At 34.7% G+C, this 72,089-nt stretch overlaps 2 protein-coding genes across 5 annotated transcripts; one reads left to right on the forward strand and one right to left on the reverse strand.

Annotated features, from left to right (window-relative positions):
- The first annotated feature begins 25,308 nt into the window (after positions 1-25,308).
- On the forward strand, positions 25,309-48,858 carry LOC110668450 (ENHANCER OF AG-4 protein 2). 4 transcript variants are annotated; one of them, XM_058145754.1, is made up of 15 exons: positions 25,310-25,805; positions 26,581-26,657; positions 27,450-29,564; positions 29,667-30,183; positions 32,064-32,172; positions 32,311-32,423; positions 32,514-32,701; positions 34,143-34,812; positions 34,918-35,413; positions 36,518-36,604; positions 36,716-36,809; positions 37,336-37,541; positions 45,980-46,085; positions 47,926-48,117; positions 48,223-48,858. In XM_058145754.1, the coding sequence occupies exons 1-11, from the start codon at positions 25,695-25,697 to the stop codon at positions 36,784-36,786; spliced, it is 4,554 nt and encodes a 1,517-aa protein (XP_058001737.1). In that variant the 5' UTR covers positions 25,310-25,694; the 3' UTR covers positions 36,787-36,809; positions 37,336-37,541; positions 45,980-46,085; positions 47,926-48,117; positions 48,223-48,858. The 4 variants fall into 4 exon arrangements, with proteins under 4 accessions (XP_058001743.1, XP_058001737.1, XP_058001732.1 ...); XM_058145760.1 differs by having other exon boundaries at positions 25,309-25,805; positions 37,393-37,541; positions 47,926-48,858; XM_058145749.1 differs by having other exon boundaries at positions 47,926-48,858.
- On the reverse strand, positions 47,551-51,303 carry LOC110668451 (flocculation protein FLO11). The gene is made up of 3 exons (XM_021829675.2): positions 50,852-51,303; positions 49,426-49,556; positions 47,551-48,614 (listed from the first exon to the last, which is right to left on the reverse strand). Exons 1-3 carry the CDS (start codon positions 51,164-51,166, stop codon positions 47,894-47,896), a joined length of 1,167 nt encoding a protein of 388 aa, XP_021685367.2. The 5' UTR covers positions 51,167-51,303; the 3' UTR covers positions 47,551-47,893.
- Between the last annotated feature and the right edge of the window lie 20,786 nt (positions 51,304-72,089).

The raw sequence follows: 72,089 nt of genomic DNA on the forward strand, positions 1-72,089 counted from the left end.
GTCAACAAAAATGTTGACTTTTGGATCGAAAATATGTACATTGACTTTGGCACTCCCAACATACCACATTTGGTGTTTAAAACTTGTTGGCATTAAGTGTTAATACCATTTCAATGTGTAAACCAACACAAGCAGAATTTTCAGTTTTGGTGAGTCAACTTCACTATTCCATTGGACACTGTTACTGTGGGAATTTGAAGAAATGTAAAACATGAAAGTTGTTCTTTATTTTGTCTAGTTGAATTTCCTTTTTTGAATCACTCCATTTGGAGTTTTGTAGCTCCAGATATGGTCCAAAAACCACAGCTGGCCGGATTCTCATTCTGCAGAAAATACCATATCTACAGTAATAGGAACAGTAACTTCCACTGCCATTTGGGTTAGGTTCTGGCCATAATTTGGGGTAGGTTCCTTCATGAAAGTTGTTTGTCTATGTCTTAACTTATTGCTGTAAATATTTCAGGTCAATTGACCATATCTACAGTGAGTTATGGCCAAATGAACAGTTACTGTTCATTTGGTCAATTCTGCAGAACCAGTTGCAGGGTATCCGGATTGGGGCCAAGTTTTGGTCCTCTTGCTTTGGTCTTTTGGGCATGGTTTCTTCAGCAAAAATGTGCCATTATAAGCCTAGTTTCATATCCAATTGGCCAAACACCAATTGGACTAACACAGCCCAAGTTATGGCAGTGTAAGTGGACTGAAATTTTAGTCCCTATACTGCTGTCCTAGGGCAGCCTGCAACCTCACTTTGGAATCCCATTCTTCAGTCCATTTGTTGGTCAAATTACCTAAAATGGTCACTAATTGACCATTAAAATGCTCTCTAATAATTTTCTAAACCAAGTTTACATTTTGCTCACAAAACCCTAATTCAAATCCATGTTTTTATACAATATGTCTTAGTTAGCTTTTTAATCATTGTTCTTGTATTTATAAACTTCCAACATAACTCTAATTCACTTCAAGCTCATAAAAACACTCCCTCCTATTCCATAGCTAGGGCAGCCGAAATTCACAAGCTCAAACACATAGGTTTATGTTCATTTAAATCACAATTCTCACTAAGTTTCAAGTCCCAAACCATGAAAATAAAGAATTTAATGGATATAGGTGCACTAACCTCAAGTGGCAGAATTTTTCCAAGCCCCAAACTTCAATTTCCTTCCTCTTTTTGGCTGCCAAGAGCTTGTTTAAGGTGTGGGGTAAAGTTTTAATGAAGAGGGGTTAGGGAAATATGGTGGAAATGATGGAGATCTAAAGCTTGAAAAAGCTTGAATGGAGGTGGCTATGGAGGTGAGTTTCGGCTGGTCTTTTGGGGAGGGTGGCTGCTGCAATTTCTTTCTTATTTTGGTCTTCTTTTATGTCTTTTAATAGTTTAGTCAAATGGTAGATTAATTGTGATTGGTCATAGTTTATAAATGACATCATCAAGATGTCATAAATGAGCTTTTCTTGATTTTTCTTTTCTTTTCATCACTACTCAATTTCAATTTAATTTCTAGTAATATTTCTTCATATTTTATGTCACATTAATTATTTACTTAACTGGACAAGTCGGCCAAAAATCACCTCTGAAGGCGAAATGACCAAAATGCCCTCCGTTTGGCTTAACGGGTCAAAATTGTCTGTACCGATTGAAAAATTTTTCTAGGTATTTTCTTGGCATTCTAATGCCATAGGAACGTCAATAACCCTTCTCTGGAGTCCCAAAAATTATTTTATAATTTTTCCCCCAGGTCTAGGGCTCCTCGTTGCGAGAACCGCAACTTCCCTCCGGTTACCCATTACTTGGGCACCGGCTCGTTTTACTTGGTTGTATTTTATTTCTAAAATTTTTACTAAATTTTTCTTATTAATTTTTGAGTTAATTATGGTTCCTGACTTTAGTTTAAATATTTTTCCGGACGTTCTAGCTGTCCGGACCGACACCGGTCACCGGAACAGTAGAATGTACGGAGTTGGTACAGGGAGGGTGTTACACCATGCTTCCACTCCTACATGTGTATCTTAAGCTATGGCCATTTTGCCAAAACTAATCAAATGACCAATTTCCAGTTTGTAGGGTATTTTAAAATAGGGCAGATTCTGGACTCATTTTATCAAGCCATTTTGAATAGGTTGCAGTTATAATTTGACTTCATGTTCTTCATATGAATTGTTTCCCTGTATCTCAAGGTTTTCAAGAATCACTTAATTTGGGGTTTTTTAGAGTGAGTTATGGTTAAATGATCAACCCTGGTTCACAGATGCAGTATCCTGTAAATTCTAGGTTTCCAGGTTTTCACCTCAATTTTGCACTTAATATTTTAATACTCTACACCCAGAATTTGGATGGGGTCCCTAAAACAAAGTTGTAGGCCTATATCTTAGGTATCCAGAGCATTTTAAATAACCTCAATTGGATTTATACAATGGACATATGCCCTATTTACTATAAGGGGGTCACAGGGCAATTTGTTGAAATCACAGGAAATTCCAGTTTTAGCAATATAGAATTTCTCTAGGAATTTGACCAATTTACACTAAGAACTGGATAGTTTGTTCTGCATGAAAGTTATTCTTTTATGTCTCAGCTTTATAACAAAATAAAAATCACCTCATTTGGAGTTTTCTAGTGTAATTTATACTCATTTTAGTGTATAATGTTCATTTCGTCATTTTCTAGGATTCCAGATTTCCATTTTCGGATTCAACTTAGAATTCAAGTGACTTCCAGTCAATTTCAGGTCAAGTGGTCTTCACGAAAAATTTATTACATTGTCTTATCTTTCATTTGGCTTTGATTTTAGATCAATTGGAGTTGTCTAGCTCAAGTTATGAGCATTTGAACTCACTAGACTCAGGCTATCCAAGAGCAGTCTGAATCCACCACTCCATATTCACTTAATTATTTTGGCATTTCATCAATATTTCACAATAATTGCACACCAAATGGTCTTAATTTAGGCATAAACACATCAAATAGGGTATAAGAATTGAAAACCCTAATTTCAAGAAAGCCAAATTTCAAATTACTATAACTTAGAAATTCAATAAAAATCATAGCACTAACCTTAATCACAAGTTTCAATAAACTCCCAATCAACTTTCAAACCAACCAAAACTTGGTCTTCCAACTTGAATTCACCTTGGCCGAAATCCCTACCACAATTTCACCCATGATTCAAATCAATTTCATGGAAGTTTCCACATCTAGACTTGAATATCATCAATTCCATAAACAAATAAGCTTAGAACTTAGCTTACCTCAAGTAGATAGAATTTCACTTCACCAAATCCTCCAAATTCCTTGAGTTTCTTATGAGCTTTCTTCAAATCAAGCCTCAATTTAGTGTTTTCTTTTGATTTCCTAAAGAAATTATAGAAGAAATTAGGGTTTCAAAGCTTGGTGATGAGCAACAATGGGGGAAGACAAGAAAGAAAATGAGAGAGAGAAAAGGCTCATGGCGGACGGCACCTTTGGAAGAAATAAGCTGATCTTTTTTTTTATAGATATTTATGATTTTTTATTGGATAATGGCAATTTTGTAATTAAGGGGGAATGGCAAAATTGTAATTTAGTTGAAATCTCAAATCATTCAATTTGACTTTTTGGTTAATTATGTTTACTTTACTAATCTTGATTAATTTAGTTAATCTAACCTCATGATCTTAATTTATCTCACTTTTGGTCAATTTTAAACTCTTAAATTTGATTGACCAAATTTTTCTCTTACCGGGCTTCTGTTCGTCTTTCCCATAATATCCGATAAGTTCTTTTCTTCCTTTTTCACCTTAGCTTTTAATCTGCTTATTTGTACTTATTTCTTTTCATTTTCTTGACTTATTAATTCATAATAATATCTCCATTAAGTCTTAAATAAAAGTCACATGGGGTTCCATATGAATTTGGAGTAGCTACTGAACTTACAGTCACTTCCCGGTGAGGTTACTCATCGTCAGGAACTTGTGCTTATTTAACCAATTTGTACTCCACTTCTTTTATTCTTCTTCAACCTTACTTGATCTTTATTTAATTAAATTATGACTCCTCACTCTAATTTGAGTGTGGTTCCAAATATTCTAGCTGTCCAAACAGACTTTAGTCATCGGAACAGTAGAATGTACGAAACTACCTAAAGTGATGATGTTACAATTCTTCTCTTTTAAAAGAAATTTCGTCCTCAAAATTTACCTAATTTAAATAACTGAGGATGTTGTTGCCTTATAATTTCTTCGCTTTTCCTCATCGCTTCCTCTGCTTTGTGGTTTCTCCATAGTACTTTCACCAATGAAATTTTTTTGTCCTTTGGCTCTTTGATTTCTCATAATAGGATCTTTACTGATTCCTCCTCATACATCAAATTAGGTTGTACATTAATAGTCTCTGCTGATAATATATGTGAGGGATCTAATCTGTATCTCCTTAACATCGAAACATGAAATACACTATGAATTTTGTTTAGCTCTGGTGGTAAGGCTAGCCTATAGGCTACTGGACTCACATGTCCAATGATTTTATATAGCTCAATAAATCTAAGGCTTAACTTACCATTCTTCCCAAATCTAAGCATCTTCTTCCACATAAAGCCTTATATAGTGATACCTTTATGCTTATTTGGTAACTATTGCTATATGCAAATTCCATCAATGGGAAGTATCTATCTTAACTCCCTCCAAAATCTATGATACAACTTCTAAACATATCCTTAAGTACCTAAATCATTTTTTCTGACTGACCATCCATTTGAGGGTGAAAAGTAGTACTGAAATATAATTAAGTGCCCAAAGCTTCCTTAAAAATACTTTTTTAAATTTCCTCATTATTAAGTACACATAGTCTTCCTTTATAATGCAATTAACTGTGTCTCACATTCATTTTCCTTCCCCTCTTTGATTCAGCTCATAATTGTCATTATCTTCTCATCTAACTTCTACCCTTCTTGCACCCTCTATAGAAGATTGGGCTTTGCTTGCAATTTAGCTATAATAGCTCCATCTTGTACTAAAGACAAGCGAGCATTTAATGATCTTCAAACTGCTATGGACTTTCTGCCCAGAGCATCTACTTTTATATTTATCTTTTCGGGGTGGTAATCAATGATATAGTCATAATCCTTCAGAAATTCTATCCATCTCCTCTGTTTTAGATTAAGCTCCTTCTGAGTTGGTAAGTACTTAAGACTCTTATGATCTCTGTATATATGACACTTCTCACTATACAAATAATGCCTCCATATTTTTAATGTAACACAATAACTGCTAATTCTAAATCATGTGTGGGATAGTTCTTCTCATATGGCTTAAGTTGCCCAGAAACATAAGCAACTACTTTCCTTTCTTGCATTAATACACATCCTAACCAGTTTTAAGAGGCATCATTATAGATCACAAAGTCTCTTCCTGACAATGGTTGCATAAGAATAGGTGCCTCTATAAGTATTGCTTCCAACTTCTCAAAGTTGACTTGACATTTATCATTCCATTCAACTTAACATTCTTATGCAACAATTTAGTCAAGGGAGATGTTATAATGGAAAACCCTTTTACAAATCTCCTGTAATAACCAGCCAACCCCAAGAAACTTCTAATTTTTGTCACATTCTTAGGTGGCTTCCATTCCACTGTAGCTTCTATCTTCTTGGGATCCACTCTAATCCCATCAACAGATACTACATGTCCAAGGAAAGAAATCTCATTTAACCAAAATTCACACTTAGACAACTTAGCATACAACTTCTTCTCTCTCAAAGTCTGCAATACAATCCTCAAATGCCCCTCATGCTCATTTCAATTAGAATACATCAGTATATCATCAATGAAAACCACTACAAACATATCCAAATAAGGATGAAAGATACGGTTCATAAGGTTTATGAATGCTGTTAGTGCATTTGTCAACCCGAATGTCATCACCAGAAACTCATAATGTCTATACCGGTTTCTAAAAGTAGTCTTAGGCACATCTGCCTCCTTTACCCTTAGCTGATGATACCCCGATCTGAGATCAATTTTAGAGAAAATACCTGCTCCCTTCAACTGATCAAACAGATCATCTATTCTGGGCAAAGGATACTTATTCTTCACTATCACTTTATTCAATTGCTGGTAGTCTATATACAATCTCAGTGTTGTTAGTAGTATGCCCTAGAGCATATCATTTAGTATGTATCTTGTACATATTTTTATTAATAAAAGGCATTTCCACTTTTCCGTTTACATAATATATTTATGTGTAATAGAAAAGGTCTATTGATATTTTGTTAGGGTTGAGTTTCCTCCCTCTCTGGCTTGCCAGTTGAGGTAGAGTTCGGATGAGTACTCATATATACTAGCTAGTCTTTGGTGCCTCCCTTTAGCTTCGGTTATTAGGGAGAGTTTGCTTTGCTATGTCATAGTGTACAACACGGCATCTATTGAAAATTTTGTGTCATGGGTCTAACTATGTGAATTATTGGCAATACCCTTAGACTGTGATTATTTGATAAATATTTTATCAATGATTGTAACTTATTATGATGATTTCATGGAAATAGGATGATTTAAATAAAATATAATTAAAACAAATGATTTGTTTTAATTGATAAATATTGGATTATCTTTGTGATTTGATATGTTTTGATAAATTATGCTTTACATTGAATTTTAAATTATTAGTTGTGCACCACTGAGTTCACCACTCAGCGATAGCTTTGTATGGTGTCGTAGGTGAAAGAAATGATAGAGCAGCTGAGTGAGATTACTTGAAGTTGTGACTTGAAGTTGTGTCGGGATTATCTTCGGGTATATCATAGGTATACCCTTGTACATTAGATTTTGATGTAATCAAGTAGCTATTTATATGTAATTACATTCGAGCAGTTGTACAAAAAAAAAAATTGTAATAAAATTTTGGGATTGCAATTATTGTATAATTAACTTGAGATTTTATTTACATGTAAATTTTTGTAATATTAATTTTGTTACTTCAAAGAATGCAAATATTTAAATTTCTTTTTGAATCCTGTAAATGATGAATTATTTTCCTAAGATGAAATTTGTTGAGAATGGAATGAGATGATTTGAGTTGATTTAGTTCCGATTAGGTATGATATATTTTTATAAATTATTTTTTAACATTTTTGAAGAACTATTTTTATATAATTTTAGCCGTAACCACGTGGATTTTCCATAAAATTCTAAAAATGCCTAATTATTTCTCAATAAGTTTTATGACATATACTTAAATTGAAAACACTTCAATTAAATTTTTATCACCATGCTAAATTTAAAAATGAATTGTTTTGTCAAAATCTCTTATAGTATATCTAATAGATTATTAGTAGGCAAAGTTTTGTAATTTATTAAGTATACTATGGGATCATATTATGTCTTACGGAGGGGTAAAGTGTGATAAAGTAGAATTTCACTTTACCAAATCCTCCAACTTTCTTGAGTTTCTTGTGAGCTTTCTTCAAATCAAGCCTCAATTAGTGTTTTCTTTTAATTTCCTAAAGAAATTATGGAAGAAATTAGGGTTTCAAAGCTTGGTGGTGCGTAACAATGGTGAAAGTGAGAAAGAAAATGAGAGAGAGAAAAGGCTCATGGTGGATGTGTAACACCCCTATACTAAGCAGTTTATCCATTCTACTGTTTCGGTAACTAGTGTTTGCCCGGACAGTTAAAATGTCTAGACTATATTGGTAACACCTAGAAAAGCCATAAATAAAAATTAATAGAAATTAAATGAAGGTGAAATGGAAATAAAGAAAACAAAGCATAATGGGTGTCACAGCGATGGGTGACCGTATCGAGAAGTGACTGTAATCTCAGTTGCTACCCAAATTTCGTATGGGACACTGTGACAACCCAAGCCTAGAGATAATTGCGAAGTTAATGAAAATGTAAAAACCATAGAAAAGAATTGAGAACAAGTTCAAATAATTAGATTAGGGTTCAGGAAGCAATCTAGCATTATTGGTAAAACGGATCAGATCGGTAAGAGACAATTTGGTCTATTCACCCTTAGAGGTGACCCTTGGCCTAAATATCCAATAAAATATAAGAAATTAATAGTTTGAAAAGTAGATTAAAAGAGGAGAGGTGTATGAAGGGAAAAGGAAAGGAAATAAAAAAAATGAATTGAATTATGACATCATCATGGTGATGTAAGCATGACATCATAAATATTTTAATTTAATTAAAATAATTGGGATAAGTAGAAATAAGAGTAAATGGAAATTAAAAAGAAAATAAAAAGTCTTCTTCCACCACCTTCATTGCCGCCCACCTCTCTCCCTTCCTCTCACTCTCACTTCCACCATTAAAACTCATTTTGAGCTTGAATAACCATCAAATTAGGCCATAAATTTCCTAGTCCCCTTAATTAAAACTTGGTTTTGAGTCTTGAAAAGAAGATTGAGAGCAAGAAGAGTGGAAAATATTGAAGAAATTAAAAAGATTGAAAAGGTTTACATAGGTAAGTTAACTCTCTCCACTTGATTAAGTATCCATGCATGACACTAGATTGAAATTGATAAACTTATGTAAAGAAATATTAAAAAAAAAAAAATCATGCATGTATGGAATCCCATGAATTTGGCTAACCTAGGAAGAAGTTGGCTTTGATGAAATTTTATGGAATTAAATGTGTATGTGAACTCAATTAAGTAGATAGATGTGATTTGCACACTTAAAATTCATGAATTGTGATAATTAGAGAATTAGGGTTCTTAATGAATTAGGGTTTTAGTAGCATTTAGGGATTGTTGAGAATTAGTGACCAATTGGTATTATTAATGCTTAAATTGGTCAATTGGGGTATGTATAAGTGCAATTGAATGCATGGAATTGAAATGGGAATGAGTGTGGTGTTGTTGCATTCTGGACAGATTGACCCCTATCCACTTAGGCAGCCATACGTTAAATTTTGTTGCTCCAATTAGTGTAAAGCCAATTGGAGATGAAAATTAAGACCCAAGTAACAATTTTCATGTAGAAACCTTGCCCTAAAACCGACCACAAGTTAGTGTAATATTTGGTTAAATCTGGATTTGGTACCCTGTTATTGGGCAAAACTGACCATATGAACAGTATATGTTCAAATAGTCATAACTTTGTGTAGAAAGGTCCAAATGACCTTACTTTTGAACCATTGGAAAGTTAGGACATAGTACAACAACTTTCATGAAGAACACTATCTCAAATTCTGACCATAAACAAATCAAATTGCCAACCAAAGTTGGGTCACCAAATCTGCTAGAACCTAAAATTGCCCAAAATTCTGGAATTGACCAATCCGGCCAGTTATGGTTAAATGGCCATAACTTAAGCTAAAAAACTCCAAATGGAGTCATTCAAAAAGCGAATTAAACTAGACACATTAAAGAACAACTTTGATGAAGGAAAGTTGGCCAAATTTCCACTGTAGAAGGTCCAATGGAATAGTAGAGCTAAGTGACCCAAAACTAAAATTTTGGAATTTCACTTAGGGAGTTTGGAATTTCAATTGGCAATCAATGCCAACACAATTGTAGCCCAAAATGTGGTATGTGGGTGCAATTAAAATTACAATACCTATTAAGTATGAAAAAGTCAATATTTTACCCAATTTGTTAAATTAATAGTAACCTCCATAACTAAGAATATAAAGAGCTCTACTTATAAGACCTAATAATTCACTTCAAAATGTAAATTGCAATTATGATTGCATCAAATTATGTAGACATTTAAGGTTAATATACATTGCATTTTGTTAGCATTTAGTATCATTTTATGTTTATTTTTAAATATTTTCATTATTATTTTAGAAAACACGTTAATCCATCTCAATTCATTGATTTTTATATTTTATCAGGTGTTTTTATGTGATTCTAGAATCAAGGACGAGTTTGGAAGAGATTTGGAGGTCAAAACATGAAGAATACAGTGCCAAAAACATTACACTAGTCGTGTAACCCACCCCGTGTAACTTCCTGGACCCCGTATAACTCTCTGGACTGAAGAAAACGTGAAAAATGAAGTGGCAGAAATTTACACGAGGCGTGTGTTACTACACAGCCCATGTAAAGTCCCCTGACAGCAATTCTGATGCGACTTTTTTTCGCTCCAACTCAACTCGGATGGACTTCCAATTCTTCTAGGACTCTGAAATTAGGGTTTTTATACCAGATATAATAGAACAAGTCAGGAATTGAGGGAAGGGAGAGAATTTACATCCAAAGAGGAAAATTAACATTCAAGAGGCGATTTACATTCAAGGAGGCACATCAACCTCAAGGGAGGCAAGGGAAAAACAAGATCTGTAAGATTGCTAAAAGGGATTTTCAGCTGAAGTTCCAAAAGTCCAAGGCTGCAACTCTCCTTCTGGAGTCTTTCACTCTATTTTCTTCTCATGTCTTCTCTTTATCTTTTTATAAACTTGATTGTAAAACTCACTATGAGTAGGTTCTTTATTCTAGGGTTAGGGTGTAGCACTCAATTTCATTATGGATCTGATTTTATTTTATTTAATACATTGGGTATTTTATTCTTTGATTCAATCTCTTGTAATCTTAATGCATGCTATGTGTTGGTACCCACTTAGTATTGATTACAGATATTAATTGAATGACTGAAAGGTGAAGATTAATATTAGAAAATCGATATTTTGAACCTAGGAAATCTGACCTAGAGATAGGCTGATAACCTTTGTGGAGTTCCAAAATTAATCAAAGATCTTAATGGGTTTTAATTAATTTAATCACCACGAAAATAGGATTTAGGTTAATTAAAATACACCTTGAGTGCCTTGAGAGAGGACTTAAGATAACTTAGGATTAATTTCCATCAAAGTAATAATCTCCCAATTATTGAATGAATTAGATTGATTCTATAATTGATTGAAGTGTGAACCCCTAGCTCTAGAATGTTCACATCCATTGGTATTTTACCTTAGTTAATTATTTAGATTTTATTTCTTTTAATTTAGATATAATTATTAATTCTCTACAATTTGATCGTCTAGATAATTAAAACCACTGTAGTTTGGTACTCAACACGGTCCTCATGAGAATGATACTCTACTCATCACTTTATTACTTGTTAGCGATCTGTGCACTTGCGGTGGTTGCAAAACCGGCAAACAAATTACTAGAATTATGATTAGACATAATTTGGATAAATATTGAAACACCTTAATTTTGTGTTTCAGTGGAGAAAAGGCCTTCCGAGAAAGGGACTTGACGGGAGTGAAGTAAGGAAAAGCTCATATACGAGATTTGTGCACAATAATTTTTCACTTCTTATTTATTACTGGAAAATTCACTTGAATACGTTGTGGAAACAATTTGTGCTTATTAATGCTTGAAAAATATTGTTACCTATTTTCTAAATGGAAATTTGAAATAAAAGTTTATTAGTGATTTGTATGAAATGTTTAAACACTATGATTTTGAATTTAGTTTTGGCTTCACACTTAGCATGGCAATATCACTATATTCCTCCTCCATTTATGGGGTTGAGATAGACTATGTTCCTCCCTCTCTGGCTTGCCAGTTTGAGGTTGAGATTGGATGAGTACTCATACAGCTAACTAGCCACCTCCCTCATTGATTTCGATTAGTGGGGTTGAGATTGCTTTGTCGTGGTATATAACACGGGATTGATTGAAAATTTTGTGTCATGACCTAAGTTGTGTATTAATTGGCTCACTATGATTTATAAATTATTTTGATAAAATAGTATTATAAAAGTTGGTATCAATTTCATAAAATGTGATTGTGAAAGGATTTAAAAATGCGTTTATTGATGTATGCTCTTTATGTTCAGCTATTTTAAAATTTTATTGTGCACTACTGAGTGTTTGCTCAGCGATAGCTTTTTATTGCTGTCGTAGATAGAGGAAAGGACAAAGCAGCAGAGTGAGCTGCTACAGTGATAGGAGAGCATCGTTTGAGGATTTTTATACGAGTATATTAGTTATACCCTTATCATTTGATGTGATGTAAATATTTTTATTCATATATATCTTTTGTACTAGTTGAACAGTTGTACAGTATAATTTATAACGATATTATTTTTGTTATCTTTTCTGTAAAATTAAGACTTTTGTGTTTATATTGGATACATTAAATAAAATTGATGTTTATTTTAAATTTTGTTGAATTGAAAATTGATGGATATTGAAAATGTATTGAGATTGTTTTGAATTGGGGAGTATTGAAGTTGAGATTGAAAAATTAGTATTCAAAGTGCTTTCTTTTCAGGTTTTGAAGAACTGTTTCTCAAAATACAGCGGATACTCTATCGAAATTTTTATAAAATTTGCAAAAAATCAAATTTACCAAAATATTTACTTATGACATAAACTCCAACTAAAAGCTTTTTAATAATATTTTAACATCACTTTTCACTTTAAAATGAATTGAATTTGTTTAAAATCCCTTGTAGTGTATTTAATGAGTTATTGATGGGCGAAGTTCGGTAATTCATTAGGTATACTATGGGATCATATTGTGCCTTACGAAGGGGTAAGGTGTGACAGGACGGCACCTTTGGAAGAAATAAGCTTATCTATTTTTATATATAGATATTTATGATTATTTATTGGATAATGGCAATTTCGTAATTAAGGAGAAATGGCAAAATTGTAATTTAGTTGAAATTTCAAATCATTTAATTTGACTTTTTGGTTAATTATGTTTGCTTTTACTAATCTTGATTAATTTAGTTAATCTAATCTCATGATCTTAATTTATCTCACTTTTAGTCAATTTTAAACTCTTAAATTTGATTGACCAAAATTTTCTCTTACCGGACTTCTGTCCGTCTTTTTCATAATACCCAAAAAGTCCTTATCTTCCTTTTCCACTTTAGCTTATAATCTGCTTATTTGTGCTTATTTTTTTTCATTTTCTTGACTTATTAATTCATAATAATATCTCCATTAAGTCTTAAATAAAAGTCTCACAAGATTCTACCTGAATTTGGAGTAGCAACTAAACTTACAGTCACTTCCCGATGAGGTCACTCATTGTTGGGAACTTGTGCTCATTTAACCAATTTATACTCCACTTCTTTTACTCTTCTTTAACCTTATTTGATCTTTATTTAATTAAATTATAACTCCTCACTCTAATTTGAGTGTGTTTCTAAACATTCTAGCCATCCGAACAGACTTTAGTCGCCGGAACAATATAATGTATGAAACTACCTAAAGTGAGGATGTTATAGGATATGTTAAAAGGACAAGCTTTGTTGAACAAAACAAGGCTTAGTTGGACAAAATAAGGCTTAGTTGATTGGCAAGTCCAAAACATAAAAAGTTTCAAATCTCATAGTTGTTATGTGTCATAGCAAATGTATAACATTAGCTACATTTAGAATTGTATCACAACTTGGGTCTGATGAAATAAGGTGTGTTGAAATAATAATCAATTTACATATTTAAAAATGATTAATTTATTCAATGTAGTCTTTTTTTTTAGTAAGTTTCAATTAATTTTAGCAATAAAGAAATTGCTACATCAATTTCTATAAAAATAATTTAATTGCAACTTAAATACAATTGCTTTACAATTGGCAATTAATAATTTATTTTTCAATTAAAAATTCTAGGGCCGATTTTTCATGTCCTTAGCCAAGGCGGGAGAGTGCCCTAATAGCGCATGAAATTGGCGAGTGATGAAATTATAGCAACTCACAAAATCACCCTACTCAATTGTCAATACATAAGGGTGGTTTAGCGATTTAAACTACCGCAAAAAATGATGGGAGAGTGCCTCAATCATTTTAAATTTGGTGAGTAAGGATAGAATAAAGGCACTTAAGACCACTGCTATAAACCACCTTAATCTACCTTGGAAGTTTGAAAAACTGCCCCAATGTTGTAAAGACTGTAACACCCCCTTACCTGATCTATTGTATAGTCGAGTAAGGAATACCACATTTTGTGCCGGAGCACCTTCTTAACTTATTCCATTCATTTTCCACTTTAAGTTCACATTTATTTAAATCAGATTATTTTTAAGCGGAGAAACTGCCAGAGTTTCTCCTATTTTTTTGATATTTAACCTGTTAAAATATTCACATGTTAAAAATTCAACATAACATTTTCTATAATTTCAATTCATAATCTCTTATTCATCCATATCCATTTTCATCACAATCCATATCATTAAACATTCATTTAATTCATTTACAAAAATACATATTTATTTACAACTCAAAATTTAATTTACAACTATGTATGTAATTACAAGTACATAATCATGCATGTGAGGGCCCTTGCATTATACCAAAATAATGAGTGGAGGTGACAATGACTCTACTACAGATTAGTCCCCAACAATCCTTGTCCAATCTTTACTGGGCTTTATCGTCTGGACCTGCGCGAGAAGAAACCATCGCGCTAAGCATTTCTGCTTAGTGGTACAATAATATAATGAAAATATACTATACAAATAAGAGTAAATATTTCATGTTTGTAGTAACATAAGCTTAATGTATTTCTAATTAATTATGAGTCATTTCACATTTTGTTGATCTTTGCAAGCAATTGTTTCATTGGGATCTTTTCCTATTCATTTATTTAATATTCAACCTTTTTAACTCATTTCAATACCCAAGCAACCTATAATAGAATTGACTGGACTGGATACGCGGGTTTTACTAGCACTGGGTACTCAGTACCTCGAGCCGTCATACCATCGATCACATAGTGTTTACCCGGTATGTAATATAATGGCATAAGAGCCAAAATAATCAAATATGTGAAATAATAATAACTAGCACTGGACACTAGGTGCCTCGGGTCGTCATACCATCGGACATATGAATGTCTACTCGGTATGCAATATAATCAAGCTTGAAAGCCATAGGCAGTGCTGCTAAACTCGTCCCTTCTTAGCATGCCAATCTATCTAACCCATAAGCAAATGTCTAGGTATACATGGGCAATTTAACATCTTTAGTTATTCAATGTTTATATTATCTCATCATATGTATTATTCCAATCATAGTGGGAATGTCACACCTTAACCCTCGGTAAGGCATAACATGATCACGTAGTATACCTAATGAATTACCGACTCCATCTATCGATAATCCATTAAATACACTATAAGGAATTTTAAAATAATTTTCTTACTTTTTTGAAAGTGGTGAGCATTTTTTGTAGGAATTAAAAACTTTTAACTGAAGTTTAAAACCTAAGTAAAATGTTTGATAAATTCTATTTTCCGTAGTTTTTGTAAAAATTTCAGCAGAGTGCTGGCAATATTTGCAAAAATAAAAAATTTTTACCTGTAGAAAAACATTTCCAATAATGCACTTCACCAAATCTCAACCACCAAATCACTCAATCAATACAATCCATCCAAACTCCACAGTTCATAACATTTTCAAAACAGCTAAATAAATTCATTCCCATTGCATTCAAAATATTTAATTTCATTCACAAGTTAGTTCATAGACATAAAAAGCCAAAAGACCATATTATTACATATGACTGTACAACTACTCAGTTACAAAAGTACATATGATTACAAAATTATTTACATCAACTAATTATAAGGGTATAATTAAATATCCGTACAAAAGTATTGAGTAGTCCCCAAAATTAGCAACTCACTCTACTGCTTTTTCCTTGCCTATATCTGCGATAGCAAAAGAAACTATCGCTGAGTATAAAAATACTCAGTGGTGCACAATAAAATGTAAAATGCATAATATAAAATATTTATGAATAATTCATAATTCAAAAATCTCACAATTTTTCAAATCACATTTATAATAAATCACAATTTTCAAAACTTAATATAACACAAATTTGGTCAAACAATTTAATAAACACAGTGTTGTCAATCAATAACACAACTTAGGTCATGACAAAAAATTTCCAAACATGCCGTGTTGTACACCACGACAAGGCAAACTCACCCCACTAATCAAAATTAATGAGGGAGGTGGCTAGCTAACTAATGAGTACTCATCCAAACTCACCTCAGACTGGCAAGCCAGAGAGGAAGGAAAATGATCAAATATCAAACTCAACCCCACAAGTGGAGGAGAAACATAGTAAGGGACTGCCATGCCAAGTGTGAATCAAAAAATAATTTCAAAATCATATTATTCAATATTTCATGCAAAACATTAATCAATTTTCATTTCAAATTTCCATTTACAAAGTAGGCTACACAATATTTCTCAAAGCATTGTTTAGCATAAATTGCTCCAAAATATATTTAAATAAATTTTCTAATAGCAAATCGAAAGTGAAAAGTTATTGTGCACATACTTGATGTGAGTCGCCTCTAGGCCTTGACTCAGTTTGCCCTATCATTTTCTAGGTCTTTTTCAGTTGAAACACGCAATTTATAGTGTTTTAGTATCTTATCTCATAATAAATCCAATAATTAATTCATATATACTTAATTCTAGCCCCAATATACTTGAACTAATGTTCTTGGAAATTTTCATTTCGGGGTTACTATTCATGTCAATATGATAACTTTCTTATGCTTAAAAGGTATGGAAAATCCAATTATTCCCATATACCACATTTTGAGAGCCAAATTTGTTGGTTTTGATTGTTTCTTCAAATTTTAGGTCTTTTAGGTATAATTTCAAAATTTCTAAATTTAATGTCTTGTTTTGTACTGTTCTATTGGTCATGTTGCTGTGAGAATTTGGCAAAATATTCTTCATAAAACTTGTTCCTTATTGTCTTAACTTTACTTCTCTTTTTGAATCACTCCATTTGGAGTTTTGTAACCCAAGATATGGCCATTTGAACATGGCTGGCTGGATTAGTTTAACCCAGATTTCTAGGCACCTAATTTAGTTCCCGCAATTTTAAACTACTAACTTTGGGTGGCAAAATAACTGGGTTATGAATAGAATTTGGTTTAGTGTTCTTCATGAAAGTTGTAGTGCTATATCATACCTTTCCAATGCCATAAAAATCAGGTCATTTGGACCTGTATAGCCCAAGTTATGGCCAAATGAACAGACTGTTCATTTGGTCATTTTGGTACAGTGGCAGTGCACTACACCCAGGTTTGACCTAATTGTTCACTATGTTATGGTCATTTTCTGAGTATGATTCCAAAATAAAAAAAATGTGCTATTATATGTCTATTTTCATTTTCAATTGGTTTCACACCAATTAGGTTGGTAAATTTTCAGTTTTGATCCTTGAAAAGGACCTAGGTCAAACTGCCAAAATAGTGACCCTAACCAATCTAAATTGTAATCTTATTCTACCAATTCAAACACATCACAAATGGTCCCAATTGACCATTTCTCACCTCAATTAGGGTCAATTGCTTCAATTGATCATTTCCCCAAAATTTTCCAATTTTTCAAGAAGTTAAGAACCCTAATTTCACCATGAACACAATTAATAAAATTAAGGTATTCCAATCACACTTACTATCTCCATTGCACTTATATACATCAACTATTAAACTAAATATATCATCCCCACTCAAATCCCATGGCTGCTGAATTTACCCTAGTTCCCTAACATGCCATGTTTATCTTATTTGACACAATTTCTAACTTATTTAAAGTGCTTAAGCATTCATGTAAAGAGAGGTATGGGAAGAACCTCACTAACCTTATGTGATGCTTTTCAAGGCTTGAAATTCTTTCTTCCTTTCTTCTCTTTCTTGTCTTTCTTTTGTCCACTCTCCAAATAATGACTTAAATTAAGGTTTTCTACTAGTTTAGGGAAAGATTTATGGAGAGAGGAAACAATTTCAAGCTTGGAGTTTAGGATGACAATGGAGGTTTGAGAGAGAATTTGGGAGAGAGAGACGGCAACCAAAATGGGAAGAAGATAAATTTGACTTTTATTTTTTTTTTCATTTTCATATTTTATCTTTAATAATAGATCTTGACTTGGTCAAAATGTGTAGGAAAAATTAAATTGGACTTATGATGTCATAATATGAGGTAGGCATGATGTCATTAAAGGCTTTTCTTTTCTTTTTCTTTTCCATTTATTTTTTCTTGGTTCTTTAATTAATTTCTCAGCTCTGAAATTTTCATTTCTCTGATTTTATTGGACAGTTAGGTCAGGAGTCAGCTCTAAGGGTGAATTGACCAAATTGCCCCTTTCTGATTCAATCTGATTTGCAAGTTATTCGATATTTCTTCTGGATCCCTGACTTAATTATTTGACTTACTTAACAATTCTTTTCTATGATTTTCTCTTTTCCACTGTGTTCACAATAGTCCTCAGGACCGTGGTGTCACATTTTTCGGTTCAGAATTCGGGTTACGATGGCCCTCGCAGTCCCTTCCCGGGAAGGTCACCCATCGCTGTGACTCCCGGCTCATTTAACCTTTTAATTATGTTTTTCTTATTTATACTTACCTATCAGGTAGTAACTATTTATTTGCATTCAGGGCTTATCTAAATGTCTTAAATGTGGTTCTAATCCCCTTAATTGTCCGGACTGATACCGATCACTGGAACAGTAATATATACCAGGCTATGCAAATAGGAGTGTTACAGGGAACATAAGTACCAATCACATATTTACATGGTATATATGTTCATCCAACCATTGGTATTATATACAAATTATAATTTAAGTCATTTTGTGACTATTTCATGAATTTGAGAATTTCTACTCTAATTTTCCTCATAGAGTTGGCCAAGATGTAGAATTAATTTGGCCATACTTTCTTCATGAAAGTTGTAGGTTTATGTCTTATGTTTAAATTGGCCTTGAAATCACTCAATTTGTATTTGTGTAGCTCAAGTTATGGCTATTTTATCAAAACTGGTCCACTGACCAATTCTAGTTTCAAGTCAGTCTAGAATAGGGTAGGTTTCTGAAACTAATTTGTCAAGCCATTTTGGACAGGTTACAGTTATAATTTGACTTCATGTTCTTCATATGAATTGTTTCCCTGTATCTCAGGGTTTCATAGGTTCAAGAATCACTCAATGTGGTGTTTTGTAGAGTGATTTATGACTAAAAGATCAATCCTGGTTCACGGGTGTAGTACCCTACAGATTTCAGGGTTTTAGGTTTTCTAGTCAATTTGTACTTAATATTCAGGTATCTTACACTCAGACTTTGAGCAAGGTCTTTGAAACAAAGTTGTAGAGTTTTCAAATCATTTTGAATCATCTCAATTGGATTTGTACAATGAAGTTATGCTCTGATTACTACACGGGGGTCAAATGGCAATTTGCTAGAATCTCAAAAAATTCCAGTTTCAGTGTTTAGCATTTGTCCTAGCAATTCGTCCCATTTGCCCTAGGATTCTGGCCTGGGCCAAAACATAAAAGTTGTAGCTTTGTGTCTTAACATTAATTTGGTTTAGAGTTCACTTCAACTGGAGTTGTGTAGCTCAACTTATAGTCAATTGAACACACTGGACTCAAGCTGTCCAGAATCAAGTTTCACACACACCTCTACAATCAGTCCACAATTCTATCAATTCCTCAATATTTTCCCAATATTCATACATTCAAGAGTCTTAATATGTGTTCAATTGTATCAAATAGGAGCTAAGCAAAGAAAAACCTAATTTATACCAAAACCCTAACTAATTGCCAAACTTTAAATTTTGCAAGAGTTCATAGCACTAACCTTGTTCCTTAGCTTCAAACAACCTTCAATCAAGCTTTAATTCAACCAAAGTCTACTCCCTTAGTGAACCCTCCTTGGCTGAAATTCTTTTCCTTCTAACTTCTAAATTCTTGTGGTTTCTTAGAAGTTTTCTTTAAGTTAGGCTTTAGTTTAGGGTTTGCTATAGAATTCCTAAAGAAATTATGGATGGAAATCAAGGTTTCAAAGCTTGGTTTTGTGGAGGAAAATGTATGAGGAAGAGAGAGAGAGAGCAAGGTGGACGGGAAGATGAAGATGAAGAAGATGCAATTTTCAACTCAATTATTGGTATTTATATTATTTAATTATACAATGACAATTTTGTAATTAACTTGAAATTCATAATCATTATATTTTTGACTTTATTAATGACTTTATTAATAATTATATTTAATTTTCCTAATCTTAATTAATTAAATTAATTTAGCTCCATTAATTTAATAACTCTTATTTTTTTTGTCAATATTGGACCTTTAAATTTAATTAACCAAAATTTGCTCTTACTGGGTTTATGTCCGTCTTTTCCATAATACTCGATAAGTCCTTATTTGTGCTTATTTCTTTTCATTTCTTTACCTTATTAATACATAGAAATTTCCTCAATTGAGTCTTCATTAAGGGTCTTATAGGATTCTACATGAATTTAAAGTAGCACTAAACTCACTGTCCTTTTCCAGTGAGGTCACCGATTACCTATTTATACTCCACTTCTTTTATATTTTTCAACCTTAGTTGATCTTTATTTAATTTAATTATGACTCCTTACTCTAGTTTAAGTGTGGTTCCATACATTCTAGCTGTCCGAATCGACCTTAGTCACTGAAACTGTAACACCCTCCCTGTAGAAATTCCGTATATTCTACTGTTTCGGTGATCGGTGTCAGTCCGGACAGTTAGAACATCCGAAAAAATATTTAAACTAAAGTGAGGAACCATAATTAACTCAAATATTAATAAGAAAAATTTAGGAAAAATTTTAGAAATAAAATACAATCAAGTTAAATAAGCCGGTACCCTAGCGATGGGTAACCTAGTGGGAAGTTGCGGTTCTCGCAACTAGGAACCCTAGACCCGAGGAAAAATTTATAAAATAATTGTTGAGACTCCAGAGAAGGGTCATTGAGGTTTCTCCAGAGAAGGGTCATTGAGGTTTCTATGGCATTAGAATGCCAAGGAAATGCTTAGAAAAATTTTTCAATCGGTACAGACAATTTTGGCTCAATAAGCCAAACGGAGGGCATTTTGGTCATTTCGTCTTCAGAGATGATTTTTGGCCGACTTGTCCAGTTAAGTAAATAATTATTATGACATAAAATATGAATAAATATTGTTAAAAATTAAATTGAAAATGAGTAGAGAAGAAAGGAAAAAAAAATGAAAGAATATGCCAATTTTGACATCATATGATGTCATTAAACCCTTCTCTACCAATCACATTTAACCAAGCCACTTAAAACAAATAAAAAGAGGTAAAAGGAGGTAAAAAATAAACAAAAGCCATCTTCTTTCTTCCTTAAGAAAAACCAGGCGTCACCCTTCCCACCCCAACCACCATGAAAGCTTAAAGTGAGCTTGAAATCACCCTCCAAACCACCTCAAAACCCTAGTCTCCCTTCACAAAAACTCATCCTTACACCTAGAACAAGCTTTGGACAGCAAAAAGAAAGGAAGAAAGTGAAGTTGTGAAGCTTTGGAAATTGCCTAAGTCAAGGTTAGTGTCAAATTCTTCTAAAAATTTTGTGTATGGCTGCCATTGAACATGATTTTGGTGTTGTAAACCATGGATTGTATGTGTATGAAAATTTTAGTTGTTAGAGTTAGGGTTTGAGCATGAAATTGAGACTTTGATCATATAATGATGAAAGTGAGTTTTAATGGTCAATTAGTGACCATTTGGTTATTGGTAAACAAGAAATGAAGTGTGTTTAGTGATGGGATTTAGGTTTAGTGTGGCTGCCCTAGGTGACCTGCAGAATTGGATATGAGTCCAGTAGGTTTGGGCAGCCATAACTTGAATTGTAGAGGTTCAATTGGTGTTTGGCCAATTGGACATAAAACTAGACACAAAATGGCACAACTTTGGTGAAGAAACCATGCCCATAAGACCAAATTAAGTGGACCAAAAGCTTGCTCCAATCCAGATGACCTGCAGTCTGTTTCTGCAGAATGACCAAATGAACAGTATTTGGTCATTTGGCCATAACTCAATGTAGAATGGTCCAATTGACCTGAAATTTTACCCACAACAAGCTGAGATATAGACCAACAACTTTCATGAAGAAACCAAACCTAAATTATGACCAGAACCTATCCAACAAGTGAGTTGAAGTCACTATTCACTGCACTGTAGATATGGTCAGTCCAGAAAAATTTCAATCCGGCCAGTTGTGGTTTTTGGACCATAACTTGAGCTAAAAAACTCCAAATGGAGTGATTCAAAAAAGGAAATTTAACTAGACAAAATAAGGAACAACTTTCATGTTGATCATTTTGCCAAATTCCCACTGCAAAATTGACCAATAGAATAGTAAAAATAAGGCATAAAAACTGAAAATTCTGCCCAACTAACATTAAGCTTAGAAATGGTATTGGCAACCAATACCAACAAATTTTGAAGGCAAAATGTGGTATGTTAATGAGATTAAAACCAATGTACCTATTGCCTATGCAAAAGTCAACATTTTTGTTGACCAATGAATGGAATAGTAACACTAAAACTTAAATTTCAAAAATTGTGAAACTTAAAAGTGTGAAATGCCCTAGTATACCAACAAGATTAGTTTGGATAGCTTGGCATGCCAATAGGGTTCAGTTAGCAGTACTGCACATGGCATTATGCCATTCTGTGATTTCATGGCTTTTAGCCATTCTGACATTGTGTTGAGACTTGGCCTTGTGCCTAATGTTATTACAGCTTATTAGTCGCTCACACACCGGAGATACATATGTGACCGATGGTGTGACGACCGAGGTACTTGATACCCGGTGCGGTTACCCGCTTATCCATCCAAATCATCCAAAGATAGGTTACTTGGGCAACCAAAAATGAAAGTGGATAAATTTAATGAATAATGAATATAACAAGTACAAAATAAGTAAGACTACAAATACTCAACGAAAATTTATTTACAATGAGACATCGATACATTCACTGCATATTTATTTTCTGTTATTTCTTTTTATTTTATTATTGGCACCACTAAGCATTATTGCTTAGCGCGTTGCTTTTGCCACGCGTAGGTTCTGGAGATACTGACCGAGAGCCCAGTAGACCACAGACTGGGTGAGACCTTCTGCAGCTCTGCATAGTGTCCGTATCACCTCAACATCTTCAGTGCATTGGTAAGACACTAGGTTTCATTTTGGTATTTTGTAACTAACTTTTATTTTCTCATGTGTAATTGAGATTTATGGCATGTATTTTGATGTTAATGTAAATAGTGAAAATTGTATTTATGAATGGAAAATTGAGTATTTATTTATTGCTTATATATGAATACCATGAGAAATGAATGATTGAGAAATGTAAATGTTGTTGAAAAATATTGAGATTTTGAAGATTATTGGAGTTTGAGAATGATTGGAAATGATTATTGGAAGTGTTTTTCACAGGTTCCGAAGAACTATTTTCTCCATTTTAGCCGGTACTCTGCTGGATTTTCTATAAAATTTTCGAAACCTCAAATAAATTATAATTTCAATAAATGACTTAAATGAATTATATTTCATAAATTATATTCAAAACTATGATAAAAATAAATTAAGGAAGAATAAAAATGATTGAGATAAAATAGAGTGTTCCGGTACACTGTGTGACATATCTTACTCGGATATACTGTAGACGGGTAAGAGGTGTCACAGAAACAATGGAATGTACAGAACTGCCTATAGTGAGGATGTTACAGAGACAATGTTAATGGTGACGGTGTTGGGGTGGTTGTTGTCCTTAGAGGCGGTTAAAACCGCCGTTACATCTAAAAGAAAGGGCCTTTATAAGTCTTTGTTCCTATAATGAGTGTAGCATATGGGAGAGTGAGAGAGTGTGCATGGTTTGTAGCTGCCTTAGGGTGGCTGAATGCTTTTGAATGGTGCTCTTTGAGATTTTATAAGGGGATAGGCATTTTGCTGTCTAGGAAGATTGAATCTAACCTAATTATGAAGATGTTGACTTTTGGTCACTCTTCCTATTTAGATAATTTGTCTTCCTAAACTATGTGATTCTTTCCATCTCTATCTCACTCAAAATTAGCAAAGAAGAGATATGCTACCAATTTGCCTATTTTTTATTTTTATTTTATTTTATTTATTTGCTTTTCCTTTCTTCCTATTTTGGCTTATTTTCTTCGTAGGTGTAGAATTAAGTCTATATTCACCTCCCACCTACCCATGTTGGCTGAATTGGGCCCTAAGCAAGTTCCTAATGGTCCTTGCATCAATTGGTACTCCCTGGGGATTACTCTGGTCCAATCCAGCTCTTAGTTGAATCCAACTAAAGTACAAGATGTCATATACCCTACTTAAAGGCCTATTGTGCACTCTAAATTATTTTATTATTTTCTTTTGTATTTTTTTTTTCATTTTTATTTTTAATGTTTAGAGCATCTCATTTCATTTTTTCAAAATACGTTCAGCATCCTTGAAGTCTTTCAAACTTTTCATCATTGAACTTTTCACTATCATAAATGTGTAGGCTTTGCAGGTTTCAAAACTAAAGACAAATATAAAGGAAGATGAAGGTAAAGATAATATGGAGTATAACCAAGTCGATTGAATTCACTTCTGCAAATTTCTAAGTAGCCTCATCTGCTTAGATTTTTGAAAGCACATATCATAACGGGAAAGCAACTAATTAAATTTAGTTGCATGTCTAGAAAACATCGGTGAGAAGACTAAACAACACATATTGTAGTAAATTGGTGCAAATTTAAATTAAATAAGTGTTCCTTTCAATAAACATATATTATGAACAATATATATTTCAGTAAATCAACCATGCATGATTTAAAACTAAAACTAAGTGTTCATTTCAGTAAACAACACATATTACAAATTCATAATACAAACAACATATCTTTCAGTATATTTTGAAAGATTTATCAATTCTCCATTTCAAATTAATGGGATTAACATAATATTATAAATAATTTCATAAAAGAGTATCAGCAACAAATTTATCAATTCTCCATAAAGATATATCCATTATTCATATCCAAACAAACATAATATCCATACCCAAGTTGGAGATAATGCAATAATGGAGCTATGAGCAAGGAAGAAATTGTGTATGATAATAGGGAAGCTGATACAACAACGAGATGCGGAAACTGAGAAGAAATCTTATAGGTATTTCGTAGAGAGAGGCAGTGAGTTTGAGATTTTTATATGGAGGAACCATTGGTGTGATATGATGTAGAAAAGAGCAAATCGGTGTGGTTTCTGCGGAAGTATAGGAATTGTGGATAATTCATCGAATCAACAAACAAAGGAGATATTTTGAAGTGACCTGACTCTATAAATAAATCCAAAGATATCAGATGGAAATGAGTCAGTCTGCCGGTTTGGTTGGTTTAAATCAACTGGTTATAGCCTAAACTAAATCATTAACCATTAATTTTGTTATAATATAAAGGCTAAATAATAATTTCAGCAAAAACGACAGAAGCTTTGCAAGAACGCCGACAATATGAGTTCTACTTTTTAAGATCTCTAAAAAATTACTAAAAGCCCCAGCCAATGCTTCCCTACGCCCGTCGTCCGAAGGCCTCATCTCACAAAAATCTATTCTCTCTAGCCCTCTCTACCTCGACCCACTGCCTTTATATTCTTGCCGAAAAGGCTGAAGCCTGCGATCTCCCTACGTCCTCGTCGCCTACAATTCTCAATGCAAACCTCTTGTGCTTTCTATCCTACCCCGTCGCCGGAACCCTAACCGGCCATTCACCTCCGGCGAATCCTCCGGCGAGGCTTATTTGAGTCGTTCTTTTAATGATTTTTCTATTTGATTGTATTGGCACCTATTCTACTTCTTGAGTTTTAGGGTCTCTCTCTATTTCTATCTCTAGCTCTTTCTCTTTTTGCGTGCTTGTGTAATCAACAACAGCAACAACAACAACAGTAACGCCTATGGCTCCGGGGCGTAAAAAAGGAGCGAACAAGGTGAAGGCGAAGAGTCAATTGAGTTTGGGCGATCTCGTTCTTGCTAAAGTCAAGGGCTTCCCTGCTTGGCCTGCTAAGGTATTTCATTTTGATTTTTACGTGTCCGTTTGAATCTCGATCAATTGGTTACCTGCTTCGTCTAGACAACGACTTTTTATTTTCTGTTTGCTTATCAATTCATGAATTAATTTTGAGACTTCTGTTGCATAGTTTGATTGCAAATTTGCTTATTACCGACTTTTGCACTGCCCTGTGTACTTGTCTGAGGGATTTTTATTCTTGTTTGTTTAAATTTTAGTTCTATGCATTATTTTGCTTAAAAAAGTACTGTTTATGTTGGAATTATCGTTTTCAAGATGCACTCTGGTGAGTACACTAATACATTGATAGTTTCTCTTGCTATTTGTGGGATCCTTTGTTTTGATGTTAAATTTTGAATGATTTTCGTTCCTTTTTTTTTTTAAATATACTATTTAGCGTACTTGTCTGTTGAGGATTTGGGTAATGTTATGTGGTCTCATGTTGTGTTTATCTGTGGTGATTATCTATCTCTTTTTCATTAGATAGTGAGGCCTCTCTATCTCTTTCTTCATTTCTGTTCTGTCTCTTTTTTTTTCCTTCTTAGTTTTTCTTCTTCCCCATTATACATCAGTTTAATAGTCAAGCAAAATGATTAGTTATTGTTACGTTTAATGGGTTTTAGTTCAATGAAAAGCTTACTGATGTGAACTTGGAACAAAGCTTTTTTCTTCAGTTGACCATTTGGCTTATGTTGATGAACTGTTGAGGTTTTATGTCAACCTGGCTAGTTTTTGAGCCTGATGTTGTTTATTTATTTACTTTTTATTTTCAGATAAGCCGCCCTGAAGATTGGGAGCGAGCCCCTGACCCTAAGAAATATTTTGTCCAGTTTTTTGGAACTGAGGAAATGTAAGTTTTTTTTTTTTTTTTTTTTTTTTTTTTTTTTTTTTAAATTAACTAATTTGTTTGTGCATGGTGAATTCTTGTAATAGGACTATCTTGCTGACTTTTAGTTGGTTTAGTAGGTCATATATGTTTGTTTGTTATTGTAATTGGTGGTTTTTTTTTTCTTAGTTTATATAGTTATATTGACGTTTTAGCTCCATAATTGAGTTCCTATATGTAGTTGGTTGTTGCCAGTGTTTTGTTTCAAAAGTTTGCACTAGATTGTACATATGCACTTCATGGGCACATTATATATATAATAGTGGCATTACATTAGTAGGCTAGATTTAGGGTTCTATTTTATTTTTCGTATGTTTTCCCTCTTCCCTAGATGGGTAGGGATGTGAACTACCATTTTGAAGTAAAGTTCATGAAGGCCACAATAAATTTTGTTTGCACGTAGTTGAACAAAGTTGGTTTTTTTTTTTTGTTAACTATTTAAGAAATTAGTTCTAATTTATTTTCTTAATGATTTTTTTGCTATGTATATTTTTTTTAAAAAAGATAAAATTAAGTAAAATATATATAGATTAGAGATGTTATTATATTTTAAACATGCACTTGCAAAAGGGAAAAGAAAAAAGAGTAAGTCAAAGCATTTACCAGCTAGGGTGAGGGGAAAATGTACTATTTTGATCTGCCTTCATATAGTACTTTATTAAGGGCTAGATACTCCATTCATAATTGATTAGGTTTATGTTAACTTGTGTTTTATCTTATTTCATTCCATTGTTTTATTTTTTTTTTCTCGTCCAGAGCTTTTGTTGCGCCTGGTGATATTCAGGTATTTACAAGTGAATTAATGAATAAATTGTCAGCTCGATGTCAAGGTAAAAGTAAGTATTTTGCCCAAGCTGTGAAGGAAATCTCTTCAGCGTTTCAAGGGTTACAGAAGGAAAAGTCGAGCAGTTTACTAGGTATTGATAGATCAGCACTTGGCTGTGAGGCTGCATCTGTTGATGGGATAGCAGATGAGATACTTGAATTAAATGATGGCATGGGTACAAGTGAACCCAAAAGAGAAACGTGGGATGAGGAAGGTGATTTTCGTTCTAAGTTGAAGCATTGTTCTCACAGACAAGGCCAAACTGAATATGAAGATATAAAGACTTCTATTTCATCTGATGTGAATGATAATTCATCCCTGGTAATGTCTTCTGAGAAGAAAATTAAAATATCCAATGATGAACAACCAGAGTTAAAATTATCTACATCATGTTTGGATAATCATTCTTATGTAATGCTTGAAGAATCTGGTGATGTACATGAAAACATTAGTTGCACAAAGAACCCTGGGAACGCTGAGGGTGCATGGATGAATGGTCATCAGTCTAAGAGTATGGCTACTGAAACAAAGAGGAAACCTGAAGGTGCTATTGAGGGGCATAAAAGCAGTGGATCTGCCGCCTGTGGCCTCCCTGATAATGGTAAAAAATTGAAAGATGGAGCACAAGAAAAAAATACTTCTGGTGGCACCATAAGGGGGTTTTCTACTGATGCTTCTAAATCAGATTCTGAAATCACAACTGGACAAAAAGCAAAAGAACTGCAAAAAGGAAAAAATAGTTTGATGGTGCCTGATAGTATGCATGAAAATGTTTCAAATTGCGTTGGTGAGATCTCTGACAAGAAAAAAAGGGCCCAATCTGGGCTTGGAAAAACAAGTGAAACTTTACATAGTGCAAAAAAGCCTAAGTGTTTAGTTCTGGGGGATGCTACTGCTAAGGAATCTATCACAAAAAACATGAAGCATGTTTCTCCAAGCTCTAATGCAGTTACTCAGTCCAAATCACATGAGAAAAGAGAAATCCTCTTGGCTTTAAGAGCCCAAACAGGAATAACAAAATCTGATGGTTCTGCTCAGGTGGCAAAAAATAAATCTGATATTTCTTCCCGAACAAGGAAGGTTAAATCTGATGTCTCCATACAAATGTGTAAAACTAAAGCTGATGCTCCTACACCAGCTAGCAAAGTTAAATCTGATGCATCTGTTCAAATGGGTAAAGCTAATTCTGATATTCCTGCTCAAACAGGAAAAGGTAAACCTGATGTTTCCAGTGATGAAGCGGTGCTGCCTGTATCAAAACGTCATAGGCGGGCAATGGAGGCAATGTCTGACTCGGCTTTCCTCAATTCCAATGATAAGACTGAAAAAGTTTCTGTAGAACTGAAGAAGGACTCTTCTAATAATGCTAGAGTTCCGGTTAATCAACTGCCCAAAAGACGGAGAGCTGTTTGCCTTTATGATGATGACGATGAAGAGGAAGATCCCAAAACTCCAATTCATGGTGGATCCACCAAAAGTGTTAGAGCGCCTTCAGCTGTTTTTGGTACTTCTACAAGAACGGACTCTCATATTGGGAGTACTGTTAATTATCAGCATAGAAGCTCTATTAATGTTCAGCAAAGTGTTGAGGATTCCACCAGATTTGAGCATAATAGTTCAAAGGAATTATCTTCACAATTGCGTGATGAATCTCTTTCACCTTGCCGACCGAAAAGTGTGAAGAGGCCTGACACACAGGACTTTGTTAGTCCTGGGAAATTAGCAGCTGAGCAGTTATTATCTAAGGATGTCAAATTAATGTTGAGTTCCCCCAAGAAGTCTCCTCATCCACTTCCTGTGACCAGACCACCTCTTGAACAGCCTAAGGCCTCAAAACCTTTAGTTAAAGCTTCCAATGGCGGTACTCTGAAGAAAGTCCAGTCTGGGTCTGGTAAGGTTTTGGGTCTGGTTTCTGATAGTTTGAATACTTCTCAGAATCATGTGGGGAGTCAAAGAAATAGACCAGGTATGTCTGGAGAAAGACACAAAAATACTCCAAAAGGACAGATGGGTGACCCTGCTGTTTTAACAGAACCATCAACAGAGTATAATTCTTTGCCTGGTGAAATGCTTGTATTGTTGTGATTCTATCATGTGCTTGATATTTATTTTGTCAATTTATATTTTATGCTTTTGCCTAATTGCAGACAAGAAGGGGTTACAGAAGATAGAGGCAGTTCATTGGTTGATTCCAAGACTCCAGATTCTGTTATGTCCATGAAGCACCTTATAGCAGCTGCTCAAGCAAAGAGGAGAGAAGCTCACTCACAACATTTCTCTCTTGGAAACCCTTATTCTTCTTTTATATCCATCAATGATCCTCAGGGAAGAAGTCCCAGTCACTCACCAGTTCAACCTTTTTTATCTAGCAGCAGCATTGTGTTACAGACTGATCTACAGGGTTTTCAACATCGTGTAGTTTCTCCATCTACTCATGGTCATCAATCAGCATCATGCAACCAAGTGGATACTGAAGAATTTGAGGAGCAAAGAGTTAGTTCTAGCCACAGGGCTGTCGGAGACTCTCTAAGTGGTGGAACTGAGGCTGCTGTAGCTCGTGATGCTTTTGAGGGGATGATAGAGACTTTATCAAGGACAAAAGAAAGTATTGGCCGTGCAACACGGCTTGCCATTGACTGTGCCAAGTATGGGATTGCAAATGAGGTAAGTTGAATACATTATTTATATTATGCCATTCATTGATCCAAGTCATGCAAAAGAAATTTATTTATTTTTACTGTGGATCGTCTGCTATAGCCAAGTGATAGTCTAACTGAGGAGGTTGCAAGCTTGAGTACTTGATTCCCCTTGTGCCGATTCATTTAAAAGAACTTATTAATTAGTTGGATAAATCTTTCCATTGCAAGCTTTTCAATAATTATGAATTTATTGCTTTGCTGGTTATCTGTTTTCTGCTGATCCATCTTGGATACGGGGATTAGGGAATATTTTTATTAATTTTTCCAACTGTCAGATGAATATTTTAGGATAACGTTGAGTGAGAATAGTGATGCTGAGAAGGTAGTAATTTTATAGTATTTTATAAAAATATAATTACTAGTGAATTTTTCAACAAAAATTAGGTTCTTTGTGAGGATCATTTATAAAATTTTTTAGCGATTTTTGTGCATAAATTCTATGGCTTGACTATATGTTGATCTGGAAAAAGGAAGCAGCCAGCTGCTAAGGTTCTTTGCAATGGAGCTCCCTTTTTAACTTAAACTCAACTCTGTGATGATTCTGTTAATTAAAAGGCTGGTTGGTTAGTTAACCACCTAAGCGTGTGTATATATGTATATATATTTAAAAAATTATTACATAATTGACATACGAAGTTGATTGTGCTAATTTTGAGAGCCAAAATTAGAACATACTTAAATTAGCAGCAAATTGGTTGAAGGAGCATTTGTAGATCCCAGCCTCTAGTAAACTGGTTGTATTCATAAGGCTCTTTGGTTGGTGGATCATCCTTCTGACACTAAGGCTCCATTTGGTGTTGAAGTTGAGAGGCCAAAAGAGTGTTTTTTGCACCATTTTAAACACTGTTGAAAAAAGTTTTCTAGTTATTTTGGATTTGTATGACTAGAACATGTCAAATTTAATTTTAAACGAAAATTTGAATAACCTCTAACATATTTAAAGAATTGCTTTTCTCAACAGCAGCTTTAACATTAATGCTAAACAGACCCAATGCACATTTTAATTATTCTTTTGATTGTTTCTTATGATGGATCCTATTCTCTTCAAGTACAGACAGAGAGGCAAATATTCGCATTATGATCTATGCTGGTGTTTGGAATCTGGATGGTTGTAGTTAATTGTGCTCTTGTCTTTTAAGTTATCACTCAAATCTGGCATGTGATCTTCTTGTTTTGTGGCACAAAAAAATAATGCCTTTATGCCAGGGGTTTGGGACTAGCAGTCTTTTTTTCCCCAGATATATTTGGTGATCATGGTAGATGGTTTGTGTACAGTTATGGTTTAGGACTCTTGGATGCCTCAAGTGCCAGATGGATAGAAGCTTAAGCCTAATTTTATTTTTTTTTTCCTTTGTTTTTCTTTTTATTTTTTATTTTGTTTATGGGAGTGAAAGTAAGTACATGAAATTCCACTTCTCATTTTCTAGAGCTTATGATGTTGTCAAACTCTGTGTTAGGGTTTTGTTTAAATCAGCTGTGGTACATTTTGAAATTGCTGGTAACTGAAACATACTGTAATTGATGTTATTGCACTCCCTGGTGGATCCTTGCTGGTCAAATCTGTGTACATAGTTTTTGGTGCTGTAATTTGTTTGGGCTTATTACAATAATTGAGCTATTGTGGATGCTAAATTGTGAAATTGATTTGTTTATATTTATGTGTGGCATTAATTATGGACAGTGTAAGAATAAAGGGTGTGCAATCTTACCTTCAATCAATGTTCTAGTTTAGCATGATAATCTATGAAGGGAATAAGTATACATAAGGAAATATGCAGGCTCTGACCACTATGGTGATAGTTGTGTCTTCAGAGAGACTTGAACTTATGCAAAATGATTGTGCAGGTTGTGGAACTTCTAATCCGGAAATTGGAAACTGAGGCCAGTTTCCATCGTAAAGTGGACCTCTTTTTTCTTGTTGATTCAATCACTCAGTGTTCACATAATCATAAAGGTTGCTTTCTCCTGTCTATGATGATTCTATCCAATTTTACATCTCATAATTAATCCATGGCTTTTGATATAAAAGCTGATGGAAGAGGGTCATCAGTGTTTGATTTAACCTTTGTGCTCCATTGTAATACGTGTACAGGGATTGCTGGAGCTTCATATGTTCCAACAGTTCAAGCAGCATTACCCCGACTTCTGGGTGCTGCTGCTCCTGCAGGAACTGGTGCTCGAGAAAACCGTCGTCAGTGTCTCAAGGCAAAGTTTCTTACCTTCATGCATCCATAGGAAACCCTTCAGATATTTTTTCCCCCTTTATTGTGAAATAAGATCCATTACTTTCACCAGGTTTTACGATTGTGGCTTGAGAGGAAAATTATACCTGAATCTGTTTTGAGGCAATATATGGATGATATTGGAGTTTCAAATGATGATTCTTCTGCTGGATTTTCCCTTAGACGCCCATCTCGAGCTGAGCGAGCTGTAGATGATCCCATAAGAGAAATGGAAGGCATGCTTGTAGATGAATATGGCAGGTCTGTTTCTTTTAATTTTGTTATTTTAACATTAAGTCTTTATAATCTTGTAATGGCACTTCTTCACTTTAAATGGTGCCTTCTCCCTTAATGAGCTTTTTGGTGTTATCCGGAATGCTAACATAGGTATGATAGTGGTTGTTGCCTCATTTTTTTTTTCTTGGAATGTTAGGATACATATATATATAGAAGCATAAATAAAAAAAAAAATATTTGTACATGTTGATGCTTTCAAAATTAAATCGTATCTATCTGCATTCACAACTGTTCACATCTTGAGAGCATGAGGACAGAAGAAGTACTCAAAATCCTATGATGCCTGCGTTCATCTGCACTTATTTTTAGGAGATGAGGTGGCCATTATTGAAAGTGAAAGCAAACAGCAGGGCTTAGCTTGGTGGTAGGTACGCCTCTGCACTAGGGCAAGGTCCAAAGCTTGGTGGTAGGTAGCACACCTTGTAGCATAAATATTCAAATGTAAGACTGGGTAGGTAATGGAAACAATTCTTTGGCATTACCATGTTAGATGTCACTGGGATTGGAATATTGGATGGATATTTCCTTGGATTTTAAGCCAGTCTCTTCGTGGCATTTTTAAGGTGATATCTGTTAGTGGATTCTCTTTTATTTTATTTTTGGTTCTGTCATCTTCTTCCTCTATATTTTTAAGGGAAAATTTTGCTTTGTTCTAGTGTAACTTGGATATTTTGGCCTTCAGATATTGTGCTGTTACCGTATCTATGCAAATTACAAAAAAAAAAAAAAAAAAAAGCCTGTATTTTGTGATTTCACAATGAAAAAAAAATTGACTATGTTGTTACCTAAAAGTACTAAACAATCCCTAACGTGAAATTCATTTGCTTTCAAATTACTGACTTAAACATTTAGCTGAGAATCCCTTACAGTAATACACCGTTAATAGGAAAAATTGCAATTTGTCAAAGTACAGTCAGGGAACACTGCCTTAGGTCTACAAGTGTATAATTTTCTCTATATGAATTTGATTTTACGCAAGTACCTGTATGTTTTGTACTGTTTGTTGACAATGTTTGAAAATGAATAAATATTAGTTATGTAAAATTTGTGCACGCTATATTCATTGCTAATAATACACTTTCAAAGTGCAGTCAGGGAAACACTTCGCTAGGGTTGCAGGTAAATAATTTCCTCTACCTAGAGTGGAGATACCTTTATGTTTTGTACTGTTTGTTTAACTCTGATTTTATCAATGTTTGAATTTGTATTAATATTAACTATGCAAAATTTTTGCATAGTTTTCTGGTCCTGTACAACATGCTATTTTCATCACTTGCATATTTTCTGTAACTGATTTGTTTTATATGATATCTGAAATCATCCACATTCTTTCCCTCAATGTTTATTGTGCCATAGTTGTAGTGGTTTGGCTTTCTGATTTTTTTTTTTTGGGCTGTTGTACCAGCAATGCTACATTTCAGTTGCCTGGCTTTTTATCGTCTAATGTATTTGAAGATGAAGAGGAGGAAGATGATCTTCCCGGTAATTCATTGAAGAAAGGTGTTGATGTGTCATCAATAGCAGAACCCACCTGTACTTTAGGAGAGTCAGAAATTTGTATTATTACTTCAAATGACAGGCGTCATTGCATCTTAGAAGATGTGGACGGTGAACTTGAAATGGAAGATGTGTCTGGACACCAAAAGGTTGAAAGACCATTGTTCACAAGTTCTTCTGAAATGGATGCACCACAGCATTGCTCAGATGGAGTTCTGGAGACTCTAGTCACCAAATCTGTTGAGCTTCCTTCTCTACCAGTGGGTTCTCCACCATTGCCTCCTGATTCTCCTCCCCCACCGCCACCTTTTCCTCCCTCACCCCCGCCACCACCCCCACCTCCACCGCCGACATCACCACCACCACCTCCACCTCCACCACCTCTTCCATCACAGCCACCTCTTCCTGTACCACCTTCAGGCCCTTCACAAACATTGGTACCTCAACCATTAGCACCATCTCAACCTTCATTGGTATCTCAATCAATTCTACCTTCTGTGTCATCATTGCAGTCCTCACCACAATTGGTGTATCCACCAGCTGTCCCTCAAGAATATTGTAATTGCAGTACATCCAGTGTATGACTTCTTGCGCTTTTTTGTCTCTTTTCAATTCTTTTGTCACCTCTTCCCTCTTCTAGAATCATGCTATTGTGTTTATTATGACCTCTCTCCTATTTGCAGGGTAATCAACTTGCTCAAATGTCTGGAAATATTCATGGGAATCTTATGGATGCCGGTGTAAAAAGTGAATGGTTTCCCCAGAAGTCTCCTTCCTTCACTTCTGCAGCAGTTTGCAGTTCTAGAGAATCTTTAGGATATATTCCTTCAAGGCAATTGGAATATGGACATAATGACCTGTATTTAAATCCCCAAGCTTCTCAACAAAGCCCACATTTTCAACCAGGAAGTGCACCTTTCACACAAAGACCTTTGCATCCAACCCTGCCACAAACTGCATCTGGTCAATTTTCTTTTGCAAAGCCTGCTATTCAGCAACATCCTCAGCATTCATATCCTCGTCCGTACACTATGCCTTCTCATCCTGATGGACGAAGGCGATTTGTTAGTGATGAACTTTGGAGAATGCCTTCAAGTGAATTTAACACAGATAATCAGCATGGCACATGGATGAGCGGAAGAACCCCTACACATGCTGGCCCTTCTTTTGGGCAGGAAGGTATGCACCTTCTAGCCTGTGTTGATCTGTGTAAACATTGACTTGGAAAATAATCTTGTTCCAGGTACAAACTGAGCATCATAATATCTTTATTATATTTATCTAATGTCTACTGATTGAATGTCAGATATTGTTTTTTCTGGTATGGGATAGACATTGATTGCAATTTATCAGTTTCTCGTATGATGCTATCATTTTTTGAACTGCTGGCTGATCTGTTAAATGATGACTTTTTGTATTTTGAAGTGGTCAATGTAGGTGCCTAATGTGATGAACATTCTGATATTTGTTTATAAAAATGTTACAGAAACATGTATGATGTCATTGCTAATAATCTATTGCTTGGATGAACTCCATTTACTAAACATTTATGCTATGCTGTTTATGAGTTTTTATCTTTTTTATTTGGTTGACATGTCATGGTTCAGCTTGCATGGTATTAATGATATGTATGTATATTGTTATTTCATTCTTAGAAGGGTGTTGTACTAGGTTTCTAGAAGTTTTCTTTATAGACATTATTTATAGAGGTCACAAGGAGGAACTGCTTCCTATATTGGAGATTACTTTAATGAAACCTTTCTGATATGAGGATATCAGCCTTTAAAAATCATGCTTAAAGGTTCATCATTTGGATGAGTCTGGAAGCGTAAGGGTGAAAAGTGAGGTTTTTGTGGACCAATTCTGGTAATTTATGACTTCTCTCAAAGCTTGGGACCTAAACTTTCATGCTAAAAGGGAAAAAAAAAGAAAAAAAATTGGATAGCTTTTTCCAGTTTAATGTCTGTGCATTTGCATGTGCTTTATATGCAAATTTAACTGTGTGGTCTCGTTTATTTGTACTTGATCATGTATATCTACATCTTGCAATTTGAATACTTGAAAGTTTATTTTGCAAGTAATGTATCTGGTTGATATGTACTTTTGCTTCTGTTCTATTGAGACTGATCGGATGGCACTTCATTAATCGTTTATTTTCCATTTACTGTCTTCTTTAGGAGGATGCCTTATTCTCCAAGTTGTAATTTTTTGCTTTCTTAATATAATTTCTTTTCTTATTATTTTTATACAGTTGAATGATGCTATCCAAAATTTCCATGGCAGGTTACTTTCGGCCACCCCTTGAAGGGCCACCGGCTAACAATATTGGTTTTCAGCCCAACAATTTACCAGCTGCAGCTCCAATACCAGGTGAACTTGTGCCGTAATTATCTGCCTTGTTTGGTTAAGCTGTGGCTTATGTATTATCTGGTTGGGCTCTAATATGACCAAAAGAGTCGATTTCATTTCTGTATTTCTTAGGTCATGGTGTTCCACACATGTTGCCGTGTAGACCAGACATGCCGGCCCTTAATTGCTGGAGACCTGCTTAAGAACAAGTCAAAAGCTTCCTCAAGTATGGTTTCATGACTTTTAAATTCTTTTGTTCTTAATGCAATTCTGAAAAAATTATTATTCCTTTTTAGATGCATGTTCCATTGCCATTTTAAGAATGTGACTTCCAAGATTGGATGTCTTTATTTTTTCATATTTTCTGATGAACTTGACCTAATGTGTAAATTTTTTTAAATAAAGTACCTTATAGTGCAACATCAATTGTCATAACATGTGGGCACCATCAAAGTATGATTTTACTGTATAGGCAGAAAATGATACTTAAGGAGCAATGAATTAAACTTCATGCCACTAAGGTGATGGCGCTTTTTTTTTTTTATAATAATCTTTTAAAAAAGTCATTTAACTGATATTCTAAAATGTTTTAGATTGATAATTTAATGGAAATTATTTCTACTTCATTACCCAAGTAGCACTTCCCTTCCATGTGGTATTCTAAATCTAAGCACAAGTCTCCATCTCTTTCTAGTTGTGTGTGTGTGTAATGTCTGTCTGATGGTGATCAATCTGAATGTGGATTTTGTCAGTGCTGTGGTGGGAAAACATTGTTGTGAATTCACTTCATAATACAATTTAAAATGAAGGTTCTGCTTCTGGACAAGATACAACTGGCATTTGAAGGTAGTCTTTAGACCATGTGGAAGCTCTTGGCAGGACTGTAAAATGTAATATTTCCTGACAAATGTATCCCGGGAACATTTTCTTCTGAGCATAGGCCCATGTTTCTGACTTGGTTAGTACATCTGTTTCTCAACTCCTGTAATTACACTTGAATTTTATCATATAAGCAAAAAACTTGTTTCAAGTGGCAGATTTGAGCATGGTTAATTTATGGATCCTTTCAAGACTGTATTGGCATATCATGATTTTTTTTCCCCTGATATAGTGTTCCCCATTAGTCTGTGGGGGCATCGAATCGATGCAGCATTATGGCTCATATACCTTGCAAAGCAATTTGTTTATGAATTTTCTTTGCTAGGCCTACTTCTTCTTGTTGTATTTTTAACTTTTTTTAAGAGAGAGAGAGAGAGATTAGCTCTCGCTGTTGTGGTCAATATTGCATTCAAGTTCCTTTTCAAGGTGACACGGATTTCCTTTAGTACTTTTAGAAGTTGGCAAAAGATTTTTTTTTTGGTCCATCAAGAGCCCATTGGGATTGGCTACATGATGGGGTTAGTCATCCTCCTCCCTAGACTGCATCCCACTTGGTTTAGTTAGACAATAACTCTTCTTGTCCATGAGGTAGTTGCTATGCTTAGGATTTGATCCCAGGACTTCTTTGAACTCAAGTGCTAGACTTGAGGCACTAAACCTTTAAGCTAATGGTTGGGTTCAATTAGCAAAAGAAATTTAATGGGATAGCGGGGATGCTTTTATTTGTATTTTGTAGTTCCTAGGCTTAAGCATTCAGTCAATTTGGTTCCGGACCAGGCTAAACTGAAATAACTGTAAACCGGTAGTCCCAAATTATTATGATCGAACTAAATTGATCATTGAAGAGTAACCGAACTAAACCTAGCCGACAAACAACGGTTCGATTTGGTTCAGGTATTGAAAACCGAATTTGACTGAGCATTACGTTGGAGTTGAGCATTAATTAATTTTTAATGAAAACAAATGACTGATCTTTTCTTCACCTAAATGTGCATTTGGAGCTGAGAATTGGAGCTCAATAATTAGTGTTTGTGTGTGTAACAAGTGATTTATCTTTGCCTAAATTTCATTTGGTCTTCAAAAATTTATCAAGTATTGTTCAAATTACCTGTGAGAACGAGATGTTATGCGGATGGAAACTGAAAACTTCTATCAACAAACTTCTCATATTCCTGACATCATTAACAGTTTCTGTAAACTTGTGCTTCGATTTCTTTTAAGTCACTCCAATAAGCTGTGCAAGTTTTCTTGGTCCCCCATCAAATTGATTGGAAGTCAATGATGATGGTGATGACTCCAAGGGGGGAAGGATTCAAATTCAATGACTGGGTTTTCTGATGTGGGTTGCTAGAAGCAACTCTTTCGCATGATGGGCATTGGATTTCTGCAACACTTGTTCTCTTTGGGAATAATTGTCGTCAGCATCTGCCACAATTATCCTCTAGTATCCTTGAGGATTTTACTTCGATCCATTATGCAGGGACCTCAACTCACTAAGCTCAAGCTCAGTTAAGGTCTGATTGGTTAATAAGAAAATAGAGGGAAGGGGAGAAGAATTTGAAGAAAGGGAAGGAGTAACAGAGTGAACTATGAGAAGGGTAAAGAAAGTGAGAGAAGAGAGGAGAGAATTTCTAGATTTTTTTTATTCGATGCCCTGCTACAATGATGCATTTGTTTATTTTGAGCTCCAATGTAATGATCAGCTACATAATCCATTTGTTTCCTGTGTTTCGGTTTGGTCGTTTATAAACGCAAAAAAACGAATCGTATTGAAAATCGAAAATCTCAAAAACATATAACTGAACTGAACCAATAGTATCAAAAAACTGAATCGATCACTCTATTTTGGTTTAGTTTTTCAGTTCAAATCGAAAACTGCTAACCCTTAGTAGTTTTAGTTTGTTAGAATTCGTTGGATAAAAGTAAGGCCATATGAGTTCACCTCTGGCACTCGCCATTATGCCATACTTTTATCGTTAATAAAGTTTGCAGGTGGATTTACATAATTGAATAGCAAAATATAAGTGTACAATTTTGTTAATTTCTTTTATTACTTGGTAAGTGAGGACAAATACTTGGATTTTACAATTTCTTGGCTTCTGTGTTTGATATAAATTGTTGAGCACCACAAGTTGCTATGGTTGAACAATGTGAGAAATAGGCCTCCTAGGAATGGGCCACCACTCTAAGCATGGGGTATTATTATGATTCCATATTGCTAAGGAACAACCTTGGTGAGAGGTTAATAAGTTTTTAGGTACCCTCCATTTGCAAGCTGGTTTTCAAGGGTGAGTTCTACTTAAGGGGCCTATTGCTTGCATGGTTCAACCTCAGCAACTCGTGGTTTTTAACAATTCATATCAGTGTCGCTGCAATGGAACAATTTTGGCAAAACAAATTTATCCATGAGCCAGATTGCTTTCTTCGTATCTAAGATCCTTTTCTGGTTTAGGGATTTTCCTTCTATTAAGTTGTCTCATATCATGGCTTTCCTTGATCTCTTTCTTCTCTTACTAAATGTTCTGCAGACTAGTGGTTTGCTTTGAAATTATTCAGTTCCAGTCTATAAAACTCTAGTCAATGCTGATAACGGTTGAGCAATAGCCTAGTTTAGCTACTTGTTTCTCAAATGCTTTGGTTTTGCTTTGGAATTTAGGGTCCAGTTTTTGGTCTCTGTTGGGCAAGAACTATGGGTGGCTAATAAGTAGATGGTTTTTGTTCTCTGTTTCTCACACTTCAAATTCTTTACCCAGTTTCCTTTCAGATTTTAACGATATTTTTAGAGTTGAATATTCTCTATTCTCATCTTCTCTGTTGGGTTTGTATAACCTAGAGTGCAACCTACATTGTATGAAGACACATTAAAATTGCATTAATGTCTTCATAGGTTCAATTTGTCATTGATTGTAGTTACCTGCATTTGTTTGTGCAAATCAGTTGCCCACCTAATCTTTAGTGAGTCTTTGAGTTGTTCAATGTTCAGGCTTTGGATTTTTGTACCATATTGCATATTCCAAACTCATTTATGGAACTTAGGGAAGAACACTGTCTGGATTAATTGTTCACTTTGGGCATGCTATTCATTGAATGCATTTGAAGATTTAGGCATTAGTTGTGAAGTGATCCTAGCAATATTTAACAATAAAATAATATATATATTTTTATTGATTTAAGTCTAATTGGTTGCTAATGTTGAGAGGAATGTGGAAATTTGAGTTGTGAATTGATAAAATTAAAAAGATTGGCTAAAATTGATAATTTGCATGAGGATTTGAATTATTTGTGTCAGTTGGCCAACTCAACTATTTCCAATAATATGAAAGTTTTAGGTATAAATTAATAATATTAAAAGAATTGGCTAAAATTGAAAAGTTGTTCAAAGTATTTTTTTTTTTTTTTTTTTTTTTTTTTTTTTTCATTTGGTGTAAATATTACCAACACCTTCCTTTGGCCAACTAGAACTTAAAAAATTCATACTTGTGCAGCTAACTCAATTTTGGGTGACTACATAGATTGAGATATGTAATTGTAAAATAACCTGGCTTGTATGCCTTGTATTAATAATATATTGGGAAAATTGCTATTTAATCTTTGCATTTTAAAGAAAACAATTACTTAGTCCCTCTATTTTGCAAAATACACTATGTAGTTCTCTTATTTTTTAGTCCGTGAACTATTTAGTCATTGTCATCATAGCTGTCAAATCGAAAATTGAAATATTCATTTTGTGAATCGAGAATTGAATCGAATTGCATGTGTTGATAAAAATTCTCAAAATTAATTAAAAATGATATATGTTCTAAAAATTAAGTAAAAAAAAAATATCACAATGGCATATTTTAATAAATATAGAATTATAATTTTGCTAATGAGAAGGATGCTTTATAATAGAACAATATATTCTTATTGTGTTATGCTGTTTTATGTTATAAATTATGAATTTTGAATTGTAGACAATGATTATTATTGTACATGTGCTGATATTCGCATTTAAATTTGAATAAATAATTAAATAATAAAAAATGATAGCAAATTAAATTAAAATGTCAAAATATATTAATATAAAATGTCATAATTTGATGACTATAATTAGATAAGTATATTAACAAAAATAAAAACAAAAGAGGGAGAGGAAAAAGAATGCTAGTGGAAGAAAAATAGCCAATGAAAGATTTTATATGCACTTTTCATATTAGAAAATGAAGCGAAATATTAAATTTTGAAGCTATAGGGTCTAACAACCCTTTAAGAAAAGAATTGACTGAATTGGTAGATTCATATAGATTCACCTAATTCATTGTCAAATCGTAAGATACGATCAAGATTCAGTTATATTTGAAATTCACCCTATAGATTCAAACTGTTGGGACGGGGAATCGAATCATATTGAATTGTAAGATACTAACAATAATGCCTACCGTTATTTTAAAGCAAATTTTTTCCCTAACTCAACTATTCAGTTCCTATAATTTTAATAATACAACTATTTAGTCATAATTTTAAATCCATCAACTATTCCGTCCCTGTAATATGAATAATACAACTTTTCTTTCTTTTGTGACTAACAAAAAGTTGCTTTAAAATAATGGCGTGAGCTAAATAGTTTATATACTAAAAAATAAGGGGATTAAATAGTGTATTTTTCAAACTAGATGGACTAAATAGTTAGTTTTATTAAAATGCAATGATTAAATAGTGACTTTCCTCAATGTATATGGGTTATATGTGGAAAATATACATTTTGGATTACAGGACTAGCTGTTAGCTAACTAAAATTTTACATTCATGCTACTTTTGGGCCAATTAAGGAGACAATATTTTCTTTGTTTTATAAATATGATTCTTTTCTTCAAGAGTTTTGAGTTAAACTACTTGATGTCGCTATAAGCATTTTGTAACTAGTGAAAGAAGATTTAAGATCATTGATTTTTCAGACAACCAATGTGCAAATGGAGCATTAATAGGATCATGCAATCTGGAATTCTGGATTGTAGTTCAAATGGTCCTGGTAACAATGATACACATTTCCCCCTTTCTTCAGATTGGTTTTATTCTTTCAATTTGTGTTCTTTCAAGGAAACGTTTCGTCTACAAAACTGGAGCTACTGTTTTCCTGTGAAAGCCATGGAATATTTTATTCTGCAATACTTTTTTTTTTGGTTTTTGTTGAATAACTTTGTTTTTTGAAATCCTTTCTTCTTCTTGCTCCTCCTTTGCTTCTTTCTTTATACTGTACTAACCAAGGCATCAATGAGTGTCCTGGGTTATACTACTTTCAGTACAAGTTAAAAATTACTGTATGCAAAGATTTGTAGAAGTATTACTTTCAAAATGGAAGTCTCCTGTCAACCAAAAATGAAAACTTTGGAGCCACCTCTCTTTATCTTTATTTGGAGAGCGTAGGTTATTCTCATAAAATCTTAGAATTCATTTTGTCATATTATCCATAAAATGGCCAAAGGAATGGCATTTAGAGTCTCTAAACTAGCGAAGGCCAAACAATGAGGAGTTCTCAGCAACTCACCTACATTTTTTTTTTGTTCATTTGGCTGGATATAGTAACCTTGTCTTTTCTAATCATAATTATAAAGTGGACATCAACGCCGTTGCTTTGTTTGATCAGTATATTTACTTGTGTATTTGATTTTTTTTTTTACTGATATGGCTAGTACTCTGATGGTACTGTGGTTAAGTACTGTTTCAAATGCATTTCAGGTGTAAATTTTGTGATGTAAGAAGGGCAACAGCTTTTATGTTTTAAAATAAGTTCTGCTGGAAAATTCTTTTTGAGTGAGCATTTATTTTTAACTAATTAGTTGATTGATTGATTGATTGGTAATATTAATACTAATGATGTGTAGTTGGAGCAGATGCAAGGAATTATACCAATATATATATATGTTGCAGCTACCCTGGGCAGGAAAGTTTCTATGATTTCTTGTTGTGTGGTTTATTTGGAGTTCTTGGACGTATTTCTTTGGCAAATATGGAATCATTTTAGCATGTTCTATCTCCAATGTTCTCTCTTATCCTCCTCCAGGGTGGTGCTGTTGGATATTAAATGTGAACAAAACATGATATTTGAAGTATGACTGTATGAGATGATTATGTCATGAATTGACATGCCAATGCCAATATGGAAATTGGCACTTTTTTGATGTTGGTCATCAACATAACAAACAAATTACCATTTATAAAGTTTAATTGTTATATCATATATTTTTTAAAATATGTAAAGGATAAATTTCAAAAAATGGAATTTTTTTTTTCCAAAAAAAAGTTTGAAATAAAGGCAATTAAATATATAACCATTTTGTTCATGTTAGGCTGGATATGTTAAGTGGCTATTAATCATGTTAACATTGATGTGCATGGTTTTCTGCAGAGTAATTCTTAGCTTTTTGCTTCAGAAAGTGTTTTAGTTTTATGTTTCCTTTTTCCATTTTGATGGAAAAAGATCTTTTACATGTTTAATTTCTATCATATTCGCATTTTGTTTTCGTTCAAACTGCAGAAGTTGTAAAGCTTTAATCCTAATACTTTATCCATACCTGCCTATCCCTTTTCACCTGTGGGGAAAGGCTATATTTAAATACATATTCTCGTATTCTCAATGAAATTATTATATAAATTGCTCAACCTTAATGAAATTGATAATTATTGGATGCAAGAAATTGCCATACTCTTTTTTTTGCATGTTATTCTGTGTTCTTTTCCTGGGCTTAAGGTCTACCTTTGGTGCATGAAATTGTAAGAGGAGTCCACCTTCTTTCTTTGGGGCAATTAAACTATGTTGTTTTTAGGGAATTATACTGCTTTAATGTTTTTGAATTTAACTGGATGGGCACTCCTTTCCAACATAAGCAATTTTAGATATTTTGACTTCAATTGAGGATTTGTTGTCTATTTTTAGCTAGCAGCTTCGGACAAAAATTATGCAGTTGCAAATCCTTTTACTACAAAACAGTACAGAGTTTAATTGCCAGAGAATGAGTGTCTATTTGTAGCTGGTCACAGCAGCTGTTCTAGGTTTTTTGCACACTGATAACCCCCAATTGGTGTAAAAATTCAGGAGATGAGCTTCTTCAAGTGCAGCTGAGGAATTTTTACTTTGTTCTATATGTGAAATCTAGGTGCTGGTTCAATTGTTCCTTGTGATTATGTTTGAAAACTCTTGGGTCCTGTTTATTGTGGGTAGTAATTTTCTGTCGTCGATTTTCCATTTTCTAAGAAAACTTCATGTTTTATTTTCTATAGAAAACAAGGGAAAACACAGTAAACTTATTCACCTGGAAATAATAGAAATTGATTTTCTGATTCGAAAAAAAATTATTTGTATTTTTCATAATTGAAAAAAAAATATATTTTATTTTAATTTTTTTAATGTGTTATTCATTTATTTTATAATAATATGATTAATTTTAATCATTGTAGATAAATATTTTTTCTAAATATTTATTCATTTTAGTTATAAAAAAGTTAATAGTATAATTTTGGTTATAAAAAAGTCATTGTTTTCCATTTGGGAAGCATAACTTTGTTATAAAGGAAAATTGTGGAAAACAATTTACTGCTGTTTTCCAAATCTTAGTTAAATTTTGAAAAACTAGTTTTTCAGTTTTTTATTTGGAAAATTGGCACATGTGAATATAAAATTCTATTTTCTAGTTTTCAGGGAGATCTAAAATGACGTGAAGGGAATAGTTTCAAAAGATCTATAATTCTTAAATATTGATGCAAAACTGGTCTCATATAAAGCTGAATGGTGAAAAAAGATACATATAGCATACTACTGCTAGTTTGGATTAAGGTTTAGTTGTTCTTTTAAATGTCATTTAATAGGATTAGTAGCTCTTGGTAGCAATTTCAAGTACGTTCAAAATTGAAATTCTGAGATTCTTGCATCTATTTCAGAGCTGGATGGTTTTTTTTAGGGAGAAATTGGATGTTAGAAAGCATGCGCAATTTATTTAAACTGTAAAGAGTAAGGCAGTAGTACAATTTACTTTCTTGAAATCGTGAAGTTTACTGAAAGTAACCGTGCATCACTTTTTGCTTGAAGCTTTCTGAGTCAGTTTACTTGTGAGCAACTTGATTTCTTGAAAGCTCCCTAGTCATAATGATTAATGAGGCTTGAGGGAATGTTCTGAAAGCTTCCTGGTGATATAATATGACAGCTATTATTTATTGAAGCCATCTTGTGATTGTGGAAGGACAAAACTCAAACAAAAGTTGCCTTTAAAACTGATGTGCAACTCTGCCTCCCAATCTTTTGAATTTTGTATTTGTACCCTTAAGCCACCTGAAATGGCTGGGTTCCTCCATAATGCTTGCTTTGCCCTGGCCACTTTGCGTGCGTGCGTGCGTGCGTGTGTGTGTGTGTGTGTGTTGCAGGGGAGTGAACTTTTTCTTGATGTGAAGTCTGTAAATTTTATGTTTGCTGCATGAACTATCAATTTATTGCTAGGGAATTCAAGTTTTTGAGTTAGATTATAACTGCTAGCTTTGCTTTTACAGGTTGGGCAAAACATTAAGCCAAAAATTACTGTCGTTTGTGGTGTTTCATCATGGTAAACACTGAAGAATAAGATTCTATGGCAGACAATTTCTGCAAAACGTTGAGGTAAATATTATCCCCAAATTTTTGGGATAAATGCTTAGTTGAGTTGAGTTGTTGAGGTAAATATTGTCATGGATTTTCAAGCCAGATGTTCTTCATAATTTTGTTTTTCTTTTTTTTCTTTTCAGATAGAAATTAGCTTTTCTGCTAGAAGATCTAAAAGAAAAGGTTCTACAAAATGCTTCAATTGTTCTTTTTTTTTTTCCTTCTTTTTTTAATGGAAAAAAGAAAAGTTATAGCAATGAGTTAACCAATTATTAAGCCCTTGTGAATGTCTTGATTACTATTATTACATTCTGTATGATATAATACATTCAGGGTATGATTTACATTTGCTACCAATCAATATTTCTTGTATAATATTTACACAAAGTTCCATTTAAAGTGTATAGGGTCTATTTTCTTTTGACCTTGCATCAGATATTATTCTTACTGACTACAAATGGTAATTAATATTTGCTATCAGTCTTGTTATATGATGAATTGCAAAATGTCGCTATTTGATAGGTTGCTCTAATTGATTCTTATTGCATAAAATTATCACCTAAAATTTATATTTGATCATAATGTTTTGCAAAATCATACTTCCCCTGTAATTAATTGGTTTGGAGGGTTGTCAATTGTGAAGAAATCTTAATATGTGCATGAAAATAGGTTTGCAGGATTTGAAATGGAAAATAAACTAAAATAATAAAATCGGTGCAAGTGAAATGCTTAATGGGACTCGCACGTCCCACTGGGTTCGTGTGCTAAAGGAAAAGCTGTTGACATCTAAAGTTTTAAAGGGAGAGCTGCCCACATGTTCTCCTCTGGGTTTTTGTTAGAGAATTTAAAGGACAAGCCATTGATAGGTAGGAGAGGTTTCTTTTCTAAAAGTAGAGAAGAAATTACCAAGTACATGTGCCAAATGGAAATGAAGCATAAAAGAAAAATCGTTATTTTGATGTTTAAGTAGAAGAGGGCTGATGATGTGGAGGTGGTCAAATGAGATTTATGTAAATTGTGATTCCTAGAAATGATTCATGTATTAAGAAAATTGTTCAATGCAGAATTGTGCTGGAGATTTTCGCAGAAAGGATTGGAGTTTTATAGTGTTCATTTTATATGGTTTAACAAAATCATCCAATGTTTATTTTACTCCTGGAAGTTCGTTGTGCTTATACTATATAAATTTTTTTGGTTGATTTCTAACATTGACAAATAAAAATAAGCTATAATTTAATGCTTCATACTTGCAACAAAATCAGAGTTGTGAAATTTAGAGCTTTCATTTAATGGTCAGTTCATTGAAATGGATAAAATTAAGTCTATAATTTCAGTATGCCTGTACGCATTTGGTGTTTAAGATAATTAACTGTTAAACAAGCACTACAGATAACCAAAGATCAAAATATAACATTATATGAATTCCCTGTAAATGCAACTTATTAAATAATCAATTAGCTAATAATGTACCCAAAAGTGAAGATGAGTGAATTTCATATCCATTTTTAAATGAACCATTTGGACATAGATACAGGATAAAATTGACTAGTGCAAAGGCAATGATCTAAAATGATACTGCTCGCAAGACATGCTTACTCCTTTGGGAAAGATGGAAAAAAAGGGATAAGGTCTTGGGCAGTTTTGACTGTAGAACAAAACAATAGATGGTGCAAATTGAATATATATGAATACATACTATGGTGAACTATCATTTTACTTGACATTTTCCCGGTCTATTTTCTATTTACCCTTTGAGAACTAGCTATAAATTACCTGCAGAAATGTGTGTCATAATCAATGAGTATACTCAACATAATTGAATGTAGCTAATCAAGTGCTGCTTTGTTTCTTCGACCAGTTATTGGTTTTGGCAGTCCATCAAAGAATGGTCTTCCAATAGCTGCAGCTGAAAGGGCCTGTAAATCTGGCTTTAAACTCCACTTGGATGTTGGCCAGATGGAAGAACTGCTATTGTCCTGATCATGCAAGTTTGATGTGCTTGATGACTTCCTTACACTAGAAAATCCACCTGCAGCAAGAGAATCAATAGGTACAGGTGTTAAACCACTTGCTTCCCTATCAACTGGCAATACAGTTCTACTAGCTGCCTTGGATCTCAGAGCTAAGCTCTTTCCTGTGATTGCTGAACTTGCAGCCCCACTGCTCTCCTCCATCATCAGCATTTCAGGTTGGCTGGAACGCCTTCTAACCAATTTCTCATTCCATTTCTCTGAGTCAGATTCCCTCATCTCAAGAAGTTGGTTATCAGCCACCTCATCATTCTCATTTTGTAAACCATTAATGAAGCTCCTAGATTTCCTATGATGGCTCAAAGGTGTATTGGAAGCTGGTGAACGTCTAAGGTGTTGAACATCTTCCATTTTAGAACCTTGAGAAATCTTTTGATCTGCTATTGGCTTAAGCCCATAATAACCTTGCAAAGAACTCATGGCTGGAGAAACCTTCCGCTGTGAAGACTTGAGACTCAAGGATTTGAAAGTGTCAATGAGATCCAGACAGGGTGAAGTCTGCTGAGAACTACAGTGTCTGCAAAAATTGTTTAGCATTGTAATCATGGATATTTGGGACTGAATTCTAATAAAAAGATAGGGCAAAAAAAAAAAAAAAAAAAAACAATGTTAGATATAGAACGTAATTAATGTTTTTTTTTCCCCCCTTTTCTGTCTATCAAATATTAAGACAATTGCCTCATTTATTGATTCTATATAATCTAATATGTCTACAAAGTATAAATTCTATTATTAATCTATTCCCTGCTTCTTAATTGTGAGTATTGCTTTAATTTTGAAAGAATAACACCTCCCCAACAACAAAAAAAAAAAAAAAAAAAAAAGCCTAAAAACAGTGCCAAAATGGAGAGAATTAATTTGGGATTCAGCAAAGTGGTTGCTGAGACTGATTGTTAATCTCCTGTTATCTCATGCTCGGCTTCCTACAAGCTTGGGGGTGGCATCGGACAAGTATCATGCAGCTTCCTCTCTTTTCTTGGATTGGAAATGGTCTTTTGTCCTTCGGGAAGGCAATAAACACACCTGCGCAAGGGTTGGCTAGATGCATGTCCTGTTCTGATTATGTAATGGAGATTGTGCAGATTGAGGAGGTCCTGCATCTGTTTTTTCTTTTTTATCCTCTGATACTTTAAATGAAACTTGCTGGCTTTTTTCAAAAAAAAAAAAAAAAAAAAAAAAAAAGAAGAGAAAATAGGGGGGCAGGGGAATTGTTTCTAGATATCTCACTTGCTCAAATTCAAAGAACTTCCCTCTTTTCTATGAACTTCCTAGAGAGCGACCTCAAATTCAAATTTCAACATTTTATGTATGAAAGGATTAAAATATACCTTGAAGTATCAGAACCATTCGATAAGCAAGGAGAGGGTGGATGCCTTCCAGGCAGCGGAATCTGGAGTGACTTGAGAGCAAACATTTGAAGATCTGTGACCAGGCCATTCATTTTTTTAATGTCGGTAACCTGTAAGTCATCCATGGAAACCAGAAAACAGCATTAACCACTATCCTGTCCAATTGGAAAAAAAAAATACAGGGGAAAAAAGAAATAAAAAAGCAAAACCAAGTAGTTGAGAACCATATTGCAACATGTCAAAAGAAGACCAGCTCAAACACCCAAAAGCTAAATAATTAATACCCCAAAATGTAAAATAATAATGGGGGGCTTGGACAGCAAGAAGAACCAAAAGAAGCCAGAACAAGGTGTTCCAGCAGGGGCAATAGTTTGAAACACAATAATACATATGCCCTAGGCATGTACCAAAGGCAAATCACCTACCCTTGACATGTGATTTTCTGCCAATTGTGTAAAGCTGCGTTTTTAGAATTAATTTTGAAGTCCAGCAGTCCTAAAGTCACTTGGACTTCCTGTTTTGACTATACACAGTTGCAGAAATTAATTCTTTTCTACTCTATTTAGGATTTATTCATTTCCAATTTTATCTAGGATTTAGTTTTCCTATTTAGATTATATCTTTTTATTGTATTTTAGTTTATCTAAATTTCCTATAAAGTAGATTTATATTCCTATTAGGTTTAGAGTCCAAAAACTCTATAGATACCCTTATTTCTATGTAATTTAAGGGAGTTTTTCAAGTAATAAAAATAGTGGAGAGCTTTATTTTTTTCACTCTTGTGTGTGGAATGTGTTTCTATTTGAGCTTCATGCTACGTCAAATAATTCCAGGATCCAGCAATAAAAAACCATAGTTTAATATTCTACAAGACAATGTAGGTGGCCAGGAAATTAATTATGTACATCCTAATTGAATCTGCTAATTATGTGATCCAAATATCCAAGAAACACGGAAGGCAAAACCAAGCGGCAAAATCTTGCATTTATAGAACAGTTAATTGTGAATAAGTCCACCAATAAATTTCCATTCTCTACTAGTTCTTTTCTCATCAATCTGACATAGATAGAGACCCATATTACATCTTCCTTCATAGTGTTCTCCATCTTCTTATGATTTAGTTGACATTAAAACCAGTAGAAAAACCACCCCACATGATATATTTCCAATCTGCATTTACTTTTAATTTTATGTATTGTTTTTCTTCCCTTTTTTTGTTTTTTTGGGTTGAGGTGATGTTGGATTCTTAGAATGTCAAGCATCAAATCTACTCTAACAACCAAAAGGTTCATACACACAATAAATGGCTAACAAATATTTCACTTAGTAAAAATGTATCAGGTAAACACAAATACCCAAATAAAAGATAAGCAATTAGCAAAAGGGAATCGAGAATCCAATATACCTCAACACCATACTTGATGGCGACGCCGGCAAGAGTATCCAACCTGGAAACGGGGTGGTGAATGAAGCCAAGACCACCAGGAGGAGCTGTGGTTGTGGTCGAGGTTGACGAAGATGAAAAGGGGAAGGGGTAAATATTTGTGGATGAGATTAGAAAAGAATTATCATCATTATTATTGTGTTGATGAGCATCACCATTGCAGCAGATGGTGGGTGGATCAAGGAGCTTCTCCCCTTCTCCATTGTCAAAATCGTTACAAAATTGACTATACTTACAATTGCCATTGACCCTTTGCCTTTGCATCTCCATCTGCATAATATCATAATAATTCGATCAGAAAATTGCAAGTTTGAGGTTTTTGTGGGATGAGAGAGGCGTCGCTGTTTGGGCTCTTCCCTTGCCTTGCCTGTTTTTCCGGGAAACACAAATGAGTCACATCGGCTCTCCCTCTTCTTATTGCAACTTTTTTTTAAGTCATTTATTGACATTATTTTTATTTTTTTTTAAATGTTATTTTAAATATATTAATTAAAAACAAACTTTCAATTATTTTAAAATAATATGTTTTGAAAATATTTTTTACTTTATAATGAGAATACCAAATCAAGCTTCAATATAATTATTGATCATTATGGTCACCTATGCCTATGGTAACAATATTAAACTTTAAATGCCACTCCTCAATGCCTCCCTTACTTTTTTTTTTTTTTTTTTTCATGTCTCCCTTAATTCTTTATTGGGTCCGTCTATCCTATAATAACAGGGATGCATATTGTCTTATTTAATACGGTTAGAAAAAAAATAATTTAATAAATTTCTAAATCAAATCAATCTATTTATATACAAAAGTTAAATGGCCAAATAAACCTTTAAAATTTTGTTTGCTAGTCAAGACTTTGATTTTGGGGAGTGTGTGTTAGGAGGGTTATGGTGTTAATGGCTAGAGTTAATTTGTTTGCATTGTTTATTTTATTTACATTTGTACATTTTTATGGATTTTAATGTTTTTTAATCTTTACAGAACTTTAATTACAAAACAATTTGCTTATTTTGAATGGTTTGACATTGACGCACCTGGATGATTGGTCTAAGGATATAATTAATGAGTTGTTAAATCTGCATTTCAATTCAGTATAAAGAATTGAATATTTTTTTCATAAAAATATAATTAAAAATTATACTAATTTATTTAATATTTATATTGAAATTGTTATATTATTATAATATGACTTCAAATTATATTCTTGTGTTTAGATTTGTGGCTTGTTTATTGATGCTACAGTTTCATTTTAGGATTGGATTACAGTTATTATAGAAATTATAACTATATTTAAGATATTTAATATATGCATTTACTGAGTTAAAAAGAGCTCATTCCTATTTAATTATTTTTTGTATGTGAGAGATCAAAACTTTCCTTTTAAGTTAATCTTGCATTTTCCCCCAAGGTAGTATACTATTCAATTAGTAGTTATATTTTATTTATGTTTATTGTTGGAACTTCTCCGTGACATTTGTATGTTGTATAGTAGAGTTAAGGGTATGCAGTTTTACTGAGTTGGATTGGATTCCCTATATTATTCATTTTTATTTTATATTATATGCTTAGGTCTTAAGTTTGGGCTTGGTTATAAACTTTAGGAACAATAAAGTTTAATATGAACTTTGGGAGACTTAGTTTGATCTAAATCCTAATGCTGGTCCACCTTATAGAATTAATGTGTGACATGTTCAATGAGATTATCCACGTAGTTTATAAAGTATGAGATGTGGTGGCTGTGAATATAAGAAATGTGTGCTAAATTTCACGGACGGTCACTGAACTTTATGTGACACCCCTTACCCGTCTACAGTGTAGCCGAGCAAGTTATGCCACTCAGTGTGCCGGAGCACTAATTTATATTTCTATTACAATTTATCCCTTTTAATTTATTTATTTTCAATTTTTTATAAATCTGAATTTTTTCGTAAATTTTATAGAAAATCCGATAGAGTGCCGGCTGTAAATTGGAAAAACAGTTCTTCTGAACCTGTTTAAAAACACTTTCAATATAATTTCCAAATCCAAACTCCGTTATACACTTTTCAAGTCAATCTCAAAATCTAAATCTCAAATCACAATACTATTTTCAAAACTTTTCTGTTCACTTCATCACTTGAAGCGTATTCATAAATATTTCTCAACATTTCATTTATCAACATACATTATACAGAAAATTTTAATAATATGAAATTTCATATATTTTGTCACAACCCAACCTATGGGCCGAACCGGCACTAGGACCTGGGCCAGCCTAAAGCCTCTGAGGCCCGTAGTAAGCCTAACTATTCCTTAACCCAACTCTAAGGCCCATTTGGGCCCAAATTTCAAGAATTCAACTAGACAGAGTCCAGCCATAAAATAGACCTTTCAACGGGGAGTTTTTAACTCACCTGACTTGTAAACACATTATATAATCAATTGGGGAGCTCAGCTCACCCTCCATATACTCATACAACATAAAAATAAATGGGAGCTCAGCTCCCTCATCCAGTCCATCAACATGCATAAAATAACAAGTTTACAGGTCTAAAATAACAATATATATATTACAGACCCAATTCAAATAAATATTTCTAATACATGCGAAAATTCTAAGAGTTAACGGGTTTATACAAAAATAAATAAATGACCTGTGAGGGAGAAAAGCAGGTTAACCTCAAAAATATCCTCCTGTGACCTGGAAAAATATTGAACAGGAGTGAACGTTCGACTCAGAGAGTAAAATATCAAATTTAACCATAATCTCTATAACTATCTAAAGCTAATGCACCCTGTAGAGTGAAATGCAACATCAGCAATAATTTCACATCATAACAACAAAAAGGTAATTTGGAGCACTCACACACCCGATAATGTCAACCAATACATATATGGGAGCTGATCTCCTATACAGCTCTCTTAATCCAACCTGTGCCAGCGAAGAACTCAGCTCAGACTTCCACTTAATAACCAAATTGAGGTCCCAGCGAAGAACTCAAGCCGTGTCTACCCGAAGGACCAGGTCCCAGTGAAGATCTCAAGCCGTGTCTACCCGTCCTATTCATAGTCAACACCACATCACACGCACACTAACGCACGCACACTGCTCTAAATTATCACAACAACATCCATGACACTTTAACAGTTATGAATGCAACATAAAACGTGCCTAGAGTTTAACTACATAGATACATACATATAAGTGATGCATGGGCATGCTTAAACATATAATAATATCGAAATTACAATTAAAATTAATATTTTACTCACAAACTTGACAGCAATCACTGTGGCGGCTGGGCGGAGGAAGAAGGCTGTCCCGGCTCACCTGATAATTTTATTATAATCATTTAATAAATTTGACTCAATACAAATTAAGAAAAGACCAAATACGTCTTAAGTCGTGCCGAAAATCCGGCAGAGTCTCCCCTATACCTAGGACCTACCCAACCTGCAAAAGGGCTCAAAACGCACTTCTACATTCACCAACCATACACCCACAACTCAATCACATCACACAGCCTCTCTTGGGCCCATCCAAACAGTCATCAATCACAATATGTAAATTTACAGTTTAGTCCTTATAATTGATCATTTTTGCAAAAACTGCCGAAATAAGCTCTAAAAATTCTAAAACTTTGCCCCGCGGTCCTTAGCAATATTATTAGGCTATTGCAAAAAGAATCATAATTTTCTAAGCTACATGAATATTTTATGGATTTTTAATCCCATTTAAGTACTAGAAAATTACAAAAAAGTAAGGTTCGGGTTTACCTATGCTGATTCCGACTTAGGGGACGCGCTCGGGACGTCTGACAATGGTGTGGTAGCCAAAACCTCGATCCAATTTGGAGACTTTTTCGGTAGCCGGTCTGCCTGGTCGGAAATTCACAGATGCAGACAACTATCGAATTTCAGCGAATTGAAGATACCTACACGAAGCCCACAACACGGGGGTTAGTACATAAATTTTACGGAATTTTCTAAGCTCATTTAATACTCGGAAAAACACTACGAAGTTCCGTGGGACCCACCGAAAAATGGTGTTGAAAAAATTTGAAATTTATATCGCCGTGAAACTCTCGACGAATGGAGCGCTCTAGTACTCTACGAAGTTCACGGTTTGCGAGAAATCTAGCCCAAAAGTCAAAATGGGCTAAAACTTCCCGGGCAAAAAGTGGACAAACCGCTCGATGGATTTCGGTGTTCTTGGTGTCTATGGAAAGCTCTCGGCTAGTAGATGGGTTTAGACACAAGATCCGGCCCAATCGGTGGCCGGATCAGCCGGGAAGACAAAGCGGGGCGCTACGCGTCATGTCGCTTCGGGCGACAATTCCCGGCGTTCCAAGCGGCGGCCGGCGAGCTGGGGTGACTGGGGAGGCGCGCCGGCAAGCTGAGGAGCTGGCGGCGCGGCGAGGGGAGGAGAGAGGAGAAAGAAAACGGAAGAGAGAGAGAAAAGGGTCAGGACGCGCGCGAGGAGGAAGAAAAAGGAATAAGGAGCCGGTCCGATTCGACCGGTCCGATCTAATCCGGTTCGATTCGGCCGGTTCGATTCAGGATACAAAATTTTGAATTTTTACTCTGCCTTGGGACCGAAAACGAGGCCCAAAAATTTCAAAAAAATTCTAGAAAACTCAGAAAAATTTGTAGACTCCAAATATATTTTAATTTTGCCACGTGGTCTTTAAATTAATTTTTAAAAATCATCAAAGTTTTTATTTTCGGAAAATCGGACCCGATTTCTAAAATCTAAAAAATTTCAAATAATTTTCTAAAATTCAAATAAAATAAAATATCAATAATTACCTAAAAATAATAAATTTAAAAAATTAGGGGTGTTACATATTTACATTAATACATAATTACAAGAGTTTATAGTTACAATCTAAACTAATACAAAATGCCAAAATACAAAATGCTCCCAAAATCCTATGTCCTACCATATGCACTGCAGGTGTGAGGTGACTCGGGACTCCGGATGCAAATTTGAAGGCTCACCCGGTTTGATGTCTGCTAGGCTCACCAGCTAGGTCTCCAGTACCTGCGTGCAGCAAAAGCGACGCACAAAGCAGTTCTGTTTAGTAGTGACAATATAAAATAAAATAAAATAAAATAAAATAAAATAAAATAGAACGAATATGCAGAATGTGTGTTTACATTTTTGGTAGACTTAACTTCTGATATTATTTGCATTATTATTCGATCAAAATTTGGTAAGGTTTATTATCATTGGCCTAGTAACTCATACTAATTGACTGGACTGGATAAACGGGTAAATTGGCACTGGGCACTAAGTACCTCGGACCATCACACCATCGGTCACATTGTGTCTTCCGGTGTACAACGGAACAGCTAATAAGCTGTAATAATTATCGGGGTTAAAACCCAAGTGTAATAATTCAAATAACATAGCCAAAGGCTATTAAGTCACAGAATGGCATGGGAAGCCATGAAACACAGAATGGCATGAAGCCATATGCAGTACTGCTAACAGAACCCTATTGGCATGCCAAGCTATCCAAACCAATCTTGTTAGGTATACTAGGGCATATTACACTTTTAAATTTCAAAATTTTTGAATTTCAAGTTTGAATGTTACTATTCATTTCATTAGTCAACTAAAATATTGACTTTTGCATAGACAATAGGTACATTGGTTTTAATACTCCTAACATACCACATTTTCCATTCAAAATTTGTTGGTATTGGTTGCCAATACCATTTCTAAGCTTAATGTTAGTTGGGCAGAATTTTCAGTTTTTATGCTTTGTATTTACTGTTCCATTGGTCAATTTTGTAGTGGGAATTCGGAAAAAAATGATCAACATGAAAGTTGTTCCTTATTTTGTCTAGTTGAATTTCCTTTTTTGAATCACTCCATTTAGAGTTTTATAGCTCAAGTTATGGTCCAAAAACCACAACTGGCCGGATTGAAATCTTTTCCAGAATTTTTGGACTGACCAAATCTATAGTGTCATAAATAGTGATTGCAACTCACTTTTTGAATATGTTCTGGTCATAATTTGGGTTAGGTTTCTTCATGAAAGTTGTTGGTCTATATCTCAGCTTGTTGCTGGTAAAATTTAAGGTCAATTGGACCTTTCTACACTGAGTTATGGCGAAATGACCAAACACTATTCATTTGGTCATTTTGCCCAGGGAGACAACAGGTCACCCGGATTAGGGAAAACTTTTGGTCAACTTGGTTTGGTTTTCTGGGCATGGTTTCTTCACTGAAGTTGTGCCATTATGTGTCTAGTTTCATGTTCAATTTGCCTTGCACCAATTGGACCTCTATAATTTAAGTTATTGCTGCCCAAACTTGCTGGACTCAAGTCCAAATTCTGCAGGTCACTCAAATTCTGCAGGTCACCAAGGCAGCCACACCAAACCCAAATCCCATTACTCAACACACTTCATTTTTGATTAAAACAGAACCAAATGGTCACTAATTGACCATTAAAACTTACTCTCACCATTAACTGATCAAAGTCTCCAATTTATGCCCAAACCCTAACCCTAATATCTTAAATCATGCATTTACATACCTTCCATTGTCCTAAGCATTGTATTAATGTTAAAGGCAGCTAAATTGCAATTTAACTCTAAGAAATCTTCAAAACTCTACTAGGTTTAAGGCTGCCCAAAATTTTGGGATGGACATACACAAGATATTTAGCAAATTTCTTTGCAATTTTGCACTCAATTATACTTATTCAACATAAATTTGAAGAGAAACATAAGTTTAAGTCACTAACCTCTTAGGGAGCTAATCCAAAGCTTGTAAGAACTCTTTCTTTTTAATTCTTTTTGCTCCCAAAAGACTCACCCAGATGATAGAATAATTTTTTGTATTGGGAAATTTAGGTTTTAATGGATGGAAACCCAAGAAATCAAGCTTGGTAAAGGTTGGTTATAGAGGGCTATGGGGCGGCAAGGAAGGAGAGAAGAAGAGCAGATGGTGGTTCCCAAAATTTGGACTTCTTTTATTTCTTTTTCTGCCAATTAAGTCTTTTTAAATACCTTGGTGCCATGTGTCAACACTTGATTGGGTTGGAGACTTTTAATGACATCATTATGATGTCATAATTTCAATTTCTTTCATTTTCCCATCCTTTTCTTGCCCATTTAATTTCAATTAAATTTTTAACAACATTTAATCATATTTTATGTTATATAAATTATTTATTTAGCTGGACAAGTTTGCCAAAAATCATCTCTAAAAACGAAATGACCAAAATGCCCTCCGTTTGGCTTAACGAGCCAAAATTGTCTGTACCAATTGAAAAATTTTTCTAAGTATTTTCTTGGCATTCTAATGCCATAAGAACCTCAATGACCCTTCTCTGGAGTCCCAAAAATTATTTTATAATTTTTTTTTTCTCGGGTCTAGAGCTCCTAGTTGCGAGAACTGCAACTTTTCACTAGGTTACCCATCGTTAGGGCACCGGCTCATTTAACTTGGTTGTATTTTGTTTCTAAAATTTTTCCTAAATTTTTTTCTTATTAATATTTGAGTTAATTGTGGTTCCTCACTTTAGTTTAAATATTTTTCCCGACGTACTAGCTGTCCTGACCGACACTGGTCACCGGAACAGTAGACTGTATGGAGTTGCTACAAGGAGGGTGTTACAACTCTTCCCCTCTAATAAAAATTTCGTCCTCGAAATTTACATGATGCAACCAGTTGAGGGAACTGTTGCCTCATCATCTCTTCACTTTCCCAAGTTGCTTCTTCAGTGTTGTGGTGCCTCCAAAGCACTTTCACCAGTGGAATTTGTTTATTTCTCAGTTCCTTCACTTCCAGAGCTGGGGTCTGTATAGGTTCTTCTGTATATGTCAAGTCCGGTTGGATTTCAATCTCTTCTATGGAAATGACATGGGAAGGGTCTGAGCGATATCTTCTCAGCATAGAAACATGGAATACATTATGAATTTTATCCAGTTCTGGTGGTAAAGCTAGCCGATAGGCCACCAGTCTCACACGTTCAATGGCTTCATATGGGCCAATGAACCTAGGGCTTAACTTACCCTTTCTCCCAAACCTTAGTACTTTCTTCCACGGTGAGACTTTGAGAAACACTTTATCGCCAACTGCATATTCTATCTCTTTTCTCTTCAAGTCGGCATATGATTTCTGTCTATCTGATGCAACTTTCAAGTTAGCTTTAATTATCTTCACTTTCTCCTCAGTCTGTTTCACCAGGTCTGGTCCTACCAGTTTATCTTCGCTCAATTCAGTCCAACACACTGGGGTTCTACATTTCCTCCCATACAGTGCTTCATACAGAGCCATTTGAATACTAGCTTGGTAGCTATTATTATATGCGAATTTTGCCAGTGGGAGGTATCTATCCCAACTCCCCACAAACTCAATGAGATAACTCCTCAGCATATCCTCCAGGATCTATCACATAATTCACATTGTTACTATCATTTCAATTTATTAATTGCGAAAATTCAATTAGTTTCTAGGTTTACCTGGATTACTCATTCTGACTATCCATCTGTCTGAGGATGAAAAGCCGTGCTAAAATGGAGTTGTGTGCCCAAGGCTTCTTATAACTTTTTCCAGAATCTCGATGTAAACCTTGGGTCTCGGTCAGATATGATGGAAAGTGGGATTCCATGCAGTCTAACTATCTCACTGATATACAATTCTGTTAGCTTCTCTAGTGAGTAGTCAATCCTAACTAGCAGAAAATGTGCTGACTTTGTCAATCTATCCACTATCACCCATACTGCATCATGCTTCTTCTGGGTGAGAGGTAGACCTCTAACAAAATCCATAGTGACCTTTTCCCATTTCCATTCAAGTATGCTTATAGGCTGTAGCAATCCTCATGGAACTTGATGTTCTACTTTAACTTGCTGACATGTCAAACACTTAGTCACATAGTCAGCTATATCCTTCTTCATACCAGGCCACCAATAATGAGGCTTCAAATCATTATACATTTTCATGCTTCCCGAGTGCATAGCATAAACACTAGTGTGTGCTTTTTTCAGAATACTAGTCTTCAATTCCCCATCATCTGGTACACACACTCTTCCTCTGTAATACAAACACCCATCTGCTTTCACCTCATATTCAGTTTCCTTTCCCTCTGGAATTTTACCCACAATGACTATTAATTTTCCATCTGCCCTCTGCCCATCTTATATCTATTGTAGTAGGGTTGGCCTCACTTGCAACTCAGCCAAAATAGCTCCATCTTGAGCTAAGGACAGACAGGCATTTAGTGATCTTAAAGTTGTGATGGACTTCCTGCTTAAAGCATCAGCAACTGCATTTGCCTTCCCATGATGGTAATCTATCACACAATCAGAGTCCTTTAGGAACTCAATCCATCGCCTCTGTCTAAGATTGAGCTCCTTCTGAGTTGGCAAATATTTTAGACTCTTGTGGTCTGTATAGATGTAACATTTTTCACCATATAAGTAATGGCTCCATATCTTCAGTGCGAAGATAATTACTGCTAACTCCAGGTCATGAGTAGGGTAGTTCTGTTCATGTGGCCTTAACTGCCTGGAAGCATAGGCGACCACTTTTCCCTCTTGCATCAACACACACCCTAGCCCATTATGCGAGGCATCACTGTAGACCACAAAGTCTTTTCCCGATACTGGCTGTGTTAGTACTGGTGCTTCTGTCAACATAGCCTTCAGCCTCTCAAAACTAGCTTGGCACTTGTCGTTCTAGCCAAATTTCACATTCTTATGCAACAACTTGGTCATTGGAGCAGCTATAAGAGAGAACCCCTTCACAAATCTTTTGTAATACCCAGCTAGCCCCAAGAAACTTTTGACCTCAGTTGTATTTCTGGGAGGCTTCCATTCTATTACTGCTTCTATCTTTTTGGGATCCACTCTAATCTCCTCAGCTGATACTATGTGTCCAAGAAAGGAGATTTCACTCATCCAGAAGTCACACTTGGATAGCTTAGCATACAGCTTCTTTTCTCATAGGGTTTGCAGAACAATCCTCAAATGTTCATCATGTTCTTCCCTGGTCTTGGAATACACCAGAATATCATCAATAAAGACCACTACAAACCGATCTAGGTATGGATGGAAGATACGGTTCATTAGGTCTATAAATGCTGCTAGTGCATTTGTTAACCCAAATGGCATCACTAGAAATTCATAGTGCCCATACCGGGTTCTGAATGCAGTTTTTGATATAGCTGCATCCTTTACCCTCAACTGATGATACCTTGATCTGAGATCAATTTTTGAAAATACACCGGCTCCCTTCAACTAATCAAACAAATCGTCAATTCTAGGCAATGGATATTTATTCTTCACAGTTACTTTGTTCAAATGTCGGTAATCAATACACAATCTTAAGGTTCCATCCTTCTTCTTCACAAATAGCACTGGAGCTCCCCATGGTGACACATTGGGGTGTATAAACCCCTTATCAAGCAATTCTTGCAACTGAGTTTTCAACTCCCTCAATTCAATGGGTGCCATCCTATAAGGAGCAATTGAAATGGGTACTGTACCCGGCATTACCTCAATAGCAAACTCGACTTCCCTTTCTGGTGGTAAACCAGGCAACTCTTCAGGAAACACATCTGGGAAGTCTCTCATTGTGGGTATATCACAAAGGTTTGACTTAGCCTGCCTAGTATCAACCACGTGTGCTAGGTAAGCTTCACAGCCTTTTCTCATCAATCTTCTTGCAACTGTGGCTGAGATAACATTGGACAGGAAATCTGTCCTTTCACCCACAACAGTAATCTCATTACCCTCAAAAGTTTTCAGAGAAATCCTCTTCAATTTGCAATCAACTATTGCCTGATGACGTAACAACCAGTCCATTCCCAAAATCACATCAAACTCGTGGAAGGGCAATTCAATTAGGTCTGTCGAGAATTCATACCCCTGAATCCTCAACGGGCAATCTTTATACACCTTATTCACTACCACACTATGGCCTAGTGGATTTGTGACCAGAATGTCTTGATCACTCTCCTCTATTGGAACTCCCCTCTCTATGGGCAGTTTGATGCAAATGTAGGAATGAGTGGATCCTGGATCCACCAATGCATGCACAGAAGTGTTGTAGAGGGAAAACGTACCCCTGATGACATCCAGGGCATCTTGCTCCTCCTGAGCTCTGATGGCATAGGCCCTGGCAGGTACTCTAGTATCTAGCCTCTCAGTTGGCTCGGATGCAGGTCTCAGTGATGGACCAGCTGCCTCAGATTTACCAGGTTTCCTACCCCTTTGTGGTGCAGGAGGAGGTCTGTCAGTTTATGTTGGAGCAACTGTAGTAGTCCTCTTTGGACAATTCTTGATCTGATGTTCTGTCGATCCACACCATAAGCATGCACCGGTCACTCGCCAACATTCCCCCTTATGCCACTTCTGACAGTACTGACAGGCAGAAGATGCTGGGCTGGTCCCTTGAACACCATCCCTGGAGAGCTGCCCACTGATGGTGTGGACTGGCCTCTCCTAAGTGTGAACTGTGGTTTGGGCCTCTGAGACTGACCCTGACCCTGTGGTGGTCCTGAACTCTGAGCAGGAGGACCCTTACTCTTCTTATTGGGAGCAGAAAATGTACTGGATCGACCTCTTAATTCTCTCTTCGTTTTTCCTTCTATTTTGTTCATTTATCCAGACCCTTTCCACTTTTGATGCAGCATCAACTAGTTTAGTAAAATCAGTAATCTCCAAGGCTATGATCATGACTTTGATCTTATCATTGAGTCCTTCTTCAAACCGTCTGCACCTCTCTGCCTCAGTAGGGACTATCTCCCTCCCATACCAGCTCAGCCTGACAAACTCACGTTCATATTCCACCACTGACAACTGTCTCTGTCTCAGACTAATAAATTCTCTTCTTCACTCTTCTAAATATAATTTGCTCACATATTTCTTCTTGAACTCTGTGAGGAAGAATTCCCAGGTAATCCATTCTGGTTGCACCTCACTGGTTACTGTGTCCCACCATTGATATGCATCATCCTGAAGTAGGGACACAAAGACCCACCGTGTTCTACTGGGTGCGCTTGTTGCTTTCAAAGACTTTGATGGTTCTATCCAACTAGTTTTCTGCAGCCATGGGATCATCCTCCCTCTTCCCAAAGAAGTCCACAGCCCCATGCTTTTTCAGTTTCTCTAAATGAGATTTCTGTGGTGCTTGTGGAGGTTGTAGCTGTGGTTGTGGTGGTGGAATTGGCCCCATCATTTGCCGGTAGAATTCAGTCATTTGCTGAAATAGCGCAAACTGAGGTTGGGCAGGTGCCTCATCCGCTAGTAGAGCAGATTCTCCCCTGCCCCCAGATTCAGCCCTGGGTGGAGCACGACTCTCCACCTCTTCATCAACTGCTCTTTGCGAAGCAGGATCAATATCCTATTCAAAATAAGAAAACAAACAGATCTGCATCAGTGTCACCTCAACACTTACAAATGCAATGCAATGGTATGCACTCTATCTAGGCCCAGAAACGCCTAAACCGATGCTCTGATATCACTAAATGTGACACCCCTTACCCGTTTACAGTGTAGCCGAGCAAGTTATGCCACTCAGTGTGCCAGAGCACCAATTTATGTTTCTATTACAATTTATCCCTTTTAATTCATTTATTTTCAATTTTTGATAAATCTAAATTTTTTCGCAAATTTTACAGAAAATCCGGCAGAGTGCCAGCTGTAAATTGAAAAAACAGTTCTTCTGAACCTGTTTAAAAACACTTCCAATATAATTTCCAAATCCAAACTTCGTTATACACATTTCAAGTCAATCTCAAAATCTCAATCTCAAATCACAATACTATTTTCAAAACTTTTCTGTTCACTTCATCACTTGAAGCGTATTCATAAATATTTCTCAACATTTCATTTATCAACATAGATTATACAGAAAATTTCAATAATATGAAATTTCATATATTTACATTAATACATAATTACAAGAGTTTATATTTACAATCCAAACTAATACAAAATGCTCCCAAAATCCTATGTCCTACCATATGCACTGCAGGTGTGAGGTGACTCGGGACTCCGGATGCAAATCTGAAGGCTCACCCGATCTGATGTCTGCTGGGCTCACCAGCTAGGTCTCCAGTACCTGCGCGTGGCAAAAGCGACGCGCTAAGCAATTCTGGTTAGTGGTGATAAAATAAAATAAAATAAAATAAAATAAAATAAAATAAAATAGAACAAATATGCAGAATGTGTGTTTACATTTTTGGTAGACTTAACTTCTGATATTATTTGCATTATTATTCGATTAAAATTTGGTAAGGTTTATTATCATTGCCAGAGTAACCCATACTAATTGACTGGACTGGATAAATGGGTAAACTGGCACTGGGCACTAAGTACCTCAGACCATCACACCATCGGTCACATTGTGTCTCCCGGTGTACAACAGAATAGCTAATAAGCTGTAATAATTATCGGGGCTAAAACCCAAGTGTAATAATTCAAATAACATAGCCAAAGGCTATTATGTCACAGAATAGAATGGGAAGTCATGAAACACAGAATGGCATGAAGCCATATGCAGTACTACTAACAGAACCCTATTGGCATGCCAAGCTATCCAAACTAATCTTGTTAGGTATACTAGGGCATATTACACTTTTAAATTTCAAAATTTTTGAATTTCAAGTTTGAATGTTACTATTCATTTCATTAGTCAACTAAAATGTTGATTTTTGCATAGACAATAGGTAAATTGGTTTTAATACTCCCAAAATACCACATTTTGCATTCAAATTTTATTGGTATTGGTTGCTAATACCATTTCTAAGCTTAATGTTAGTTGGGCAGAATTTTCAGTTTTTATGCTTTGTTTTACTGTTCCATTGGTTAATTTTGCAATGGGAATTTGGCAAAATGATCAACAAGAAAGTTGTTCCTTATTTTGTCTAGTTGAATTTCCTTTTTTGAATCACTCCATTTGGAGTTTTATAGCTCAAGTTATGGTCCAAAAACCAAAACTGGCCGGATTGAAATCTTTTCCAGAATTTTTGGACTTACCAAATCTATAGTGTCATAAATAGTGACTGCAACTCACTTTTTGAATATGTTCTGGTCATAATTTGGGTTAGGTTTCTTCATAAAAGTTGTTGATCTATATCTGAGCTTATTGCTGGTAAAATTTCAGGTCAATTGGACCTTTCTACACTGAGTTATGGAGAAATGACCAAACACTATTTATTTGGTCATTTTGCCCAGGCAGACAGCAGGTCACCCGGATTAGGGCAAACTTTTGGTCAACTTGGTTTGGTTTTCTGGGTATGGTTTCTTCACCAAAGTTGTGCCATTATGTGTCTAGTTTCATGTCCAATTGACCTTGCACCAATTGGACCTCTATAATTTAAGTTATTGCTGCCCAAACCTGCTGGACTCAAGTCCAAATTCTGCAGGTCACCAAGGCAGCCACACCAAACCCAAATCCCATTACTCAACACACTTCATTTTTGATTAAAACAGAACCAAATGGTCACTAATTGACCATTAAAACTTACTCTCACCATTAACTGATCAAGGTCTCCAATTTATGCCCAAACCTTAACCCTAATATCTTAAATCATGCATTTACATACCTTCCATTGTCCTAAGCATTGTATTAATGTTAAAGGCAGCCAAATTGCAATTTAACTCTAAGAAATCTTCAAAACTCTACTAGGTTCAAGGCTGCCCAAAATTTTGGGATGGACATACACAAGATATTTAGCAAATTTCTTTGCAATTTTGCACTCAATTATACTTATTCAACATAAATTTGAAGAGAAACATAAGTTTAAGTCACTAACCTCTTAGGGAGCTAATCCAAAGCTTGTAAGAACTCTTTCTTTTTAATTCTTTTTGCTCCCAAAAGACTCACCCAGATGATAGAATAATTTTTTGTGTTGGGAAATTTAGGTTTTAATGGATGGAAACCCAAGAAATCAAGCTTGGTAAAGGTTGGTTATAGAGGGCTATGGGGTGGCAAGGAAGGAGAGAAGAAGAGCAGATGGTGGTTCCCGAAATTTGGACTTCTTTTCTTTCTTTTTCTGCCAATTAAGTCTTTTTAAATACCTTGGTGCCATGTGTCAACACTAGATTGGGTTGGAGACTTTTAATGACATCATTATGATGTCATAATTTCAATTTCTTTCATTTTTCCATCCTTTTCTTGTCCATTTAATTTCAATTAAATTTTTAACAACATTTAATCATATTTTATGTTATATAAATTATTTATTTAGCTGGACAAGTTGGCCAAAAATCATTTCTAAAGACGAAATGACCAAAATGCCCTCCATTTGGCTTAACGAGCCAAAATTGTCTGTACCGATTGAAAAATTTTTCTAAGTATTTTCTTGGTATTCTAATAGCATAAGAACCTCAATGACCCTTCTCTGGTGTCCCAAAAATTACTTTATAATTTTTTTTCCTTGGGTCTAGGGCTCCTAGTTGCGAGAACCGTAACTTCTCACTAGGTTACCCATCGCTAGGGCACCGGCTCATTTAACTTGGTTGTATTTTATTTCTAAAATTTTTCATAAATTTTTTTCTTATTAATATTTGAGTTAATTGTGGTTCCTCACTTTAGTTTAAATATTTTTCCTGACGTACTAGCTGTCCTGACCGACACTGGTCACCGAAACAGTAGACTGTATGGAGTTGCTACAAGGAGGGTGTTACACTTTATGAGTTATTACAATACAATCACTCAAATTTAATTTTTTTTTTCTTAAGAGTACTTCAACTTCAATTTGGTAAACAAAAATGGAAAAAAGTCATTTTCACCATTTTCATCGAAAGCTCTGGCAATTTGATGACATGGCAATGCCACATGGCATTTTGAAAAGAAAAAAAAATTCTTTTTCATCCACGTGCTTTCCCTTTTAGCAAAGATAAAGTGAAGTGGTAAATTTAAGTGATAAACTAACCTTAAAAAAGATTAAATGAAGCAATAAATTGTCGTTCTAAAGATGTGCATTGAGAGAGAGAGCCAGAGGATGTAAATACTAATTGTTTGAGGAGAGATCTCCAAACTCAATTTCTGGGTTTTGCGCAAGGGATTTAGAGGACTTGAAAAATCATACTCATAACGCCTCTGTTCCAACCACTAGAGGACTTATCCGCTTTGGCCCACCCCATCCTGAGCCTTATGATTTTGTCCCATAGGTGGAATAGAGAATTTCTCTTGAGATCATCCATCCTAGTATTTCTCTCAAGCGAGCAAGTTTAACCCCAGAGTTTTTGCAACTCTCCAGGCTATTCCACCAAAAGGAGCCTCTAGTGATTAGTTTTCTCCATTTCAATGTATAATTTGATTCATTCCTATGCCCCGTATTCTACTACCCTAGGTAGCCTCGCCATCCTAGAAGCCTGCCAGGAGTTTACTCTCTTAAGCCACTCCCCACGCTCATCGGACCGCTTTCCCGGGTCGGGTCATCACAGGCCCACCAGCTTCCTCCGAGTTCATCCTTAAACCACACATCTAATAGAGGGGTTCAGCTTTGATACCACTAAAGCATGTAACACCCAAACCCTATCTGCAGTTAGAGTAGTGTGTACATGCCCCCAAGACACACCCAAGAGTGTATCTGTGACACCCCTTACCCGTCTACAGTGTAGCCGAGTAAGATATGCCACAAAGTGTACCGGAACACCATATTTTATCTCAATTATTTTTATCCTTCCTTAATTTATTTCTTTCTAGTGATGAAATGCAATTTGTGAAATTTGAATCATTTAAGTCATTTATTGAAATTATAAATTCATTTGAGGTTCCGAAAATTTTATAGAAAATCCGGTAGAGTACCGGCTAAAAATGGAGAAAACAGTTCTTCGGCACCTGTGAAAACACTTCTTATACATTTTCAATCATTCTCAACTCCATTTATGTCAACATAATCTCAATATTCTCAATCATTTCTTAAAACTTCTTCTATTTGACATTCATTCATTTCACATGATAATCATATTCAAATCATAAATAAATACTAAATTTTCATTTATAAACACAAATGACAAATATTTGCATTAATACCAAAATATATTACATGAGTTTCAACTATACATGATAAAGTAAAAGTTTAATTACAAAATACAAACAGTATAAAATTCTAAAATGAGACCTAGTGTCCTACCAATGCACTGAAGTCTGTGAGGTGACACGGATACTTTGTAGATCTGTATACAAGTCTCATCCAATTTGTGGTCTGCTGGGCTCTCTAGCCAAATCTTCAGTACCTACACGTTGCAAAAGCGACGCGCTAAGCATAAAGCTTAGTGGTGCCAATAATAAAAGAAAATATAATATGAAAATAAAAGTAAAAATTTCCTAATTATTGTGCTTATAAGAAATAAATAATTACTAACTTATTGTTTATTTGAAGGCTAATTATATCTTATGATATTAACTCTTTCTAGCATTTTCTTAATCATTTTCTTGATGATTTTGAGCTTCTTTTTATTGTAATCATTCTTGTTCTTTATCTTGATATTTAATTTCTTTACTTCCTTTAATAATCAATTCAATTACATTATACTTTTCCATACCTAAGTAACCTATACAAATTGACTGGACTGGATAAACGGGTAAACTAGCACTGGGTACTAGGTAGCTCGGGCCGTCACACCATCGGTCATGATGTATCTCCCAGTGTGCAAACAGAATGGCTAATAAGCCATAAAAGCAATAAGGCATAAAGCCAAGTATAACATCATAATCAGTATAGCCATAGGCTATCATATCATAGAATGGCATGGAGCCATACATCATATGCAGTACTGCTATCAGAACCCTATTGGCATGCCAACCTATCCAAACCAATCACATTAGGCCTACTAGGGCATATTACAAAGTTATTTCTTGAATATTTATACTTAACATGTAAGGTTACTATTCATTTGGTCATTTAAGTCAAAATATTGACTTTCTCATATGTAATAGTTACGTGAGTTTTAATCACATAGATTTACCACATTTTGGTTTCCAAAAGTGTTGGCATTAGTTGCCAATCCATACTTCTAACCAATGGAGAATAAATCAAAATTTCAGTTTTTGGGAGCTAGAGTTCACTATCCCATTAGGCCATTCTACAGTAAGAATTTGGCTGAGTATTCTCAATCAAAGTTGTTCTTTATTGTGTCTAGTTATATTTCACTTTTTGAATCACTCCATTTGGAGTTTTCTAGCTCAAGTTATGGCTATTTCACCATAACTGGTTGGATTGCCTTTACCCAGAATTTTTGGGTAATTTTGATTTTGCTAGATTTGGTAGTTCAAATGTGGCTAGCAGTTTCATTTAGTTAAGTCCAGTGTAACACCCCTAAGTTCGGTAGTGCATTCTGCTGTTCCGGTGACCAGTGTTGTCCGGACAGCTAGGATGCCTAGAACCACACCTTGATATGAGAGAGGAGACATAAATAATGAAATACAAGAAAAGAAAATACAAGAAAAACAAAGGAAAAATCATAGCAAAGAAATGTAACCAAGTTAAGCGAGCCGAAAAACCTAGCGATGGGTGATCGCACCGGGAAGTCACGGCGTGGACCGTTGACTGGCCCTGGACTGCGGGGAAACCTGGAAAACATTTTTTGGACTTAAATAGACCCTTATAGAAGAATAAATATCATTAGAAATATCAAAGAAAAATTAAATAATTAGTACAAAGAAAAGTGAGAAATCGAAAAACAGACAAAACCCGGTGTTACCGAAAAATCGGGAATGCAACCCGAACAGGGGCATTATGGTCATTTGACATCACGAATTGTCTTTTGACCTAAATGTCCATTAAAAATAAATAGTATTACACTTAGAAAATAAAATGAAAAATTAATTTGGTGGTACCTAATGTAAATAGCAAAAATGGGGAGTTAAATGTGGGAAATTGAAACTTTTGAATAAATTAACATTATCTTTCCACTTAGTGCTCCACTCACACCTAAAGTGGACCACTTAAACTGCATTTGGACAGCAGATTCATTTCTTTCTTCAACCTCAAAAATTCAGCCGTGAGCCTCCAAGAAGAACTCCATGGCCATTTTTCAATCAAGCTCCATGCACTCCTCCATTTCAACTCCAATCACCTAGGGTTCTTCATTAAAGTTTGTCTACACATCACAAGGAAGAGTTTGATACCAAATTTAAGAAGTTTAAGCAAGGTTTAACAAGCTCCAACCATAAGGTAAGTTAGCATTTTTGAAGATTTCTTTGATAAACTTTGTATACATGTTATGGGTGTTGGTTTTGTGAAGGAAATTTTTAAGTTTGAAGAGTATTGAGATATCCATTTTTGGGCAGCCATGTAATCATGTATTGATGAAGTAATTGTACATATATTTGATGAGAATTGTGTTAGTTATGATGATTTAATAAACCTAGTGAATTACTTCATATTTATATGGTGATTTTTGGCACTTGGATGGGAATTGATGAATTGTAGGACAATTTGGTGTTGAAGAAGATTTTCGGCAGCTTGGGGACACTTGAATAAATGTATGTATTCATGGAAGTGTTGGCAGAATATTGACATAGAAGGATTGATGGATATGTATATGAACTTGTTGTGTAAAGAGTATGTAAAAACTAGTAATGTTATGTGTATGTGTAATTGTGTTTGGACTTTGGGAATTAGAGTTATATTTAGTGTATTGAAGATAATTGTAATCTGCCCAAAGTGATGTTAATGTAAAGTAATATATGGTTTTGGTAATGTACCAAAACAGATTTGGTAGGGAAGTAAACATATTGCAAGGTAAATGTGTGTAATTGATGTGTGTTAAGCAAAGTAACCAAGGGCAGTGTACATTTTAGCCAATAAGTTTAAATGTGTAACCTCAATTAGTATGAGACCAATTGGAGGTGGAACTAGGCACAAAATGTGCCAACTTTCATTGAGAAAACATACCAAAATTCTGCTTGCAAGGTGACCTAAGAAAATGACCAATTCGGATTAGGTACAATTAGGATCTGAAAAATGACCAATTGGGCAGCAGTGAGTGTTTAGGCCATAACTCACTCAAAACAGGTCCAATTGACCTGAAATTTTAACCATGAATAGTTAAGACCCATACCTACAAGTCTTATGAAGACACCAAAACCCAGAAATGACCAGAAGCAAGTCAAAAGCTTGCACAAGTTCGGGTCCAAAACTGGCTGAACCAAAGTTGACCAAATTGACCTAAATTTGACCTAAGTTGATGACATTTGACCAGCAATAGTATAATGACCATAACTTGGTCTACTTAACTCGGATTGACCTGAAATTTTGCCCCGCGTGCAATAAGACATAGATCTACAAGTTTGTAGTTTTGACCGAAACCCGAAAACCGAGGAAACTAGGTCGTCTGGCTAGGTCAAACTAGTATCCCGAAATCCAGCAATTTACAATGAAATGCAAGAAAACGCAATATACATAGAATTGAGTTTGGTAACACGTACCAACCCTAAAATCCTATCGAATGTGACATATAAAGGACACTAAAACCTAATTTACCTAGAAAACGCATCGAGGGTCGGTATATTAGGTAATTAAGCAAATAAAGGTATTCAGTGAATTGTTTATCGAACATTATCGTTAGAGGCAAATTAATTTAGCACTGAAACACTTCAAATTGTGTTTCTCAGTTAACAAGGACTCAGCAAAAGGGACATAAATACTGAATCAAGACCAGGAGACAATTATCAGAGGTTTGTGCACAACTAGTTTTTAACTGATTTTACTTTGAATATTTCATATGATTAAATGACATATTTTTCTTATGTATTATGTTTAACAAGCATTGGATTTAATTCAATGATTATTGAAAATTGTTATAGTATGTATGAATTCAGCTTTGTGAAATGGTATTTCCACAAGTATTAAGCATTGTTATGGATTGAACAAATTATGTTTTGGAAAATTGTGATAGAACATGTTTTGAATTGTGAAGGTAATTTTCATGGAAAAATGCAAATTTATGATTTGAATTGTGATGAGCATAAAAATTATTAGATATTAGAATTGACTTTGAATCGAATTATATTGTGATTTATGCTCACTAAATAGATTGTAATATTGTTTTATATCTCACTATAGATGCTTGACTAGGTTATTACCCGTCTCTCTCATTTGTTGAGAAGACAATGGAGTTAGTTGTGTTTTGATTACCATGGTACGTGCACAGGCTTAGATTTTCCTCTGATTTGAGGTTAGATCTAAGTTTATTTTATCGTTATGGCCCTTGTGGAAGATTCATTATTGTGAT

The sequence above is a fragment of the Hevea brasiliensis genome, chromosome 1 (assembly GCF_030052815.1).
Source record: "Hevea brasiliensis isolate MT/VB/25A 57/8 chromosome 1, ASM3005281v1, whole genome shotgun sequence".
Taxonomy (NCBI): Eukaryota; Viridiplantae; Streptophyta; class Magnoliopsida; order Malpighiales; family Euphorbiaceae; genus Hevea; species Hevea brasiliensis.

Coding starts and splice junctions, on each gene's coding strand:
- LOC110668450 (XM_058145760.1), top strand. CDS start 25,695: ATGGCTCCGGGGCGTAAAAAAGGAGCGAACAAGGTGAAGGCGAAGAGT. Junction 25,806..26,580: donor TCCCTGCTTGGCCTGCTAAG/GTATTTCATTTT, acceptor TTTTATTTTCAG/ATAAGCCGCCCTGAAGATTG. Junction 34,813..34,917: donor GTAATTGCAGTACATCCAGT/GTATGACTTCTT, acceptor TCCTATTTGCAG/GGTAATCAACTTGCTCAAAT.
- LOC110668451 (XM_021829675.2), bottom strand. CDS start 51,166: ATGCAGATGGAGATGCAAAGGCAAAGGGTCAATGGCAATTGTAAGTAT. Junction 49,557..50,851: donor CCATCAAGTATGGTGTTGAG/GTATATTGGATT, acceptor GATGACTTACAG/GTTACCGACATTAAAAAAAT. Junction 48,615..49,425: donor AATGGTTCTGATACTTCAAG/GTATATTTTAAT, acceptor CAATTTTTGCAG/ACACTGTAGTTCTCAGCAGA.